Here is a 72,089-nt window from a genome sequence, read left to right as displayed (position 1 = left end):
TCTCATAGATTTCTCAGTACTCATAAAAAAATTGAAACTACTTTTCTTTTTTAGTTATGAAAATAACGAATGTTAACTGAATAATATGCATACCATGTCTCTAAACTACAAGTCCACGGTTCCATGATAATTTGCTTCATTCCCGAGTGCGTCCTAAGTATCTAGGTTAGATCTATGGGTTTTCTGATGTCTCGTGTGTCTATTACAAAAATACAAAATCATTAGAGAATCTCAATTATTTAAGAAAATTTAAAAGAAACTCATCAAAATTAATCTATCCACAAATAAGTACTAAAGAAATGGAAGTAAATAAATTGTTCATAATTTTTCAAGCTAAAGAAGTCGGTGTCATGACACATTAATATGATTATTATTCTTTTTTCTTCTTACGTACTTCTTTTATCGTCATTGTTTTTATTGTTAGCATTGAACATATGTTCACATATGAGAATGAGATTTTAATAAGTGTAAAGATACAAGGTAAGAACATAACAAACAAAAAAACAATCATGGGATTATATGAATAAATATGGGCATAAACATGTTACTGATGTTAGGTTGTAGGAAAAAGAATCGGTAAAGAATAAAATAAATGGTGGAAAATGAACGTCTTTAAATACAATGATAAAGTCCATGAGACAGTCCATGAAAATCTTTGGTCCAGAGGCTAGACAATTTTTAGATTGTGGTGTGTATAATTAACACTACAAAATCCATGAGATTTCATGAGTTTATAATTTCATAAGTATGAATGATATTTTAAATACCTATTGAATTCTATTCATTTTTAAAAGTCTGGATTTGATACCCCCAGACTTTCATGGATTCTATAATGACTTTTAAAAATCCTAATTGAATACACATATACTTGTATTGATAATTAAAAGTCTATATTAAATACACCTAGATTTTTGAATTCCATAGATTTTTTTTAAAATTCTCACTAATTCCATATAAAATACCCCCCCCCCCAAAATATAATCCACTATTGACATGCAAGTAAATTTTCTCCCCACTCATACATCCCCACCCACCTATATCAATGACACATGTCCATTCACCATCACTCTAACCATGATTAACTCTATAATAAATTAAAAAAAATCCGATTTTAGCTTTTAATTATTATTATCTTATATTATTTGAATATTATACTTTACTCTATTAATATTAACCCACACACATGGTTGTAAAATTTTATTTTATTTACAAAAATAGAGGGGACAATTCTATTTTCTTTCAAAAATAGAGGAACTGTTCCGGGAGAATTACTATTCTACCCTTATGTGTGTCTTAGCCTAATAGGTTTCCTGTTAGGAGATAGATTAGCATCTCCGTAATAGATTAGGACTCCGAATCCTACGGGATTGTGGTTTTGTAATGCCTATATATAGGCCCCCATATCATTCAATAATACACAATTATTTCATCCTGAAACACGTTATCAGCACGTTGCTCTAAAACCCTGAACTTTTAGAGCCCTATTTTTTTTCTCTCTCTCTCTCCTCCGCTGGCCGCCGTCGATTCCAAGCTCCGGCATCTCCTCGCCGGCGCACCTCCTGCAGCCGCCGCATCGCTGTCGCCGCACTGCAGCCCCCCCCCCCCCCCCCCCCCCCGCAGCCCCTGCCCGCAAGCCCTGCACGCAGCCCCGCAGCCCCTGCATGCTGCCCCCGCAGCCCCGCACGCTGCCCTGCCCTGCAGCCCCCGCAACGCAGCCCTGCACGCACGCACGCAGCCCCGCACGCAGCCCTGCACACACCCCTGCAGCCCCCCCTGCTGCCCCTGCACGCAGCCTCCGCAGCCCCGCAGGGTATCCTCCGCATTCGCTCCGCAAAAACATCTTTTTGCCCCGAAAAACCCCGCATCAGAGGATTCAAAATTGCTCCTCCCTCATATATACGCAATGAACGCGAACTGCACAAGCAAACTCTTCCTCAAGAGAAGCTGCTCCCGTCTTCTCTACCTTTTTGGGCCTTTAAACTATTTCTCTTTTTTCCTTTTTATTTTCCTATTGCTTATTAAATCGTTTATTTGCACGTTTTCGTTTTCTAACTATGTTTCACGTGCTTGCATAGGAAAAGTGATCACTCGTCGTACTATGGTGATGACATTTATGCCGAGATGGATGATACTTTTGTCATCTACATACGATTTTGATCGTACCCTCCCAAGATTTTATGTCATCGGACGAAGATCGAAAAGGAATTCAACAAGCAACTTCATGCATGACGATCGATTTGCAGAGCAATTTACTTAAATGCGGTCTATTTGGCAGACCAACAAGTATGTTTTTCTTAAAGTTGCTGCTTTTGAAGATATATATATATATATATATATATATATATAAATTATCGGGCGCTATTAGCCTTTTTCATGTCTTCTTTTCCGGCCTTTCTTATAACGCCGATGAGACCAAAGAGGGATATGATTCCCCTCTTGGTCGACGTTTTTCGTGTGACGGTCCTGGGGTAGTCACGTTATTATTTAAAAAGGAAGATATCGATTTCGTGTGGTCGCCTGAGTGCACCGCTGTTTTGGGTGCGATCATGAGAATCGCCGATATGCATCGATTATTTTGTGACCATATACATCACAACCCTTCTAATTCTGGTTACATACTTGAATATTTCGATTATTCGAAACCTATACAACCCTCGTTTCTTATGAATGCGTCGCCATCGCGACTGTTATTTGAATGTTTGAGTTTTCTTAAACTCATGTCTCTAAACGATAATCCCAAGGTCTACGTACTCATTTATTTGAGTTGATTCATTACTCTGATGCAGCACTATTTGCTGACAAAAGATCCCAAAAATAAAGAATTCTATGGGACACACTTAAAGTGATTTAATGAACGTCTATGACGTTGTATTATCAGAGTTGACCTTGATGCATACTCGACATCCAAGAAACGCATGCCCTTTTTGGCACCTGTATCTATTTCTTGAGGGAATTTTGGAGAAGGAAAATTAACATTCTTCCATTCTCAAGTAAGCAAACATTTTTGAGCCTCAGGCTAAGGCTCCGCCCGATCCGATATGCAAGATTTTGTTGCTACGGACTTTTGATTAGTCAATCTATTTTGAAAAGGTTTTCTGCTTACTATTTTTCAAGTATGACGTTGGCATTGCCATGTTTCTTGTTCGACTTTAGCTTAAGTCGTCTATTGGAATTGGAAGTTTGGTTGTGTTGTATTAAATATTGGCATATTCTATAAAATTTCTCGTCTTTCTTGGACTCGTGAGAATTTTATTTGCCTTGGCTTAGCATGCATGGTCAACGTTTGCAACTCACGTGGTTTTTAAATTGGCCGCTTTTGGGTTACATGGGACCCCAATAGCACTACATTGTGATTTTGGACTTTGAAATTTGAAAAACGGACCTCGGAACGTCAAAATTGACGTCATTTTTCCCGGTTTTTGTTCCGGCGTTTCCGAAACGTTTTTTGACGTTTTACCGGCGTATTAGCCGCCTTCCGGCCATATTCCGGCGTTTCCGGCACCGCCATCCTCTTCCGGACAGCGTTCCCTGTCGGACCTGAAGTTACGGCCTCCATACCGGCCGGCTCCGGCCAGTTTTCCGGCACTCGGTGCCGCCGGCTTCCAACGAGTTTTTCCGACGATTTTTTTTCCGTCGTTTCTCGTCATGTTTTCCGCATATTTCAGCAGTTCTTGCTGCCAAGTTTTCCCAGTCCAAATTTCACCCGGTTTTGAGTTATATTGACATGGTTTTCTGGTTAATTTTCCGGTTTTCTCCAAGTCGTTTCATAGCTCAAATGATTTTATTATTATTGGTGACCACCCGCACCAATTGGATGGTTTTTACAGCCCAGATCGTTTGGTATTCAACTGCTCCAATACCATGTTTTTCCAACTCTTGAATTGAAGAATGTAGTTCTATTGCCATGTGATACATTCGATGGGATTGTCATTTGTTTCAATCCCCTCTCTTACAATATCCTACGGCGTATTGTGTAGAGAAGTTCACCGCGTTGTTGACTCTCTTAATCTTCATTTTGAGAATGTCCCGCCGTGAAATCGAGTGTCTTTCTAATTGCGTAACCACCCACACTGTCCTACGGCGCAGGTAGTTGTTTTACGGATCTCGTGCGGAGATTGTGTTGTATATCTTCGTGCCTTGCTAAGTTTTAAAGGCCATACATGCCAATGATGGATTTTCATCTTGATATTTGTGTTAAGAATGGAGAGGAATAAATCTGTCAGATTTCATTGACAGTATCTTTTTCAAGCTTCGACAGTAGCTTTGTTAGCCTGCATACATCGTTTTGCTTGCCTGCAGCAGTAGCTTTATGTAACTCAAGATTCTTTGAATCATGGGTTCGGTTTTACTGTCTTCTCGGTTTTGACATGATCGTTTTTTGGTCATTTTGAACAAGATATGATGATTCGAGTTCTTTGAAATTCACATTATCATCTATTTTTCATGTTCACGAAGCGATTGGAGGACCACCTCACCCATGCTCCACACGATGAGGCCGAGCCTATCTGTGCCATGCACGGTGAGGCCGAGCCTGCCTATTTCGGCGGCTCCATGGCATTAAGGCCGTCGGTGGCGGCATTAAGGCCGTCGGTGGCGGCATCCCCTCCTTCATAGGAGCTTGTGATTCCTCCCGTGTTTTCTAATGCCTCCATGGTAATATCTGATGCCAATCGCTCATTTTGCAAAGCTTGTTCTTTTGCTAGATTTCAAGTAAGTCCTTATATGCTAAGGCTCCAACCGAGAACATTCTATTCTTACGAAGTATTTAAGGTGACATTAGTGGACCCTAACCAACCGAATGCGGACATTTTTCGGTATTTTTATGGTATAGGTTAAGAGCATCGACGCGTTGGTCACACGTCGCTTTGCTTTCCACAAGGAATGCTGCATTTGCTAAGTTTTTAGCTATGATCATCATACTAAGGGCTCACCACCCTTCGCATCCTCTCAAATCTATTTGAATGGATACCGTTGGAGAGTTCACCCCAACGACTTTGATGATTTCGTTTTACATGTCTACTAGGATCGTCGTTGAACATATTATTTCTCATGTTCATTCACTGCACGATCTAGCAGAGCTCGGACTTGGTTATGGGTACTAACCTGCCGATTTTTGCATGGGGATATGTAATGATGTTGCATGCAGCGACACTTATTTGTTTCAGACCCAGAACTTGCCAAGCATTTAGTGCGTACCAGATGGTCACTGGATACGGTCCCAACGTTCTTTTCACTAACGCCTATTTAGTTAAAGTTGTTTATGTGCCTCTATTGTAGTTATCTCAATGGGTCTACTTGAAACGATTAAGTATTCTGGTTGGTTATGATTTATGAATCACCAACACTTGTCCGCTATTTCCAATCTACAACCGTTGATCTCTATCCTGCGATATTAGCAGACGGTCACTTTGATGAGACATACTTCCCGTCGTTAGGGGGAGATATGGAATGCTCTCATTCTGGTTTTTAACGCCAGGAATTGACGTGGTGTGGCACTATGTCTCATTAAGATCCCGCACTACTCAAAGTGAGCAAATGTGCAACGCATTATCGACCTCCAGAAAGTCAAAGATTCGATGCTCAATGACTTTACCGATATTGTGAAAGTGACGAGATCGCACATAAATGCTGTGATGTGCCGGTAAGGTTGGGACTCTCAGAATATGAGAGAATTTCATATGACCTAGTCCTAGCACCGTTGGCATCATCCCTGACAGTGGGAAGGAAGCCGGCGATGGCACCATCGTACGCTGTGGTGTTGTCGGCGCCCGTGACATTGCACCACAAAACAAGGGCGGCAAACGCAAAGATGGACTAGTAAGGGTCATAGCTTCGGTCTTGGCTCCTGCCTAGATGAGGGGGAGACCATTATTCTCTAGAATCAAATCTAGAAAGAAGCGAAGTGCGTAGGCACAAGTATTTCGCCCATCATCAAGAGATATCCTCTAAACATGTGTATCAACTAAGTTTCTGTGGGACGCTACAGACTCATTTTGTTGATGTTAGAGAAGAATAGAACTCTCACGAATTGATCGTATACAACGCGCGCGTGTGTTTAATGTATTGATCTTCCATGATTGATGATGTATTCGCTTATGCTCTTATTCCGTTGTAAAGCATCAACGATGAGCAACTTGACCGAAGTGGAAAGAATCAATACAGGCTGAACTAGACTTGTTATGTTGGTCGTTGTTCGTAAGTGTAATGAGAAAGATGAAGTCATGCGATATACGCAGGACTTATGGCGCAAATATTGTCTCATTATCCTAGTATTGACTACGATGAGTTATATTCTCTCGTTATGGACATAATTTCTTTCCGCTACTTGATCAGTAGTAGTGTCCATGAAAACTGATTTGCAGCATATGATAGTGGTCATAGAATATCTGTAAAGGGATCTTGACGCAGATATGAGAGTGCCCGAGGGACTTTAAATGCCTCCAGACCACTGAGAGCTTATGTAATCAGATTGCGACGTTCGAGAGAACGTAGTACAATCGGTTGCAAGAACTCATACCCATATGTGTTCATATTAAGCTAATTCTTGATTCTCTATTCCGTCTAAGTATAGATGATGAAGAGATTCAATGAGCTATACATTTATACATGTTAGTGTTGTTGGGACACTATTGCTTTCATTATGACGTGATTAGCTATGCGCCCATGCATTGTCATTGGACTTGCATTGCTTCTTTGACATGGGTTTAGTTCTACACTTAGTGAACCAACACAAATCCTATCCACACCAATGCCGCCAGCAGCTCCAGCAACATCAACGTACGCCTTGGTGTAGCAGTCGACACTGGTAGCGTAGAGGATGCGTACGGTTCCGGCTTGGACCAAAATCAGTCCTTCATTGGTCCATTCCCCCATTCTTTTCGCGAAAGACACATTAAATGTGACAAATCAGAATCTGTCCAGTTTCGTAGGTCAACTTCAACGAGACCTAGAAAACAGCTCGCTCGATGAAATATGGTGAAATTGGTACCGTTGGAAAGGCCTATGTGTCTACTTTCCATAGACATCAACCATTCGTTCATAGCTATCATATTGAGTGAGTTATGGCCGTTTTAGCAAAGTAGGACAGTCCTGTCCGGAAATTTGCAAGTCAGTCCACTTCGACAGAGCATTTTGAACTGCTCCGATCGGATGAGGTTGTGAACCTTATGTCACTAGAAAGACACGGGTGTCTACTTTTCAGAACATTTTACGGTTCGCTGATACCTATTTTGACGAAGAAGTTATGGCCGTTTAAGTGAGTGAAGGTCATTCTACCCGAGAATCTGATTTTCATTGCAAACTCTTGTTTTGAGTTGTTATGCAATCTTGTTTCCTAAGATCTAAGTTTGGCTAAGTATAGCATGGATGATCTAAGGATGTGTGGCTAGATTAATGATTAATCATTAGCCCAAGACTACGTTTGAGAAGCATGTAATGAACGTTGTATACGTTGTTCTTTGTACTCCATGATTATGGCACTAATCAGGGGGAGTTGTTTCGTAGACTTCAGGGGGAGTCTAGCTCACATGATGCTATCAAATGTAGACGGTGCGTTGTGCTCTTTTTCCCTTCGATCAAGCTTTTGTTTTTACCCAAGAGGTTTTTATTTTGCTTGACAAGGTTTTTACCGAGGCAACGATGTGTGCACCATGCAACCTAGGCATGCGACACAAGGGGGAGTGTTCCGGGAGAATTACTATTCTACCTTTATGTGTGTCTTAGCCTAATAGGTTTCCTGTTAGGAGATAGATTAGCATCTCCGTAATAGATTAGGACTCCGAATCCTACGGGATTGTGGTTTTGTAATGTCTATATATAGGCCCCCATATCATTCAATAATACACAATTATTTCATCCTGAAACAGGAACAAGATTTTAATAAAATTAAAAATTAGAGGAACAACAACTTTACTCAATCTTGTATGATATGATTTTCAAGAATTTGAAACAATAGCTTATTTAAAATTACCAAAATAAGACATAAAATTTGATCAAATGTTGTGATTTTACAAATATTCAACCACGATATATGACCTTTAGCCCAGCACGCCAACACCTTATACTTTCACATAATAGTAATTGAACTCAAGGGCATTGAACGAAGTAATTCATATAAAAATAGAAAGTATATTGGTCTGGTTTACAACATACTATGAAGTAAAATCATGAAAACCTGCCAACTTTTATAACATCAGAATATGGCTAACATGATAGCAGATTTTCTCAAATGCGGAGGTCCGCACCAATGATTTTGGTGCGGATTTCCATTTGTTTACCACTTTTTAATCGAATTTTCTCATCTCCACCGTCAAGTATCTAGATAATATTGTGTAGATCATATCTGCAAAATTTCAGCCAATTTGGTAATCGTTAAGGCCTTCTAAATCGAATAACAAATGGACGGACCGAATTCTGTCGAACCGTTACCGTTCATATTTTTAACAGAAAAACGCAATTTTGAGGGCCTTAACGATTACCGAATTGGCTGAAATTTTGCAGAGATGATCTACACAATATTATCTAGATACTAGACGGTGGAGATGAGAAACTTTGATAAAAAAGTGGTAAAAAGATGGAAATCCACACCAAAATCTTGGTGCGGACCTCCGCAGCCAAGAAGGGCTGAACATGATAGCTTATTTGATATCTTGTTCAAAAATAAAAACGAAAAAGAAGGAAAAATGAATTTCAAAAAATCAGAAAATACTATAATTTATTGTTATAGAGTTAACTATAGTTAGGGTAATTAAGGTGAATGAACACATGTCATTAATATATGTGGATAGGGATGAAGGTGGAGATGTAAGGGTGGGGAGCAAATTTGCTTCCCTATTGAAATTGGTGTTTCATGTTTTAAATAACCAACTTTGGTACATAACATTTATAAATCTAATTAAAATTCATACATCCACCCACAGTCAATGTGATTTTTGTCTAAATACAAGGGATAAAACAGTTCATTCAAGGGATTGATAAAAATATACCTAAGTGGAAATTGGTAAAGGAAGAGATCATAAAAAGGAGGACGAGAAGGAATAGAGTCAAAATTAGTCAAGAACCCAAAGCAAATGAAAGTAGATCGACCAAATTCATTGCTCTTATGCTTCCATATTCGGGTCAGGCAATTGGGCTGTTGTGGATATCGTTGCAATTGTGGTGGTAGGAGTGAGATTAGAGAGCTGCTGACGATGCCGGTCTCGTCTTCAATTAAAGCAGCGAGAGCGGCGGAGGGTTTGGATTATTCATTTTCTTTGTCGTCTTCATCCATGTCATTTGGTTCAAGGTTCTTTATGGGAGAGTTAATTAACAGATTCTCTGTAAATTGGGATAGGGCGAGTGTCGATTCAAAGGTCACCCTCAAGTATAAGGGTCAAGTTATAGTGTAGTGAGATTGTGAATAAGGGATGTTGTACCCAAGGGATTAGAAAAATCCTCTTTAGCTAGGAGAACCTAAGGGATGCTAGAAGAACCTAAGGGATGCTAGAAGAATATGCAAATGTACAAGTCACAAATCAAGGCTCACAAGTGAACTCAAATTCGCGGTGGATATATGCAAGATGGTGTAGTGAATTAAATTTGTTTCGGATGTAGAGTTACTTCTAAAAACTAAATGACTACTTAAAATGTAAACTAAGCTATGCTAAACTAGATGTGATGAAATGGATGGGAGTTAAGATTTAAGGTTTCCACCTCTAGCTTCTCTTGTGAACAATGATGCTACTAAATTGAATGACTTCACTCTAACTAGCAAATCTCTCTCATTGTATCCCTCTTGGGTAACGATGTGTGTAATCCCCAAAAGGTTTTATTAAACCGGTTTTTGATCTGTGACGCCCTTTTTTATAATGGCCACGCGCGGCCTTTCTCGGGGCAAACGCTCTGGCGATGACAAGGGACAATCTCATTTGTTGGTATCAAGCAACTCCTCTCGGGTGTGGTACTTAACTACTCAAGTCATAAATATGAATTCGGTTAAGTATCAAATTCATTACCCTAAGTGCATAAAGTTTGGAGATGAAGAAATCATGCAAACCAACCATGCTTATCTCTAAGTGATTGTAGTTCACAACTCTAACATGTACATATGATATGCTATCATTCTTCAAACAACTAAGGTTAATTAAGCCTTAATCATTCAACATGTCATGACAAACAATCATATACAAATTGACTAAGTTTAAGCATGAATGTTCAACTTTTGAACTAGCATATTAGAGTGCTAATGAAAAGTGCATCAAACAAAATATTTATATCATTGTCATACAAGATCCATAGCCCCAACAAATTAACTACTCACTCATAACCAAATACACAAGCTTCAACATGTTTTGAACATCAAAGTAAAGAGAGAGTAGAGAGGTGACTAGTGAATCTCCAGTTGAGGATGATGTGGATGAACTCATGGAGATTTTGACATGGTGGTGATGGAGATCCTCAAATGATGCTAGACTCTTCTTCTTCCTCCTTGCTTGATGATGGTGTATGAAAAATATTGGATGATGAGGTGATGAAACTTGGTGTTTTTAGAATGAGATGAGTAGATGAAAAAGTTTTTTTTCCTCTCTTTCTCTTGGTTGGTGATGGAGATGGTTTTCTTGGAGATTGTGGTGATGAAGGTTTTTGTAAAGGAGAATGTTGGTGGAAAAAGTTGAGAAAAGTGAGAGATAATAGTATAGTGAGTGGGGTGATTGGTTGTGGAAGAAGTAGATGATAAAAGAGGAAGTGGGTGATCATGGAATGAAGTGTGTGATCATGGAAGAAGTGGGTGATAAAAGAGGAAGTGGGTGATCATGGAAGGAAGTGAGTGATTATGGAGGAAGTGGGTGATCATGGAAGGAAGTGAGTGATTATGGAGGAAGTGGGTGATCATGAAAGAAGTGAGTGATAAATAAATAAGTGAGTGATCATGGAAGGATGTGAGTGATCATGGAAGAAATGAGTGATAAAGGAGGAAGTAAGTGATCATGGAAGAAGTTGGTGGATGACTAGGTAATGATGGGCCTATAGGTGATGATTACAACCAAAATCAAATCAGATTTTTGCATAATATAAGTGTGGATTTTTGAACAATGGGAAACCATGATTTTGTGAGAAATAGAGAAAAGTAGTGTAGTTAAATCTCAACTAAAAAGATGAGATCTAGTTATAATAGAACAATGTGTTGCTCATCCATAAAATTAGCCAGAAAATGCATGGCACCACCAAAAGTGGTGGTGCTCCACCATAATAGTACCGCTAAAAGTGGTGATGCTCGGAAAATTGCCGGAATTTCACAATTTTCTTTTCTTGTCAAGATATTCTACAAAACATGGAAATAAATTAGTCTAAATTAAATTAAACACATAAAGTAATTAAAAATTAAACACATAAAGTAATTAAATTCCATGTTTTAGGACATTACAATATATGAGAATTATAATCCAACATCGAGGAAGAAGAAGATAGAGAGGTGTGGATTGCTTATTGTCAAACTAAATTTTCATTGTTCTTTTTGTATACGGTAAGTCTTTCCATACATAAATCAAACCATTTGGGAAGAACTAAAAAAATGCAGAAACAAATATGCATGCTCTTTTGAAGGTTGTGATTTGCCATGTATTATGTTGATATGCAGTTGGTTTTCAAGTTATCTTTTTTTTTCAACTGTATAGTAGTGGATTTTGTTTGTATGTGTAACAATTACCTTGAAATTGATGCACTGAAAGATGAGATTATGTGAATTCTCAATGGAGAGAGCTTATTTTGGGGGCTAAGTGATAGCTTTGTTCATTTCGATCGGTTGTAGCAAGTCTGGAAAAAATTGGTGACCTTGAAGATATAGTCGATGAACTTTTTCTAGATGACTAATTAAAGGAAATTGATGGTTATTTAAATAGAATAAGATGATTTTTGCAAACCTCTAACTTTATAAATTGCAAAATAAGTGAATCGGAGATTCGAACAATCTGCAAGAAGATCTCAAAGCAATGTTCAGGGTTCCAACTCCTCAATACCAAAATCAGCAAGCTGAGAAAATAAAATATCAATTTATCCCTACAACAATGGATAATAACATAGGTTTAACGGTATTATTAGCGGCATGTATAGATTTTAATTAGATTGTTGAAAGTCATGTACCAAAGTCAATAATTTGAAATACGAAACACCGATATTAATAGTAGGTGATACTTTGTGTACTAGTGTCAAAATTTTCTCTTTTTTAGTTGTAGTTGGCGTTTTGTTAAGCATGATTGCAACATAGTTGCACATCACATGAAAAGAAGTCTTCAGTTTTATTAATCATATTTTATATATAGAGTCGGGGTCTATCACTCTCCATGAGTGTGTAAGTATAAATTTTAATCTTGAAGTCAAATGTTGGTAAAGCTTTCATTTATAGCTCTTTGTCACCAAATTCATGTAAATTCTTTTTTTTTGGTACGTGGATAGTTTATAATACTTAATAACGACACACCCGGATTGCGTAAAATTCACCTACAACTGAAAGTAGGCCAACATGCAAGGTCTCTTCTATTAGCTGGAGCTAAGAACTTGGGAATATTGGAAGTACATCCCAAGAGTAGGAAACCATCTAACGACGCATCAAAATTAGCTAATAAATTTGTTGTTGCATCGCCTTCACGAAGAATATGTGAGACTCGGATTTAAAAATTCAATATAAGTAACATACTGTTCCCCAATTCAAGACAATGTCCATTTAAATAGTCCTGCGTAAAATTGAGATTGATGACACGTACATTGTCTAGTTTTATATATCTCATTAGGATTAAATTTCATTTTAAGTAATTATGTTCTTAAAATTATCTAGTCCTCTAAGAGATTATCATGGGTGCATTTAGGAAAGCGTTTTTGCTCCTCTGCTTAAAAGAAATGGGTTGGAAAGTGTTTGGTAGACACACATATATCAAACTTCTAGCATAAGCGATGGTTTTTCAAGTGAACAACTAAAGGGAGAATATACCTTCATTTAGAAGTAGAATCCTGACTTCAACGCTATTTACTGTATTTACTGTATTGACAATTAAATGAATTTTTCATAATTCTATTGGGTATCCAATTCAAGAAATCGACCTAAAACAAAAACTACCTATGTCTTCTCCCTCATCTCAATCTCTTACTCGTTGTTCCTCATTCGTGTTTGTACCTTTTCGTGATCAAATCGCTTTGCAAGGTGCAAGACTCAAGATAATAGCAATAAAAAGTTTATTCGATTTCACTTGATCATGATTTACTGATTTAGTGTATTTGTACTCTTGTAATGCTTATTGATGAAAAATCTCAATTTTGATTTAATCTCATTTTATAATGGATGGTCACAATGACACTAGTTGTGACTCGAAAGTGGTTCTACTATTGCCAAGAATTTGATTGAATTCTATTAATTGTGAATCCACAACATTCTAAAATATTACCATTGTTAAACAAGAACAATTTTTTACAAAGTTTATAAGTTGTCTCTCCATTTTATTAGTTGCATTAGTGGAATTGGGAAAATGCTCTCAAAATTATTTTGGGTTCAATCAATAAGGAGATAAGAAGGAAAAATCAGATGTTTCCCACTATTTTGCCACTCATAGCATTAATAAAAATCTAGTTGATTAAACACTCAATCACTTTATTTAGATAAAACAAACAATTTATTGCTAGATTGCGTAGATATAATCAAAATATAAGGATACTTAGTCATTTACTTTAACTAGTTGAGCTACTATAATAATAGGTTGCGACTGTCGGAGAGTGAGAAGTCTATTAACTTAAGAAGTTAACCCTCAAATGTCAACCTATGCTTTTGGGATGTGGTGTTGGAAGATGATGTTTCCTTCGCCATCATAACCAAGGTACAACGATGCAACTACAATGGTCGTACTCTACTACATGACTAATAGCTCATTATGTAATTGTAAATTATTTAATAACCATGTATCGCACCAACTCGACTAAATGTTTTAACCTCATGTTAGGATGTGAATCACTCTCTAAATACATACAATTTAATATGGGCCCATTTAATATCTATAAATAAAACTAGAGGTAACTTAGGTTTTATTCTTGTGGTTTTTAACAAAAAGTTGTCACATTTCAATCAATAAAAATATAGATGTTACATACAAAAGGTACTCTAGAAAGAAGTTGTTTATGTATTCAATAAGGTTATCACATGTTGTAAGTATCTGCTATCATATTCCCCATCACTCATGAAGTGACTATTAAATCGTAATCATTGAGTAAAAAATATCCATTGATAAAAAAAAACATGAGGACGCATCATATCGAAGACATGCGATTTGATATGCTCAGCTTGATCAAGCATGTATCCTTTAACGTATTCATGTTCTTCACGTACTATGTTTCGTTTCATGTATCTATACCTACAATAAGGTTATCATTTGTTGTAGGCATTTGGTGTTGTATTCCCCATCACTTATGTAGTGGTTGTTAAATAGTATTCATTAAGTAAACAATATTTATTGAAGAAAAAAACATGTGGACCATCATATCAAAGACGTGAGATTTGATATGCTTAGCTTGATGGGAGTCTATTTGGTGCACCTTCGAGCATGGACACCAGCGCATTTAAGTCATTGATTGACACGTGATTGCTTCTTTCTTGGAAAATTATATTACAACTCTTGATCAAAAATTCCACTCTTACCCTTATCTTTCTCTCTACCACCGAAAAATTCAGCCCGACGAAGCCGAATAATACATGAGTCGTAATATGAACCATGATGGGGAGGATATTTTTTCTGGACATCAGGTGACAAGTTTTAATGGGGAAGGTATGGATTTTTTTTTGAATAATGGATAATAGATAGATCGGAAGAGGGAGAGAGAACCTCAACCAGAACCCTTCAAATCGCTCGCCCCACTTTGATCTATATCTGTAACGACCCTAAAATTTCGAGCCTAAAAACTCAAAATTCTAAAGTCGTTAAACACAAAATCATCTCAATTAAATCGAAATCATTTAACGTGCACAGCGGATCATCACTGAGTTCTCAATACAACTCAGAAACCAATTATTACAAACCAAACATATAATTCAACATTATATCAATTGGAAATGTATAATCCTCACAAGATAGTCACACCAAATCCTCACGCAAGCTGGAGATAAATAACTTCAAGTCCTCTGAGCGGTCCGTTAATTCCCGCTAATCCACACCTGCGGAGTTATCCACTACACCATCGAATTGGTGCACCGGGATTGTAAACACAAACCCGGTAAGCTTTACAGCTCGTATGAGTAAAATGAAAATATATAACTCGCATATCAATATATACGAAAATCCACAAATCAAACAAATATAAATGCACTCATGAGTCAGTGGACGGCCCATCTGGTTGTCCCAAAGAAAAAGAAGCGCTCATGAGAAATTAAGTAACCCTTATGGTTACCCAAATGCATTTATAATACGGGTACCAAGAACGCTGGTACACATCTGTTACCCCTCTCGTAATACACCGCCGATATTGGATAGCCACCCGCTACCCAACATCCAAAATAAACTGAGTACCCATGAGCAGATAACCACCCGTTACCTCACATGCAGTACTAAGGCAGACAGACTAGAGCTCTAACTGTATCGTAACTTTCGCCCGGCCAAAGGCTAGGTTCCGACTTGCCAAACACGTACAATAATCTCACATCATATTGTACCAATCACGTCCGAAGACAAATCAACATTTTAACAATCTCAATGTTAAAATCACGTACAATAATCACACCTCATATTGTACAAAAATCACATCACATGCTCAACATTTAATTCTCGTCATTCGAAATGACCAATTCCAATGAATTCATAACAGTATATAATATAGCAAACTATATATATATATATATACTTATTACCATTTATACGATATATACGTAATCCACTATATTGTATACGTGTCGTAATTCAATATTAAAAACTCTTGCAAAAATCTTGGAATCACCGCAAGGGTAGATTCGTAAATAAGTGAGATTTTACTCACCTTATTGACTTGAGCGTGAATCCCACAATTTCCGAAGATAATTTCCTTTTCTCGCTTTATAGATCACCTTGAAAAGATAAGAAAGGAATTTAGGATCGTTTCGTAAGCCTTTAAATGCCGAAACAGTAATAATCGGTTACTGTTCAGTAATTTTCGGTTTTTACGAAGTTACTGTTCACTATTCACTGTTACTGTACAATGCTCAATTAATACGTATTTATGTACGTATAAGTACTATATACGTATTTCTGTACGTATAAGTAATATATACGTATTTCTGTACGTATAAGTAATATATACGTATTTCTGTACGTATAAATAATATATACATAATTCTGTACGTATAAGTATTACATACGTATTTCTATACGTATATATACTATATATACGTATTTATATACATATACGTACTGTTTAAAGGTAAATACAATCTCAGTAAATAAAATTTACTAATTTACCCTTTTACAAATTACTTTTTACATTTACTGAAAGTAATTTATAAATTACATTTACCGTAGGTAAAATTTAATTACATTTACCATACGTAAATAAAATTTACATTTACATTTACCGTACACAGTAAATTACCAAAATACCCCTCCGTCGAAATTGCTCACACCGCCTCACACGGCGGCGCGTGTGGCACACGCGCCACCTCCGGCCGGCCGCGCGTGGGGCCCACGCGCCGAGCCCAAATCCGGCGCGCGTGATGTCACCACCACTCCCAAAACCCTCCTCCTTTCTCCCCTCTTCCTCTCTCCGGTCCTAGGCCGCCTCCTACTCCTCCCACGCTCCTCCACGCGCCGCCTCTAGGCGGCGGTAACCCTCCTTCCACCTCTCCCTCCGATCTCCACCAACAACCTCCCATTTCATCCAAAAAAAAACATCACACAACATCACAACCATGAATTAAAAGCCTCATTACCTAGATCGGAGTCCAAAACCGTCGGGAACGCTTGAAAGGAGCTTCCTCTTCGTTGTGGCTCCTTGGCGGCAGGAGGAGGCTCGGCGTGCTCGAGGTGGTGGTAGGGGTCTCGCGATTCCCAGGGACGGTGGTGAGGTGCAGCTGCTCGGTGAGGAGAGGGAGAGGGAGAGGGAGAAAGCCGAGAGAGGGAGAGGGAGAAAGAGAGAACCGAGAGAGTGAAGAGAGAATGAGAGAAAAGAGAGAAAAAAGAGAGAGTGGGGCGGCGGAAAAGAGAGGGGAGAGAGAAGAGAAAAGAGAGAGAAAAGAGAGAAAAGAGAGAGAGAAGAGAGAAAAGAGAGAAAAGAGAGAGTGGGGCGGCGGAAAAGAGAGGGGAGAGAGAAGAGGTGTTTTTTTTTCTTTTTCAGAAACCCTACTTCACAAAATGTCCTTTATACCCCTCCCCTTAAAATCGGAAACTATCTTCCGTCAATAATAACTTTTACGTACGTCGTCCGATTAGAACGCGTCACATACTCTCGAACTCGTATCGACGAGCTCTACAACTTTCGTGAAGGAAGTTTTCGCAACCGATCGACGGAATAAAAGTCGATATATACGTTACGGAAACGTAACGTTTTTCAAATTAAACGTTCCGAGAACGTATCCGTCGCTCGTTTAATAACATCGCAACCAATCACATTCATTCATATTGAAATTCCAAATTTTATAGAATTCAAATCAAACTTAAAATTGTTTGAAATTTAGTGTTATTACAATATCCAATCCTATTTGGACTTAAAACATAGACCCCACACTCACTGTGCTTCAATGGCTGCCGCTGTGTCATCTGATCTCTCTCTCAACCAATCCGAGGCTGAGCTCCTCTCCTCCTCATCCAGAAGGCCATAACCCTTACATCGCCCTACTTTGATCTCTGTACCCGACTCAAAACTGCCATATGGTCTCAAACTGCAAAATGAGTTCGCTATCAAAGCTTCAATGCATGTCACTAAGACCAATTTAGAAGAGGGAGAAAGCTGAGGGTAAAAATGAAATTTTGTATTTATTGGGCTTTTGGAATTAAATAAATAATGATGAGGACTACGTGTCAAAAGGAGGAAAAAGTAAATTAAAGACCGCAATCGTGTGGAAGAATTAAATAATGAGCGCGTGTTTCTCACTTGCACTGGTGTCTGCACTCCGTTGAGTACTGAATCCGTTTCCTAGCTTGATTAACCATCTATCCTCTGACGTTTTCATGTTCTCCATGTGCTATATTTCTTTTCATGTTTCTATGCCTAGGTTTAATTTTATTTTCATTTTTCTTTACATTTATTACTTTTATGAAGTAGTTAAGGACCATTGAACATTACAACAAGAATTCCCCAACATCGAGCACAGTCTTCGACCATTTTGTAGTCAATTTGTCAATAAGTGTGAAAAAGATGCACCATTATTAATTGACTTAATATGTCAGTTGTCATAGTGGTACTTAATTAAGTTACTCATTTAAAACACATAACTCCCACATTTATACATGTGTTATTTACTGCTATGAACTCTAATTACAATTTTTTTAATAATTATTTGTTGCACAAGGCTCTCTCTAATGAATATGAGCTCAGGATATGTCTACAAATTATCAATGTCTTGTCAGATTTTGTGAAAATGAAAGGTAACAAAAACAAAAATGATAAACACATGGGAAGACAGCTAAGTTAAACCTCAGAGCACTTGAAGAACTTAGAAACGAAAAATGATCCAGTTTAATGTTATAATATCTAACAATTGAGGATATATATCTGCTTCGGTTGTGGGTGGGCCGATTAAAATGAATCCATTTAAAAGCCCTTGCAATCCCACAAAAAAGCTTCTAACCCCAATTCCTGTAATAGGATCATGTACTGACTTTGTGCAGCAAACCTGTAGCTGCAAGCATCTAATAATTTTTCTAGTAGCTAGGGAGGTGAGAGGAAGAGCAAGAGTAAAAAAAATCCTCATTTTGGAATTTTGAGGTGGCATATGTATTTGGTTGAGAATGAGCTCATCAAGATGGTACTAATTTTATTGGTTTCAACCATATCACTTATAGCTATTGCGCACCAACTTTTAATTTTGTCAGAATTTACCATTACGTACTCCCTTCACCAATGAAAGCATCACTGCATGCGTCTGTCCTTCACAAAATGATCAAACAAATATAATTTGTACTTGGCCACCCATCCTTCGTTAGTATCGTGAGCTCAAATATATATATATATATCTTTTTTTTTGATAGATGATTAGTACCATTTGTGGAAAAAGAAAAACAATTCAATATAACACAAACACATACAATATATGTAAGGCTAACTGTTTTAAATTTTTAACTTCTAGATCCGGCGGAAGTGGGTAGTGAGGGTTTTGGCCAAGAGAAAGGTGGTTGGTTAAAGCAGTAGATCATCAGAATGGTCAATTTAGCAGTAACTTCTTCTAGTGATGACATGCTGATGGGTGAAAACACGAGGGATGCAGGGAGGGAACGAGGGCGAGCAATCGGGATTCTTGCGAAACCCTAAATAGAGAGCGGCTTGAGTTTCGGTCTAGGAAGAGAAGTCCATAGAAGCACATAAACTGAATTTATTAAAAGAAAAACACAGGTACAAAATTAGTATATAAGAAAAAGAAGAAAAAAGAGAAGGTAATCCTACTAAATCCTTATTTCCATAAATCATTTTACACCATTTGACCCAGATAAACCCCAAGCTGTGTGGGGCAAGGACCCCACAAACAGAGAGCACCAAAATCCTCACTCTCACTGCCTCTCACATTATCATCTTCTCATTTCCACTTCACCACCAACTCAGCCATGGCCGCCCACTCTATGATGCTCTCCACCTCCTCCTCCCACACTCTCTTCGCCCATATCCAAACCCCACCAACTCTCCGCTCCTCCTTCCACGGCGTCTCCCTCAAGCTCCCAATCAAATCCGTGTCCCTCTCCGCCGCCGCAACCGCCCCTAGGCGCCTTGCCGTCGTCGCCGCCACTAAAAAAGCCGTCGCCGTCCTCAAGGGCACTTCCGCCGTCGAAGGCGTCGTCACCTTGACCCAAGAAGACGGCGGTACCTTTCGTCTTGCTCCTCCTCCTCCTCCTCGTCTTTTGCTTCCTGCATACTTTTAATTGCTTACCGGAATCGAAATGAGATTGCGTAGCTGTGATGCTGTATTGGATTTTGTTACTATCAGATTGGTTTTAGTTACTATAACTTATGCCATGTACTCTGAATTTGAGTTACTATAATATTGATTAGCCTTTTAGAGTGGGAAGATTGATGTGATATGGTAATGGAGGTTTTAGTGGTTTAGAGCTGGGGTTTGGTCCTGCATTGTTCAGCTTAGATTAATAGGAGGTATAGACTTCATTTCTTCAGAATCTGAACGCGGGATAGTCAACTTTTCCGAAGTTTAATAGATTTGATGTAGTGGAATGCATCTTTAATCCTACGAGTGCGTGCTTCATTGTGTGTCTGAGATTTGGGCTGTAATTCTTATCTTGTTGCTTCTTCTGGGTTTGATATCATTTTGAAGTCTAAGAAATGAAAATGTGATAGAAGTTATCGTCGTGAAAGGTTTCCTGGTTTAGAACCGGACATATTCCTACTTGTGAATGTATATTTCTAGTCTTAAGCTGTACTGACTGACAATTTGTATTAGAGACTGTTAACCTTTTCAGATTTAAGTAATTATTTGAATTAGTTAATTATTCGGGTGCCGTTTAAGCACTTCCTTCAATTGTGAATGAGCGGTCTGAATTCCATGCGCAAACACTTATTCTTTCTGGTGAATCAATTATTGGGATTCGTGTGGGGAAATGACTGCTCAATCTGTCTTTGTTGTGTTTTTTTTTAGGTCCGACAACTGTTAATGTTCGTATTACTGGACTCACTCCTGGGCCTCATGGGTTCCACTTGGTGAGTGTTTTGCTTTTAGCTTTCTTCTTTTTTCAGTCTCTAGATTGGTAAAACGTGTTGTGACAGAGCGTTTTCTTTCTTGTGTAGCATGAGTTTGGTGACACGACAAATGGATGCATTTCCACAGGTCGGTTTGATATCTCATTTAAGAGATATTGGTTATGTTTGTGTTTCAGTTGATGAAGCTTTCTTTATGATACATTTTTAAAGTCACTGCATTTAATACAGTTCCTTATCATCTTGAATTTCTTAATATTAGGACCACATTTCAATCCTAATAACTTGACTCATGGAGCTCCTGAGGATGAAGTCCGTCATGCGGGTGACCTGGGAAACATAATTGCTAATGCTGATGGTAAGTCATTTTTTTTTCTCTGAATTTCCTCGACTTTCTGAAAATGCTCAACGCATTGAGATATGTGTGGTGGGAATGCAGGAGTGGCAGAGGCAACAATCGTGGATAGCCAGGTAATATTAGAACCCAGAAAATGACTTCCTTTTATATTTGACTTATATGCTTGTATGTAGAAATAATCGCACCTAAATCATTCATAAATAGGCTTTGGCAAATTGCAACATTTTTAATGTTCAGGTTTGAACTTAAAATTATTAGTTTGGTTTGTGCTGTGTAAATGTGTAGATACCATTAACTGGTCCTAATGCTGTAATTGGAAGAGCCTTGGTGGTTCATGAACTGGAGGATGACCTTGGAAAGGGTGAGTATGTAATGTTATTTGTGGAAGAAAGCTTTATCATTCAAATCGTATTGTGTATAGTTGTAATTTTTCATTATTGATCAACTTTTTTTGGTGTTTGATATCAGTGCATTTTATAAATAAGTTACTTTTCCCGCCTGTCTCCATTCTAATTTTTTTATCACCACGGGTGTGCATCTGTAGGTGGACACGAACTCAGTCTAAGCACTGGCAATGCGGGTGGACGATTGGCTTGTGGTAAGCAAGCAGTTTTATTTTAGCATTTATCTATTTTTTAAGTACATTTGTGTTGTTTCCTATTTGAAAATAGCATTTGGCAACTTGGCTGTTTCTTTATCTAATTGTGAGATGTAACACCATTAATAATTTGGAGGAATAACTTTTCTAATTAGGGAAACTAGGGTTGTTGTCAAACGATTTGACCCTGTTAACACTGTTAATTGGTCATACATATTCCTGATTATTTTCAGTAGTTCTTTAGGCTTAATTTGATTATTAAACTGAAATAGTGCACTAGATATACAGTATACTGGCAGAAAAGATTGTACTTTTTTTTTAATTTTTAATTTATAACAAACAGCTTTCTATTAAAACAAAAGGCAACATACAACAAGCAAGCAGACAACGGATACCCCTTTGAAGGGACAGCATATAACAGAGGTTTAGCAGCCCATCTGTTAAGGGTAACTCAAGGATTAGGCTTTTAGAGCTTAGACTACAACTGCTTGCCAATTAAGAATAATAGAAGATTTTTGATTTCAATGATGGCTTTATAGGAACTGTTTGTAGTGAATCGGTCAACAAATTAGTCAGAGAAACAGAATAAACACAACAAACCAAGAGAAACAACCACAAAGAAAAAAACACAAGAACACATATTTAAGGTGGTTCAGCAAATAGCCTTACCTACATCCACCGGACAGAAGCACACTTCCACTATATTAATAATGGGTACACAAAAAAGACTAAGAAAATGAATACTCTTCTCTTCCTATCTTTCTCCTCTCTGCCCTCTCTCACCCTCTAACCGAGAATGAAACACATTTTGCTCTTTGTCTATGTGATGCCTAAACCTAGAGCATAACCCATCCTTATATAACCATAAGGACAAACATGTTTCCTCACCAAATAGGAATCCTATTCCTAATAGTGGTAGGCTGTAAAGCCCCCTCCTTCTACAAGTAAACCATCATCAATAAAGATTCCATATCCTTACCGGAACACCATACTCTAAGAAACCATCTTAGGAAAAACACATGGGCTGGAAAACCCAACAATCTCCCCCTCCAAACCATGAGGGAGGTACACCGGCGCGACTCCATCACCGGGAGTCCGCCCAAGCTGACTTGATGCAGAACTATGTGGTTGGAGCATGCATCTCCCCCTGATCAGGCTCCCCCTGATCGAACAACTCATCACCATGTCCCTGTTGGTGGAACAACTCTTGACCATCTTCACCCTGGTTAGAAAACCCATTGGAAAAGGACATTTGAGACCACTTTTCCAGAACGCCTTTCTTCCTTATATGGTCGTCACCTTGACGCCATATGTCCGAAGAAGTATCACCCATTGCACTCAAGTCATCTGTATACACCAAGTTATGTGTCTTGTACAAGGAACGGCAAAACTCTCCACTAGCAACGTCAAACGATCGATTCGTAAGGTTCCACTTCCCATCACCAATAAACTGGTGGAAACCTTGCATGTCAAGAGCACTTGCAGACAATATGTTGACACGTAGATTTGGAACGTGCCTCACATCCTTCAATGTCATATGGTAACCCAGATTAGTCTCGATGCAAATATCTCCTATTCCCGAAATCTTGGAGTAGCTTGTATTGCCCATCTTTAACATCTCAAAGCCGCATGCCTTGTATGTAGAAAAGAGCTCTAAGTTGGAACTAACACGACAACTTGCACCCGTATCCACGAACCAATCATGACATTTGTCACCCACATATAGACATTCTTGTAAAGTAAGAAGCTCATTCGAAACACAAGCAGAATAACCATTATCTTCATCTTGGTACTTGCTTTTCTTTTTGTTTTGTTTCCACTTTTGACACATCCGCTTCATGTGGCCCTTCTCGCCACAATAGTGACAATCACCACTAAACTTTTGACTCGAATTCTTGCCTTTACCCTTCACATAAAAGGCTCTTGCGTGCTCATTGTCTGTGTCAACACTTTTTCTTCTTTGTTATTCGTTAAGCATGGTATATTTAACGGTATCCATAGACAATACACCATTAGACGCATAATTACTCAAGGTCACCATGAAAGTTTCCCAACTATCCGGCAAAGTTCCTAGCAGCAGCAATGCGAGTAGCTCATCATCAATCTTCATACCCATTGTCGACAACTGGTTGGTCACATTCTAGAAATTGTTCAAGTGCACAGCTACACTAGTATCGTCATCAAACTTCATGTTGACCATCTCTTTAATAAGGAATGCTTTCTTCGCAGCGGTCTTCTTCTCAAAGAGACTTCAATATCTTCCAGAGTTCTTCCGCATCAGTTTTTTTTGACACATGGTGAAAGACGCTATCATCAACCAATTGTCTTATCGTACCAACTGCTTTCCGGTGCAACTTTCGCCACTTCTCATCAGTCATATTGGTTGGCTTTGCAGCCACACCCTCTATGGCCTTATGCATATCCCTACAATACAGGATATCCTCCATTCTTGGCTTCCACGTCACCCAATTCTTGTGGGTGAGTTTGATCATTGTGCCTTTCACATCATCATCCATTCTGACAACACTGATTCAGCCGAACCCAACCTTCAACCAGGCTCTGATACCACTTGTAGTGAATCGGTCAACAAGTTAGTCAGAGAAACAGAACAAGCACAGCAAACCAAGAGAAACAACCACAAAGAAAAGAACACAAGAACACAGATTTAAGGTGGTTCAGCAAATAACTTTGCATACATCCACCGGACAGAAACACACTTCCACTATATTAATAATGGGTACACAAGAAAGACTAAGAAAACGAATACTCTTCTCTTCCTATATTTCTCCTCTCTGCCCTCTCTCACCATCTAACCGAGAATGAAACACAGTTTGCTCTTTATCTATGTGATGCCTAAACCTAGAGCATAACCCATCCTTATATAGCCATAAGGACAAACATATTTCCTCACCAAATATGAATCATATTCCTAATAGTGGTAGGTTGTAAAGCCTCTTCCTTCTACAAGTAAATCATCATCAATAAAGATTCCATATCCTTACCGGAACACCATACTCTAAGAAACTATCTTAGGAAAAACACATGGGCTGGAAAACCCAACACTGTTAGTCTCCGGCCAAGGTTTACTCCTTGGGACCATGTTTGGCCTTCCTACTATTGCCATTTATTACTCTGGTTTTGGGACTTGTTCTGAAATCGTGCTTAAGTTCAGAGACTAAAGCTACAGAGTACTGTATATATGAGTTCTTTGCAAGTTAAGAAAAAACTAAATTATGGCAACTAAGATAGCCTTGATGTTTCTTTGTGAAGTTTAGATTATTCTTTTAATTTCTATGGAAAGTATAAGTTTGTCTGTGGTCTGTAGTTTTATTGTTCAATAGAGACGATGCACTGCACTCTATTCCCCTAGGAAAAACAGCACTAGCTTTTACAAAAGGAAAGAGTTAAAAAAAAAAAAGTCCTCTCACTTAAAATGTGTTATTGTATCCTTAAAACAAAAGTGTGATTGTATCCTCTTGTGCCTTTCGTAATCACATGATTTGATTATCATCCAACAACTTTAAAACATAACTCAATCAAGCGTATGAATTGTATAATAGTAGATATTAGTCAATATTCATTTGGGTCGGTGTTTTCTTGGATTGGTATGTATTACAAGTTCAGCGAATTTGGTCGTGTTTTAAATTATTTACAATCTTGGAATTTTGATACACACACACATAGGGATTTTCTCAGGTGAGGAGGTCCACACCAATGATTTTGGTGCGGATTTCCATTTTTGCACAACTTTTCGATCAAATTTCTCATCTCCACCGTTTAGCATCTAGATAATATTGTGTACATCATTTTTGCAAAATTTCAGCCAATTTGGTAATCGTTAAGGCCCTGAAGCTGGGAAAACAAATGGACCAACTGAATTTTGTCAAACTTTAACCGTTCATGTTTATAACAGAAAAACGCAATTTTAAGGGCCTTAGCGAATACCAAATTGGCTTAAATTTTGCAGAGATGATTTACACAATATTATCTAGATACTAGACGGTGGAGATGAGAAAATTCGATCGAAAAGTGGTGCAAAAATGGAAATCTGCACAAAACGATTGATGCGGACCTCTACAGCCAAGAAGGCATGTATATATATATATATTGTTATAAATTACATCCAATCAGCAGCCTCATGTGGGCATACATGAATTTGGCAAAAGTAATCCATAATGTAAATGTTTAAGATCGATAGTAGTGACGATGTCTAATACTTGTATCTTATCGTAAACATTACTACGAAAGCCTGCTTGACTTGTGCACAGTAATCAAACACCTTTCCCTTCCTTTTCTTGCTAGGCTGGCATAGCATATGTACTAGAGTACTAGAGCTATATTATCCACAACCTTTCAATGAGGAGAGAGTTATACTAGCAATTAAGTGACCTAGAATCAATGAACAATAGTTGACGGACAAAAAAAGTAATTGGATTTGCTTGAAGGTCATTCGAGTTTCACATTTGTCACTCGATATGAATATCTAAAACTAGATGACTTGTTTCTTGTTTCATGTTGACAATGAGATGATAGATAAATAAGATTTAGAAAAGTATATAATCAATTAGTATTTTTGGAGTCTTTCGGTTGCTGTATATATTCTGTGTATTACACTAATATGTAGATGTTTAAATTTAGGTGCATGTTCTTTGTATTGGGTTATGTTTTAATTTCTACATATTCTCTTTGGGCCCCTCTCCTATTGGCCTTTTTTTCTGTCAAGTCTGCCTTCAAAGCTCAAACTTCCTTCTTGCATGCGGGCTCCTCCGGAAAAATTATGATTCATTTCATTCCGATTAAGCTCCCTTCCTATTAATCTGGAAATATACAGATGTACAAAAAAATCAGTAAAAAAACCAGGATCAATTTAAAACCTCTAATTGTTTCTGCTAGACAATGTCAGTGATCGATGTTTAGACTAGCGATACATGAAGCCATGAATGGGTCATTTAATGTTTTGTGTTCTAGTATGATTTATTTCAACTTCTCAAGAAATTTCTGAAAAATTGTGGTGTGATTTCAAGAACCCTTGTGTAATCATGGAATTCCCTTTCCTCTTCCTTCCCCCTCCCCGTTCCCCAAAGATTATGACTTTAAAATTCACCCTATACACCTTAATGGGTTGCCTACATTATTATATTTGGCAATTGACACCATATCTTAGGTATTACCATGTTACCTGCATTGGAGTACCTATTTGGGTTTGATCACAAATTGAGAAAGAGATGAGTTGCTGTTGCAACCCAATGAAATCCAAGAGGTTCTCAATTGGCCAACATGAGCAATATCAGCATGCCATGCCTAGCATGATATTCAGATTAAGTTGCTATTCAGACCAGGCCTCAGTTGCACAACCTGAAGAGAGGATTGATGCAGCACACTCACTGCATAGACACCAGGTTCAAAAAACTTTAATTTTTTGAGGATGAACACACAATGTTTAGAAAAAAGGATTCACTCCCAGATTTCTCACCTTAATATAGGCTTCTCATTTTGTCTAGGGCTACCCAGAACACTTTGATTTAGGAATCTCTCCCAGGTTTCTCACCTTGATCCCATCACAGGAAAACTCAGATAATACTCCGATAATTCTTTTTCAACATAACATATTCAGCCAATCGACACCTACACTCAAATATACAAGTGCAGATAACTGATATTAACTACCATTAGGGGCTCATTAGGGCTCTTATATATCCAAACCTAAAGACCTAATAAAGGACGACTTTTAACTCCTACTGTAATGAAATCTGAAAACACAATCAGAAATTCGAAAGTAACGCAAAGCGTAAGAGACTTCTAGGATCAGACTCAGCTTTCCTTACAAGCTTCTAAATTCATTAATCAAGCCCTATGGAAAATGAATGATTAGGAGCTCTCCTTTTCCATTTCCTTTGTTGAAAAACTTTAACAGGTTTAGCCATGATGTTGTCATTAAGGATTAAAGAACACTTTTTTGCGAAAAGCTGTACTGAGCTGAACCAAATGAAAGAACCCCATGTTGCAGACGACATTGCTACTGATGAGAAAGGACTGGGGGAAAGGGACAAAATGACACATGCATATGCACCAATTTGTCATTTTAAAGGCACCTAAGGAGGGTGATGAACCTCATTCCAGGTTTAAGGTGGCCAATTGAATCTAGCAATGCTTGTGCTTTGGACATTTCTTCAATCCTAGAACCAGTTCAACCCTTACTTTAGTCCCAACACCATTTAACAATGCCAGGAGGAAAATAATATCTAAAAGTTATTGACCTTTGTGGCTCCTCACTCGACCAGAAATCCACTGATTCCTAGTCATTCCTTTTTCCACCTCCTATACATATAATGTGTCTCCATGCCCTGGCCCATCACCTTAATTCTACTTGGATAACTAACTGAAATTTGAGTTTGGCTCCATGCTTTTCTTTTGTGAGCTGTAACTGAGTACAATTTTCCAGAGGCACATACCAAGTATGAGGAAGTTAATTTATAACATAAGTGGGCTTAAGAGTTATTATCATGTTGACAATGGATCAGATGATAGTGAAATAAGAATTAGAGATAATCATTTAGATCAGCTGGCGTCTTTCTTTTGTTTTGTGTCCTCCAGATGGTTCACTTAAGATGCATTTTTTGCATCGGTTCATGGTTCAGTTTTTCTAGGGTGATTAACCTTTAAACTTTTAGGTATACTTTTGATTCATGTTGGATATATAACATGGTTAAATTTGTCAAATCAAAATCATGCTTTTGTGTGTATCATAGATAACATTTTGGTGCTACCGTTCTGTAATACATAATTTCAATGAATTAAAACAACATATAGTTAAACTTGATCATGCTTTTGTTGTGTATCATACATTACGTTTTGGTGCTACCATTATGTAATACATAATTTCAATAAATGAAATAAGTTATCCCATTTGGTTCAAGTTAATTTGATCATGTTCCCCTGCAAGAACTGCCGCATATGTATGGAATTTTCGGGTGGGACATGATATCCTTAATTTCTTCAACTTCTAATTCAATAATTTTGTGTGCAGGTGTGGTTGGTTTGACTCCAGTGTGAGAATAATGTTTCTTCATCGAAAGCAGTTTGGCATGTTGAATTGGCTGCTTCTGTTGCAAAAAAAATCTCATATAGAGCTTTGATCTATTGAGGGTGTAATGTAATATATACTATGGACATTGGTAGTTACGTTTATGGAATAATTTTACCTCAATAAATTTCAGTTTCATTGCATTGCCATTGAGGCAGGTGCAGTACACAATATACTGCTGGGAGTTAGATGAATTAGACGAAAGAGCCTAGTTTGGAAGTCTGGCATTGAGCCCTTATGCTTTCTGTAGGGATATGGAAGACTTCCTCCCCCAAGCTTTTATCCTTAACTACCACTGAAAACAAATAGCTTGGGTGCCAAAATATAGATGGTGATATCCAAAGCTAACACAATCAACTCGGGTAAAATACTTGCCCACGGATTGGGGTCACATGATTGGGGAAGTAAACCGAGGATGTTCTACACTAAAAATACATACAGCTAAATATCCAAGCAATCACTGGTACTCCAGAAATTTGAACTTTATCAAAGTGTTCACCTATTATGTTATTACTATCAAATATTTGGCCAATAGCTTTTCTTCATGCCATTGGATAAATTGCACTACTGATCATTGTGCGAACTTGGTGTGCAATTGGATAAATTGATAGTGTATGATCATTATTTCAGAATGCAATCTGAGAGTGACACAACTAGTCAGGGAACTCACGGAAGGGTTATCTTTTAGTCATTGTTTTTGGTCTCTACCAAAATAATTGGTATGTCTTCTCATGGTGGTATGGACCGTATAGTTACAACTTACAACAATGGGATCATCACAGGACTTTAGAAACATCAAAGTGGCACGGCATGCAAGCTCAATTTTCAAGCATCAAGTTGTGATGTTGATGAAACTTGCATCATCTGTTTAAAACTAACCAAGAGGCAACCTGATTATCGCCAGTATTTTGAAGTCAACACTTGCTGGTGGTGCAATTCCTGCCACTATTCTGGTATATGCGTGTCTAACAAAACACACCTAAATCACATGAAACTAAAATCCCATTCCTTTTCTTTTTTTGCCAAAAAAAAAAACATAACCGACGAACATAATACTATGATAGAAAATATAAAATCCTCAGGTCTTCATTATTAGCATGAGTTTTTTTCACCAACAGTCCCTCAATTCTGGTGTACCTACCAATGTGATACCTCAACTCTTAATCGTACCAATGTGATACCCAGACTCTAGTATTGCTATCATTGAAGTACTTCCGTTAGTTTTTTTAAACTTTTCCGTTATCTTGGTGACGTGGCAGGTACGTGAGGCCCACAAAGAGGGTTAAAAGACAAAATTAACCTCATCTGAGAGGAGCAATGTTTTTCCCGCCATTTACCTTGAGAAAGACACCCAACAATTCCAATTTTGGCGCCAATTTTCCCTCTCTACTCCTTAATTTGTGTCTAATATCTAAACTAAAGAACTACCGCCAACCAGTCGACCACAATCTGATAAAACCTAGATCAATCTCATTTTCTATTTTTACCCTAGCACTTGTTAAACTAACAGAATAAATATATAAATTTATATGGAACATCTCATTTCCACAATCTCATAAGAATATAAAAACACATAACTTAACGAAATTCAAATACATGTTTAAGTACCATTAGTTGCCACCTTTTATGTTGATCTGCCATGATTTTTGCTTGTAAGAACTAATTGTACATGTAGTTGAATTTCGTTAAGTTATGTGTTTCTATATTCTTATGAGATTGTGGAAATGAGATGTTCCATATAAATTTATATATTTATTCTGTTAGTTTAACAAGTGCTAGGGTAAAAATAGAAAATGAGATTGATCTAGGTTTTATCAGATTGTGGTCGACTGGTTGGCGGTAGTTCTTTAGTTTAGATATTAGACACAAATTAAGGAGTAAGGAGTGAAAATTAGCGCCAAAATTGGAATTGTTGGGTGTCTTTCTCAAGGTAAAGGGCGGGAAAAACATTGCTCCTCTCAGATGAGGTTAATTTTGTCTTTTAACCCTCTTTGTGGGTCTCACGTACCTGTCACGTCACCAAGATAATGGAAAAGTTTAAAAAAACTAACGGAAGTACTTCAATGATAGCAATACTAGAGTCTGGGTATCACATTGGTACGATTAAGAGTTGAGGTATCACATTGGTAGGTACACCAGAATTGAGGGACTGTTGGTGAAAAAAACTCTTATTAGCATAGAAGACAAGTCACGAGGCAGGTATAGTAAACTCACAATTTCAGTGAGTACTGAGTAGAGTTGAGTTGGGAAGCAACAGCCTAATTTAAGGTTGGAGTTTGGCATAATGTCCTTTATTGCATGTCGTTGTGGTTGGACGAAATCAAGCCACTTTTCTTCTTCCCTGCTCTTACTATTAGACAGAAACATCGGACATGAAAGCTTAAGATATCAAAACTCTACCAGTATATATAATAAGCCAACATTCTTTCTTACAATGTCACACAAGAAAATGAAGAAACAAAGTTGGGGTTTCTCACGCTTAGACATAGACTTTTCTAGGAAAAAATACAGATTGAGATAAACGATCACTCGAGTAAAACTCAAACTATCAAAAGTTGTACTCGCAGACTTATATTGATGTTATTTTGTATGTGCATGAGTAATTACAGTTTAATCAGTTACAACTTACAAATTCCCACACCCAAACATACGACTTTTCACTACTAATACAAAACCAAAGTCGTTCTCAGTGTATGTTGCTTGCAGTTTCTATACTCTAGTGCCATGCATTCATTACTTCACCAGTTAGTTATTTGGCACCGTCAAAGCTTGTCCACATCTGTTTCTTTCTGCAGAAGGCTTTTTAGCATGGTAACGAGTTCTGTTCCGTGAGGTTGTTCGATAAACGGTTTGATCAAACGAATTATATAGCAGTTGTATGCTGTACTCTTCTTTTCTGCTGAGACTTCATACTAGAACTTTCCAGTGAGTAAGGGTTCGAGGGTATCCAATCTTTACAGAAAATTTGAACAATAAAAGAATTACTAGGTTTCTTGACGACAACTGTGTCCCAGATTTAATAGGAGCCTGAAAATTAACCGGTACCTCGGGTCCTTCGTATTTACACTCGTGTTTTAATCTAAAAAGCTTTAAATCCTCTAGAACACCAGAATATATACGGGGCATGGCAACAGCAGATAATTCTTGCATCGATCCATCTAATTTGTTTTGATACGTGAAATCACCCCTGTAGGAATTATGATCCTCTTGTAGAAGTATACCAAATCAAATGGTTTGCTTAGTCCGACGAATTGACAATGTCCATGCCAGGATGCATGGTGCACACAACTATCTTGACAACTGAGACGGTGTTTAAAAATCAGGAAATCGATCGAGCTATACCTAGTTTGCAGCCAATATTATTCTGCTGATTATATTCATTTGCAAATGTATCTTTCGTTAATACGTACAGACGTAGGATATAAAGATACAAAGAAAGACCATCTTAATCACTAATTTTGGTACACTACCACTTCACACACTTAATCGATCTATCCCTGTATTAGTTAAAACAAGTCCAGGTTAGCATCATATATGTCACACAGTACTCCTCTACTACTTACCTGTCTCACGCCACTTATAAATAAATAAATATAGGGAGATGTGGGAAACCTTTTCCTGAAAAAAAAAAAAAACCGCGGCACAAGAGAGAAAAACCTTGTGGTGGTGTTGCGTCCTGTCCGGAGGCACGCCCTCGCCGTCATCGGACGGGTTTTTGTTGGTTTCTTGTTGGTCTACTGTGTGCCGATTCCAAAGCTTCAGTTGAGTTTGGGATCGTGCGTGGGGGGGGGGCTGTTAGATGGAGGAGGAGTGGTCGGCTAGTTTTTGGTCTTTTCTTCACAGGGTAACAACGGAGGGTGCTAGCATCGTCGGTATGTGGACGGACGGGTGGCGGCAAGCATGTGGAGGCGCGGCTTGGGTCGAGTTTGATCCGATCTGTATGGTGCCTCTTGGGTTCGATATGGGGAGAAGTGAGGTGGCTATGGACGGCGTTTGTCTTTGAAGCGGCATGAATGATGCGACTTGGATGGCGGCGGTCAAGTTGATGAGGTGGAGGGGCGGCGCATGGGGTGCTTCTCCGGTGGTCACTAATGTGAGGCGATATCATGCTTGGCCGACAGTTTGCTTCTCCAGGAACAAAGTTTGGGTTTAGGCTCTCTTCGCGAGCCTAACCCTAATTAATATTTATGTTATTTGTGTTTTAGTTTTGTTTAATATTTATTTTAAGTTAATAAGTTCCTACAATAGTTGCGTAGGAGAAGTCGGGATTTGTGCCCGTGTATTTTGGTATTTTAAAGGGATTGCTCATTCACTAACTTTTCAATTACATTTTCACATCTCCACCGTTTAACTTTTAGAGTCTAATGTGTAGATCACCTCTGAAAAATTTCAACCAAAATGGTGATCGATAATGTATCAGACTTGATGAAAACAATGGACGCAATCTGTCAAACCGGAACCGTTCATGTTTATAAGTTTAAATTCCATTTTTGAATGTCTTAAACACCTTTATTTTGGCTTAAATTTTACAGATGTGATCTATACATTATATTTTAGAAGTTGAACGGTGGAAATGTGAAAATATAATCGAGAAGTTGGTCAAGTGACATATCCATTTTTTTTAACAAAAAAAAAGATCCCTCACTAGCAGGGCCCTATATGGCTATATAGTATATATACATGGCTATTCCACTAAGAGATCTATTTATTTGGTATTTTAAATGGATAACTCATTCATCAACATTTCAATTACATTTTCACATTTCCATTAAGGTATCAAACTTGGTGAAAACAATGGACGCACCAAATCTGCCAAACCGGAACCGTTCATGTTTATAAATTTAAACCCAAAAAGGGATCCCTCACAAGAATGACTATATATATATATATATATATATATATATATATATATATCCATTCATTTCCTGCGCCAAGAATCCTGCTAGCTTCCTTTATTTCCCCAATTATGCATGCATGGCTTCACTTCTTTTTTCTTCCGCTTTTAGTTGAAAGAAGATATTCATGTTTATCTCACGGGATATTATAGTTTGCATAATCTTGAGAGCAAAATGCCGTAAGTGAAAGTACATAGGAGCTTTAAACAGTAAACACAGTTGCAGAACCAGAAGATTAATTCACAGTGTTAAAACCTCAATGAGGGAAAACACAGTGTGATCTGTAATTGAATTAACTTGAAGATACAAAGGACAACAAGTATCATGTTCTATTACACAATCGGATGAACACACCAAAAAACAATGAAACACTGCTGTAGTTCACAATATCTAAATTCTATTTCACAATTAAGATGAGTGAACTATATACTCTAACACAGTATAATTTGATGAGCAACTCTATAACACAGTTGCAACCTTTATCAAGGAACAAGAACTCTTTATCACAGTCTTGATTCTCTTCACATGTATTTTTGTTGGACTTCTCAGCACTCTAAGTTATATTGTTCTTCACAAAAACACTCAAGCAACACAGTATGCAGGATGAGTTTGTTTCAGAATTTTCTGTGATGTGTTCTCTAGCCGAGGAATCCTGCCACACCGATTATCAAACTCAGATATATATACATGAACAAAATCAAGCAGTCAACATATTACCAAGATTTAAGCCGGTAGAACAGGAGTCATGTTTCTAGAAAAAAGTATCAGTAAAACCAGAATACCTGGAAGCATGTTTTCTGAAAACATTCCACTATCAAAATACCTCGAGCTCCCCCATAATTATAGGCTCAATGAATTTGATCAATTAAGGACATAGTTTAGATAAAAGACAGAAGGATCTCACAATATTCAAGTTTTGCACGATTCCTGAGTTGACTAGGAAAGCCAATATCTTCATTCTCCCCCATTGGCATTCATATTCAACTTATTGAAGCATAACCTGCAAAACTGAACAGATATACTTATAACCATGAACTGATGAAGTTGGAAAATAAAGGGATCAGTTTCCATCCTTTCCCTTCTCTAAACAACAAGATGAAATTTTAAATGATCATACCAAGGTATTTTGTGCTTATGCACTTACAAAACAACAGAACATTACTTAATAAAAAAGTTCAAATTTAAACAAAAGAAATCATAAAACAGACACAATAAGCTTCAAATTCTCCCCCATTGAATATGACTGCCTATGAGTGTCAGCCGACTGATGAGGAGATTGAGTAGCAGCGTCTCATGGATCAGTAGCCGGAGCAGCGGTGGTTGTATGAACTGCAGGAGGAGTAGAGTCCACTGGCCGATTGGGAAGCACCAGGCGAAGAAGAGCTTGAATAGTGATCATTTGCTCCTGCAATTGCACCTGAACTTGAGTGAAGGTGTCAAGACGATCCAAGATAGATGTGACAGAGGTGCACATATTCTCCTCCAGAAGCATGAGATACGTGCCAAATTCTTCCATGGTGTTCTGCTCAGGAGGTACTTGAGGACGCCAGGGTTCTCCCTCAAATCGGCAAGGAGGAATCATACATGTGTACCCTTCCATGTTTGGTGGAGGAGGAATGCGAGGTTCTACGGGGGGCGGGGGGGGGGGGGGGGGGGAATATGAATGCCAGGAGGAAAGATAGGGAGAGAATATGTTCCATGCTGAGAAGAGGAAGGAGAGGAGGACCGACGACGCTTAGAGCGGTTAGTTGATTCACCGAAGGACATGTGAATATGTTCCATTTTTCTCTTGAGACCTGCACAAACAGAACCAAGACCTAGGATGAAGTTAGGGTTAATGAGTAAGAATGGAAGAGGTGGAGTCCTTTTTAAACGGAGAGTTGGAGCAACTGAAGCGGCAAGGTATCCTATGGTCCAAGAAGCGAAACCGTCAGGATTGAGCCACTAAATCGTCATCTTTTGACCAAGCACACAGACCTAATTGACAGGTGTAACAAGACTAGTTTGAAGAAAAATCCCTGTTTGAGTTAGGAGAACAAATGACTAATCAAAACTAAACCTAAGAATAACATTTTGACATTGAGAGTACTGTTGGAATAACCACTAAGCCTTGAACAACAGCCATTGTGCAACAATATGTATAACCATGAATTTTTATAGGTTACTGGCAGAGCATATCAACAGGAGAAAGGAAGAGCAATTATTCACTGTACCATAACACCATTCAACTAAGCTTGTGATAAGGAATCTATCAACTCAAACAATAGATTAACACAAAGATTTCAACTGCATCAGAAGAAAGAACATAAATTTTCCAATATGGAGAGTGAATCACAGCTGAGTAATTTTGGCAATTTGAGCAACAACACTCCCCCTTATATCATTCTGTAACACTCTTTTATGGTCTGATTTCACAACTTATGTAGCAAGCGGCACGGAACACTCCCAATTCAGATGACTTTAGGGTGCTAGATGTATCAAGGACATCATGAACCCCGAGACTCAAGTTGGAAATTCGTACCTGTCAACCTCCAATGGACCAAACCATTCCTGTTTCTATCCCACCACCCCGATTAGGTTTTAACCAAAGCAGTGGTTACTTTAGGAATAGCCTGGCCAGACTACACATAATATATATATATATTTTTAATTCATTATTCAGCTAGATTTCCACCACAAAAGTCATTTATTTGTACAACCGACTGATACACAAGATACATGAGTGTTAAGCAGTTGCACAATCCAGAAACAGAAAAAACAAGCAAACTCTTAGAGGAAAAATGGTAGAGTGAAAATAGCACAATCCAACAACATGTTAAGCTAAGCTCCAGTAAGTCTATGTCACATATGATTATTAGTTTAAGTCTTATTTGAATAAGTGATGCAATGACAGGTTCAAGGCTCGGTGCAAATGCCAAGAGCATTCCGCAAATATTCAAAACGAGCTGTATCAAGAGGTTTAGTTAAAATATCAGCAAGTTGTTTCTCTGTCTCAATAAAACACAACTCAAGGATGTCTTTTTCAACTAAGTCTCGAATATAATGATACCTGAGATCAATGTGCTTGGTCCGAGAGTGTTGGACAAGATTTTTGGCAATGCTTATAGCACTGGTGTTATCACAGAAAATTGTAAGCTTTCCCTGTAGCATGCCATAGTGTAATTGATAATAACCAATCTTCAACATTTCAAGGGAATTTAATGGTTGCCAGGTAACTATGTGTTGCTTAGATTTCGTTGATGACTTTTCGTTTTGTTTTCAACTACTTCAGTTTTGCTGTTGAATACAAACATATCTAATTTCGTCAGTTTTTCAGGTCTGAGATGAAGGTGATTCTTTCTTTTGCCTTTAAGTTGCCACACTTTTACTTGCAATTTTCTATTATTTCTATTCAAAGGGGTTATGTAATTTGGTAAGACTGTTTTTGATTTCTCACTTTCTTCATGTTAGAGTGTCAAATTTATATTATTCATCATGACTTCATGTATTGTTCCTCAATAACTGTGACTTGGGTTGGAGTTCTAGGGCCAGTCCCAATTGAGGGTCTATATTCAGAAACATGAGACATGTCGTAGAGCAAATGGACTTACAGTGTTTGTCATCTTTATACTCTCTGAGAAATAGTACCAAACTCTGGGCACATATTTGTTTTTAGTATATTAATATGGGAGGTGAAGATTTCTGCATCCACACACTTGAGTTGATCTCTTTAGTTGTATTGGTAGAAGGACTATTAGTGACTCATGAACATCCCCTTATGTGATATAGGAATACATGATAAGATAAATTTATCGTGAATCCATGATACACCATGAAGGATTTAACGATGAATTTTGGTTATGGCATCTGATGGATTTATCTCTAGTGATAAAGTTGTTCATTTTAGCTGGTGATTAATGTTCTGCAAATACAAATGAGCTTGGAAAATGATACAAAAGTTGGGACAAAACTGCAATTCATGGAAAAGCTTCAACCAACAAGAATAATAAAGTATGTCAGTTCATCTATTTTCTTTTAATCTCCATGTTTTGACCTATCAGAATAATTAAGTGGCTGTCATATAATTAATTGGGTTTGATATATGGGATGAAATATGTATACAAGATGCAGAGTCAAAAGCAAGAATTTATCTGCAGCTACTACCAATCAAGGTGGAAATTCTATTCAATATGACTACAACCACGATAACAGCAAGTCTCCTATCTCTTTTTAACTAAGTTTCTGAGAGTTAAGACTAAAGTACTGAAATTAGGGCTGGGCATATATCGGTTCGGTTCGGTTTTTAGTCTAAACCAAAACCGAACCACTTTAATCGGTTTTCTAGAAATTTAAACCATTTACCGAATTAAATTAATCTGAACCGAAACAATCGATTTAACCGAAATTCGGTTCGGTTTCGGTTTACACCTCATACGTAATTTTTTTAAAATTTTCAAGAGGTGAGACTCAAATTCCTACCCAAAAATGATGTCACAAATCAGTACATCACACGCACGTCTCATTAATAACTATGTAAATATTATATTTTTCTCATTTTGATAGATTTTCAATAAAACATCAAAATATCAATATCGAGATTCAAACTCCTGACCTATAATATAACAACCATGCGCTCTACCAACTGCACTAGACAACCTTCTATGTTATGTTTTGTTATTTTTTTGTACTAATACCCAGTATTTATTATTTTTTAAATCATTAAATTAAATTCGGTCGGTTCGGTTTTAAATCGGTTAGTTTGATCACGTAAACCATTTTCAAACCGTTTAAACCGGTTTCGGTTCGATTTTCTTTATTTTTAAACTACATCTCTTCAGTTCGGTTATCCGAACCATATTTTCGGTTCGGTTCGGTCGGTTTTGCTTGTTTAATTCAGTTTATGCCCACCCCTAACTGAAATCTTTTCAATTGTTGTTCAATTTATAGTTCACTTCTTATAGTTGGACAAAAAAAAACTGGGCTTATCTTTAATTTTCTCATTAGTTTCATGCTCATTTATTTTGCAGCAAAAACACATTCAAATTGTCTAAGCCAAGAAGATAGTTGGAGAAGCAGAATTATCATCATCTAAAGAAGAATCTGATTGTAGGGTATGTTTTCTTACTAGGAGTTTTGTTAAACATAGGAATGAGCATTTCGTTTGTCCAATCATGTATATTGATATCACTTGGTTCTAACTAATACCTTCAACAACAATAACAGCTACAGAGTTTATGAGCATGAAGAATGGTAGGTGCAAAATCACAATGACATTAGAGAGAAGACAAACAGAGAATTTGAATGCACATGCTCAGAACTACTGCTGAGGAGAGTGACTGTACAAGCACAAGCACAAGCACATATACTATTTTCAGTACTAGATAATATAGTGTGTATCTAATTGTGGAGCCAATTTAATTGTAAATCGAAACTGAAACAGATGTCTGTTTGTTTGAATTAACATAAAAATTTAGTGGTAGTTTAAACACCAATCCTGTTTCTATTGCTCACAATTGTTCTCATTTTTCTACTTCTTATGTTTAGAGTACTCAAAATCTTTTAATACTAATTGTGGGAGTTAATGGAAGAAACACTTTAAAAGCTGCCATCATACCTGGTTATATGCAGAGCGCGACATCTCAACTGTTCAAGCTAATTAATTAATCAAATGCAGTGAGTATTACGTTGATCCCCTACTTCAGTTCTTCTACTGCTTCATCTTCAAATCAATTATTTTGGGCCACTTGGCCCCCTTCCCTCCAACTCCATCAATCAAAAAACAAGTTGCTTTCACGAAAATAGTATTTAGGAAATACTGTATATGTGCATGCACTTTATGCAGTTATATATGCTACTGGATCTCTCTTTGAAGTTTGAGCACTCAAATTTGTACGTGAAAATTATGAAACCTCTTTATGTTTTTACCAAATGCTATATAGATCATGCTTAGTTTTCTAGCTGTGCGATTGTGCCAAAAAATTGACAAGAGGGTTCTCACAATATGTAGAAGCTAGCAAACCCTCGTATGTTTTCATTCTTAAAAAAAAAAAACCTCATATGTTTATGCAAATCGGATTCTAAGTTCTAATTTCAATCATAACCAAATATCAATCGATCATCACATTGGACCAAAATATAATATTGTTAAACTACCTGGGTTCTGAAGTCATCTGGATCTGCTTTTGCTTTAATTACTAACTTATAATTGATTAAGAGTGTGTTTTTCATTCAGCATGTAACATACCAATTTTGAGAAGTTACGCGTATAACTGACTGTATGAAAACTCATATGAACTTCGTTTTGTCCACTTACTGGAAGTAATGATGAACAGATCAAAGTTGTCTACTAGCTTGGCATGATTTAATGTTGAGCAGATAATTAGTACGTATTAGAACGTGATTACAATTAACATGCATGTAGCTTTAGTCTTTCCAATAATACTACACATTACTGGCCATAGGATAATATGTATGCCACGAAGAAAGAATAGCTAAATTTTGGTTAACCCACTTAGCCACCTTCACCCTCACATTGATTCATTATTTATGGCTTTATCACTTATCAGTCACTAATGGGTTGCATTTAACTAGCGTGCCTAATAGGAGTATCACACACTATATTTATGCTTGACATGCTTGAGTAATCACTCGGATCTGTTTGGATCTGTTACGCGGCACTTACGCCAAGAATATAATACCAAACTTCCTTTGCTTGATTGATGTTGAGTAGAAATGTATATTGATTGATTACTTCTTACATATAAATATTTTATAAATAATCTAACAAGAATACAGTTAACCTATTTGTATATTCCTATCACAAATCACTCTATAATTTTCTCTCCTTGAATCACGCCCTAATTTTCTCAATTACTCACGTTAACACTCCCCCTCAAGTTGACGCATACAAATCAACCATGCCCAACTTGTTAAGTGAATCATAAAATGCCTTCTTAGACACTCATTTTGTGAGCATATCGGCAAATTGCTCTTCTGTATGAACAAAAGGAAAACTAATAATCTTCGCGTCTAGCTTCTCCTTTATAAAGTGACGATCAACCTCCACATGTTTTGTACGATCATGTTGCACAAGATTCTGTGAAATATCAATAGTTGTCTTGTTGTCACAGTACAGCTGCATAGCACACTTAACCTTAGTACCCAAATCTTGTAGCAAATTTCTAAGCCATAACAATTCGCACACTCTCTGAACCATACCTCTGTACTCTGCTTTAGCACTAGATCGAGCTACCACTTTTTGTTTCTTACTTTTCCATATAACAAGATTACCCCCAACAAAGATAAAATACCCTGATGTAGATCTCCGATCTGTAATATTTCCAGCCTAGTCTGCATCTGTGAAACCACAAACCTCAAGGATATTATTGTGATTAGAAAACATTACTCATCTCCCTGGAGCTGACTTCAAGTACCTCAAAATCCTTACAACAGCATCCATGTGGTCCACACTGGGTTTATGCATGAACAGACTCACTACACTTACTGCATACGCAACATTTGGTCCGGTATGTGATCAATAAATCAGGCGTCCAACTAGCCTCTGATAACGAGGTTTTTCAGTAGGCACTTGATCTAGATACTCTGCTAACTGATGGTTCTGCTCAATAGGAGTATCACTAAGAGTGCAATCCAACATACATGTCTCTGTTAGTAGATCAATAATGTACTTCCTCTGACACAGATAGATACCATCACTGCCCCGGGCTACCTCAATGTCCAAGAAGTACTTGAGTGTACCTAGGTCCTTCATCTCAAACTTTGTGGCTAACTGTTTCTATAATCTATCCACCTTAACAGTATCATTCCCAGTAACTACCATATCATTAACATATATAATTAGGGTTGTTACCTTCCCTTGTTGATGTCTGAGAGATAATGTGTGATCTTAATTACTCTGTTTGTAGCCAATTTTCCTCATGAATTGTTAGAATCTTCCAATTTAAGCACAAGGTGATTGTTTAAGACCATACAAAGACTTTCTCAATCTGCATACAAAGTTACTTGGAGAAGCGGCCACATATCTAGGCCGAGTTCTCCATGAAGGAATACATTCTTAACATCAAACTGTCTAAGTGGCCAGTTTAAGCTAGCAGTAAAAGAGAGCAATACCCGAATAATGTTTATCTTTGCAACAGGTGGAAATGTCTCATCATAGTCTATGCCATATGTATGGGTGAACCCCTTTGCTACTAGGCGTGTTTTATACCGGCGCACTGACCTATCTGGATTATGCTTCACTGTAAACACCCAACGACATCCCACAACCTTCTTGTCATGTGGTGGAGATACAAGCTCCCAAGTATTGTTCTTTTGTAATACTTCAATCTCTTCCTCCATTGTTTTCCTCCATTTTGGATCTCCCAATGCATCCTGCACTTTGTTATGTACTGATACAGTAGATATTTGATTCACAAATGATTCATATGACTTAGACAATCTTTTGGTAGACATAAAATTTGCCACATGATACTTAGCTTTAGCCTGAATGGTAGGTTCATATTTTTTTGTTGGTTGACCCCGAGTAGACCTATTTGGCAAGACATATTGTCTATTATTAGCCTCACTAGTATTAGCCCCAATAGAATAATTAACCTCATATGAGAGATCTTTTGTATCAGGAGAGCATTGGTCAGGTGTATAAATAACAGTACGGGAGACATGAGGGTTATGTTGTCATCTTCTGATACCTTAATCTCCGGAGTGACTACACCAGAATCATCTGATGATGCCTGTGTAGCTAACACATTGGTAATCTCAACAGGACCTGTCACTATATCTACTGGCTCACTTGTCTCCCCCTCTCCATGATACAACTCTTCAAAATATGAATTCTCCTCCTGAAGAGCAGTATCAGAAGAGGTAAAATAGCTCATGTCTTCAAAGAAAGTAACATCCATAGTGACATACTACTTCCTGGTAGGTGGATGATAGCACCGGTACCCTTTCTGATGTCCTCCATACCCAACAAACACACATTTAACTGCCCGGACATCCAATTTAGACCTCTGATGTTTTGGAAGATGGACAAAAGCAACACAACCGAAAACACGGGTATGAAGATTATGAAAAGAAAGTAATGAGACATGAGATGCAAGCAATATCATCATCACTAGGAGCCTTAGTTACTCCGTTTACATGCCCCATCTTATGCATGCCTCGAAGATGAGCTGCCATAATTCTCTTTCATTTACGGAAATTGGTCCCATTTAGTTTGACGTCCCTAAATGAACCACTTTCAGAACTCCTAACATATACTTCAAATTTCGGAACATCAGTGACCTGAGAACTCTCTGCTTCGTCTCCAGAACCCATTGAAAATCAAATTTAAAAAATCAGGAATTATGCAGCGGAAACACAAAAAAAAAAACTAATAAGAATCTATTTTGGGTGCACTTGCACTGTCGGTGAACATGCACTGCCAACCAAGACTACAAAATTTGGGCCGGGTCGTGTCGAATTGGAGCCGGGTCATGTCGAATTTGGGCAAGGTCGGGTCGGGGCGAAGAATAGCCGAAAGAGTTGAAAAACGGGTCGGAGAGGAGTGGTGGCGTCGGAGGGCAACATGTCGAGTCTCGGCGATGTCAGAGGAGTGATGATGACGTTAGAGGGCAGCGGCAACGCCTGAGGAGTGACGGCGACGTTGGAGGGCAGCGGCAACGCCTGAGGAGTGACGGCGACGTTGGAGGGCAGCGGCAACGCCTGAGGAGTGACGGCGACGTTGGAGGGCAGCGGCGACGTCGACGCGCAGAACCGGAACCGAACGGGAGAAGGCGGAGGGCAACGACAACGACTGAGCAGTGACGGCGACGTCGGAGGGCGGCGACGACGTCAACTGTGGCTATGATGAAAAAAACGCAAACCCAAAAAAAAAAAACAGAGGATGAAAAAATTAGCTCTATTGCCAAGTAGAAATGTATATTGATTGATTACTTCTTACACATAAATGTTCTATAAATAATCTAACAAGAGTACAGTTAACCTATTTGTATATTCCTACCACAAATCACTCATTAATTTGCTCCTTTTGAATCACGCCCTAATTTGCTCCATTACTCACACTAGCATGTTGTTGGCATTACGTACGTACCGTCTGCTTCATATATACCTAATTGTCTTCCGGCGATCACGATTACATGGCCATACAATTGCTGGAGTACTTTCGGCCAGAACTTAATAGCTAGAAAATGAAAATCAAAACTAGAAACTTCAAATGCCCTCGATCATAATTGTTCTAACTAGTATAATTAAGATAACTTGTATAGTATGATAACCCGACTATTTAATCACTTAAACCAACCATGTACGATTACCCGACTAGTCACAGAACACACTTGACTTGTGCACGTACACATTGATATCCATTGACACTTTCTTTTATTTTCTTAGGCTGGAAACTTGGGTCTATGGTCACATCGGTGTTTGGTGGCCTGGGTAATGGGCATCCCTGCCTAACATATAGATAATTAGACTTCAATGAATAGGGTTAATTAGTACAGCGCATGTAGCCATATATTGCTCAATGCCTCGATAGACCTACATATCTATAGCATACCACAACATGTTACATGTACGTACATATTTACGTTGTGGTATACGATCTCTTCAGGAGGATTTGTACGTTGTGAATGAGTTCTATCCACGCATGATTAAACTTGCTTCCTTAATTGGCTTTAATCATGACGACTTCATCAGTTGGCTTACTTTCTAATTCACCATGTGATGATCATTGATCTGAGAACGAAGCATGACACTAGCTCGTTTTTGCGATATATTGTTATCTGCAACAAACCCGAGGGAGGCTTCAAGTGCAAACTAACAAGCGTAAAGTTCAAGTGAAATTAACCATCTTCGATCTAATTGAATTAGAAATTTCACTGTCATTTTTTTTTCTTGGGAAACAATTTATTCCCGCGAAGTAATTATTTCCCAAGAGAAACTAATCAATTGCCTACGAAAAGACTATGGAAGAAACTTAGTATACCACCCATGGTCAACTCTATATGACCACACCATTTATTTGATGACACGTGTTCTTTTTTATTTCAGATTATTTATGCTATTTAAATGATCGAGATAACGGAGAGACTTCTCTTTAACCCCAAAAACTTCAAGCTCGAAACTTGAAAGCCTTCGGCAGTTCGGCGTGATTGGAAACAGATGGAAGTATCTGCTTCTTTCATTAGTTCAATAAAAGCTGCGTGTGAAAGCACTGATAAGTAATAACTACCCTCCGGTATAATCTCCTTTATCTAATTAAAGGGTTGTTTGATTAAAAAAAAGGGTGAAAATATCAATTTACACTTTAAAGTTGGTCATAATTGTCAGTTTGCACCTCAAATTTACATTTGAGTCAATTTTCCTTCTACACTTGGTAAAAATTACCGATTTGCACCTTATTCGTTAAGTTTAATGTTTTTCATCCAATTTTTAGTTATATGCCATGAATTTGAGGGGTAATATTGTCATTATATATTTATTCATATTTAATAATGAAATAAATTAATAAAATTACTTAAGAGGAATACTGCTACTATGTTTTTTATTTTATTTTTAAAACATGTTATTGATTTATATATTTATTATTTTACATGATATGGTATGTTAAAAGATATTAGAAAAATATAAATAAATATATAGAAAATTAAAAATAAATGTCAATATAAAAGTATATATATACACAACACTATATTTGAATGGGTGGGTATGTTGAAGTAAATAATTTAAAGTATGGTTAAGTATGTAGAAAAAAGATGTAAATAAATAATTTGATTAAAAAAATAATCCTCCTTTAATTTTTTTATATTTGTTTTAAAGAAAAATATAAATAAAAATAACAACATTACTCCTCATGTGCATGATATGTGACGCAAAATTGGAACAAATAAATTTAACGGATGAGGTGCAAATATGAAATTTTTACCAAGTTTAAACTTCAATCATACAACAAAGCAATTTCAACTCGCACCCAATAGAACTGTGATATCTACATAATTGAATTATGTTTTTGAATTTGAATTGAGAGAAAAGTTGGAATCTAAACGAACTAAAAAGCCCCATTGTCGGAGGCGACGTACATGGATGGAGGCCTGAGAAGTTGGAGAGGCGGCTGTATGCAAATGAATTCTTCTATTTGCCAGAGAAGAACGCAGAAGGTTCAATTCTAGAATTGGGTGAAGTGGGTTAACATAGGGGTGGGCACGGGACAGGATGGGACGGGACGGGGCTCATCCCATATCTCGTCCCACTCTTTTGAATCGGGACGGGACGAGGGTTTTTAATAATGCATCCCACTCGGGATTAATCCCGGTTCAGACGGGACGAGATCGGGATGGGATGGGACAAATCTCACCTTCATATGAAGTTAAATAAAAACCTATGTTTTTATTTTTTTCATTAACAAAGTAACATTCAATAATAAAATTTTAACAAAAAAAATGCATATTATGTTCAAAATATTATAATTTACCATTATTATTTGAGTTGATATAATTTTGGAGTTATTAAGAACATAAATTAGTTTCATTTTGATACAAATATATAATAATTTTTAAGTTTTTATTAAAGGTGGGACGTGACGGGACGAAGCGGGATATAAATTATTTGTCTCACGTCCCATCCCACTATTATGAAAAGGGACGGAATCGAGACGGAACGAACGTTTTTAGACCTCCGTCCCGTCCCTATGAATTTCGGGACAAAATCGGGACGAAATCGAGATTTCCGTTTTTTATGCCCACCACTAAGTTAACCCCAAGCCAGTATCTCCGTTATCTTCTTCAACAGCAATAAAACATCTCAAACGTAAAAATAGATGCGTGTCATCACATAAATATTGGCTGTGGACCTTTGGTCAGCTAAAGCTAACCAAGCCTGGGATGCTAAGTTTCTTCCAAAGATTATTAGGTCGTGGATATCCCCTATTACATACCTAAAGGTCGAAATCATATATGACAGGGAGAATATTAGCCAATAAAATGAGTTTCATGACTACTGCGACAATTAAAAAGGCAGTGCCTTCGACATTAATTACCTCAGATTGATGATTTACAAATGATAATGTTATGATGGGTCGTAATTAATTAATTCGTACTTATGCTAATTAATTCGTCATATTGTAATTTTTTTTCTTTCAATAGTTTTCCGTAGAGGACACTGATTTAGTCCTATCTACATTTACTAAAAAAAGTATTTTCAAACGTTTGAACAGTTCAATTATTTTCAATCACAGTTGTTTTACAATTTGGATCCCAAAGTAAGAAGCTTAATAAGTAGAGTGCGTACTTGCCTATTCGGATCCATGAGTCCAAATGTGGGTCAATGGTGGGAATGATATGCCGCCGATCTGGTAGAAAAAGAGACTTAACAAACTAATTAACAAACCCACACCAGCTTTGCCAACAACATCGTAAACACAATATCGATCGATAAGCACCAAATATATATAGTCAATTTTCACTAATCTCCTTAATTATAAGTCTGATTTTGACACCACACTTGATATAATTTAAAAAATAATAATTTAATCTAAAAAACCAATAAACAGAAGGAAAATGACCCATTTGCCCATATATATGTAGTCTTAATACTTTCTCCAGGCAACAGATGCATGTACTACACATTATTTCTATAAGAGGTGCAGTTGGTTGTGGACTTGTGGTTGATTATAACTGTTAGACTAAAAGCAGACAAGTCATGAGGCAGGTCTATAAATTTAATTGTGATTGCATGAGTGGTAGACTGGTAGTAGTAGTAGTAGTAGTATGACTAACATTAAGAAAAGATGGAGTAGAGTTGGTAAGTACGAGACTAATGTAGGGTTGAAGTTTAGCCTAATGTCCTTATTGTTCATTTGTTCTTGTGGAATTGAAGGAGAACCCCTAATGATAAAGATTAACAGGTATATGATTAGTTAATTGTAAATCCCATCGATCAATCTCATCTATTCAATTCTGATCAAATAAGTTAGATATAATAGTCGTGGATCGCCATAGAATTTCATTTAAGGTACGTACGTACCGATACAATTAATTAAAGAAGTGCAAATTTTGTTCCAATAGGCATTCATTTTCGCCAGATATATGGGGTTCTATGGGGACCTATAAATTTGATCTGTATTCGTGGTTAATTAACGGTTCAGATTGAAAATTTTGTCTGTTAACTAAACTATTAATGATTCGGATCCGTTAATCGATTTTGTTAACTGATTGAATATATGCGGATTTAAGTAAATTCAATCTGTTAATGGTATGGTCCAGTTACATATAAAAATATGTCTTCATGCCTGCTTTTTCACATATGCTACTTTCTTTTTTTCCCATATTCCCCTTATTATACCCCGCATTCACAAGATCTTCCAATATTTTCCTTTCTAATTAAGCTTCAATTTTAATTATCAAGCCCTACATTTTCCAATTTTTCTTGATATATGTATGTACAACTCTTCTGTTTTCGTGTTGTGTTTGGAGTGGTTTGGTATGGTTTGTCTCTCTCAGTGTTTTCTCTTCCTGATTCTTGTTGTGATTTTTGCTTTGTTATTAGATTTTACTATCTGTGTGCCAAAGAGAGAAATCCCGAACTTTCTTTCTCTCATTTATTCCAGTTTTCCTTTCGTTTGGTTCACTCTAGATTACTTCCCCAGACAACGTAGCACAGACGTCACGGCAGAGTTTGGTTTATCTGTTGGTCAGTTTCCTTTTATGGTTTCCTCCTTGGATTTTGTTGGACTCAAATGCATGTATAGGTGCCGTCCTATAGTAAAATTTAGGCTTCTCGTACGGACTGGAGAACTCAAAATATAATTCATGTGGCTCCTCCCCAAATGATCGATCATCTGCAAATTACAACATTCTGGCAGCTCGTAAAACTGAGCCTTCAAATATGTAAGAGACAACATGATCAAAGAATAACCCGATTCAGTATAGTTACAAGAATCGTTTGAATGCTCCCACTATATAATGTTAATACTTAACTAAATTGATATGTCATGACCATAGTGGGGTTCAATTTGCACGAGTGTCCAAACATATTAGTTGAGTTTGGTCGTATCTTAGAACACTCAGGTTGTCTTGTCACATAACTTCTCTAACATGTTATATCTATGCTTTTGAGCTACAAACATGGAGCTTTTATAATAAGGTGAAGTGAATGTGTACATCGATGTTAGGTTAAAGTGTTGCAACATAGCATCTCATCCTCTGCACTTCCCATATGAACAAAACATTATTCATTTCACAACCATGTCATTAATCATTTGCCTTAGTTGCTTAAAAAACAACAATTGCTCCGTAAAGCCAGGTGTCTTCTCTAGGGTTCCAGAAGAGTTTTCTCGTCTCCGTCTGACGGCGCATTCGGTGACGTTGCTGTCGGACGAGATTTTGAGGGTGTTGAGGCGTTGGGCATGCCCTGTAGTATGGCGGAGGTGGATCGACGATGGGTTTTTCAATTGATTTGTGGTCTAGAGGATTGTGATGGCGGTTTTGGGTTTCAATTTGGAGTGCCTCTGGTAGTGATGTCTGGTTGTCGGACAAGAGTTGACGGTTCGATTATTGGCAGCGGCAAGGTGAATAGGGTAGTCGGTGCGGCGTTATCTCTACTACTATAAAGTGAGCACCCAAAAGATTCACCAAATTGTGAACTGTCAAATTTACCATCTCTAATTTTATCCTCATGTATAGATAGAAGGATAATATTATAAATTACACATATTTCACCAATGTGTTTTACCAAAATTATCATTTGTTGGAAATAGAATTACATAAATGAATTATCTTTAAAAAATACACTTTAAAGTGGTGACGGCAGCCTATCATGTTTGGCTGATTCCCAATTGTGGTCGAGTCTCCCTGCCATAAATCTGTTTCGGATCTTGAAAACGGTGGCGTGTTTGCCTCGCGTGGAGGCCACAGTCCCTGGTACTCTACATATGGCAACCGTCTTTACTGGCAAATGGGTGGATGATGCTCAGAGGTGATGACAGTCTTCTGGTGACCCGTTTTGAGGTCCAAGGGGTTAGGTTGGGCTTGGGCCTTGTTGTGGGACTAGGACCTAGGTTAGGGTGTTTTGGTTTTATTTTGGGTTTGTCTGTCCTTTTCTTTTAGGTTGTTTCAAATTCTAGGTTCTTATGTTGGTCCCTCCTTTATACGAGGGTTTGGGATTTTATTTGTCAGTCAATAAGGTGTACCATGTGTGTGGTGTGTGTCATCTCCAGAGACTATCTACATGTCGGTTCATTTTGGGTGTCAATGTATTGGGGAGGTTGTCTATGCAAATATGCAGAAGGTTTTGGTATGTGATGTTATTGGAGCGGTTCTCTTCTTGAGATTGATGGCGAGTACATATCGACTACTTCTGGAATCGGGATTGGGCTTTCTTGACTCATGTATATTGTTTTTTTTTTTCAATAGTCTTGTGACTAGCAGTCTTAGTATGAATAAGCGTGTGTAATCTAGTTCCATCATCGAGTATTCCTCTTGATTATAATTAAAAATAATAATAATCCTTTGCCTTTATTTCATGCTTATATATATGTCTATGTACACAAACGAAGTCCATTTCGTGTGCTTGTTTTTTTTTAAATTTCTTGTACTTGTTGATCAATGAGTTTCTATGACTTGAATTATATATAGGTCCGGTGGGTATATATAATTCTGATGTGAACACTTTGTGCGACGTTCTTAACATGTTTTTACCTCTTGTTGTATTTTTCTTAGCTCTTATTGTTGTAGTATTGAGTCATTTAGTCGAGTTAGGAGTCTATGGTGACGTTGGTTGCATTTTGGTGCTAAAACATGTTGAAAAATACAGAAATTGTTGAGAGTCCTATTTAGAGTATGATTCCTTGTTTAACTAGAAAACCTAGTTAAATTAGGAGTCTTTATTAATTGGCATTTCTATAACATTTGTGATAATTTGATAATCCTATTTGTATTAGGAGTCCTTTTTAGACTAGGAAACATACTATTTAGGATAGTCCTACTTGAACTGAAACGCTTATTCCGTAACTTTCTTAATCTTACTCTCCTATTCTAATAACTTGGTCTTTTTATATGAATTATCTTGTTTTTATTCTTGTCTTTTATTATTTTCATATTTTAAAAGATGTAATTGTGTAGCTACAAAGAAGGAAAAAATAAAGAAAAAGTCAAGCAAATGAGGAAAATAAAGAAAGAAATAGACACCTAAAAGGGGAAGAAGAATGAATTGATCAAAGGTAAATGCACCCACTAATGACAAAATTAAGTGAAAGAACAAGAGAGAAAGAAAAAAGGAAGAGAATAAAAAGAGATAATGCAAGAGAGAAAGAAAGAGACACCTAAAAATGAGAAAAAGAAGGAATTTATCAAAGGAGATTGCACCCACTAATGACAAAAATAAGTGAAAGAAATTGAGGAGAAAAAGTTCAAGCTATAATATTCAAGGAGCCAAAATTCTTCTATAAATAACACATCATTCACAAAGAAAAATCATCACTTCTCCTTAGCATTCAAGAGCCAAAACTCTACCAAAACACCACCATAAACTTCCCTCACAAATCAGTCAAGCCGTCCACCCCAAAACCATCATCATCTCCACCGAGTTTCACCTATGCAGCCGTACCTCTAAGGTTCATACAACGTGTGATTCTCGCAACTCATCTCCATGGTTTCATTTATTTGTGTTAATCTACAATTCTTTGTTTATGAAGATTGTAAGTTGTTGTTTATGTGGAAGTATTGTTTTGTATTTGTTTTAGAATTTTCAGATTGTATTTGATATGTTTTTGAGACTATGCCGAATTTATGTTCTTATAATTATTTAAGTTTGTATTTCTATTGTTGTGTTTTACTCTTCTTTTAATTGCTCTTAGATAATTTTCAGATATGTGCATACGAATTTAGTGCTTGAATGCAATCTCTAAAATTGTATTTGAGTGCTATCTTCATCATCCATATTGACACAAATCGAATCATGCGCTAAGTAGGTTCGGTTTGTATTAATTAAAGTGGAAAATTCTGGAAATTTATATGTACTCCATGGTGAGTGACGACACCGTGAAGCATGTGTCCAACAAAGATTTGGTGCTTAAATGTAATCTTGTTTGATTTCTACCCTAAGTGTTGTTAAACTTGATTGCATGCAATTTAGGTGAGGCCCTAAGTCAACTTAAACGTCAATATAAATCTTGCATGATTAGATGTTCCCCTAAGGCTCTAATTGTATTGTTGTCTAATAGTATGTGATCAGATGAATTAGAATGCATGATAGAACTAAACTTGTAATTATGTGGTGCATTGGTGAATTTGGTAAAGAGATGTCAATCATAAAAATAGTAATTTATGTTTTATTTTAGTAGTTAATAATCAATCTCAAACCTCACCCCCCCCATTATTTGTTAACACTAAAAGTTTTAGAGTTCCGTTCAATTCCCCGGACTGAACGAGCCCTACTTATTCTATACTAACAATGACATTTTACAGGATTAATTGTAGACATCATTCATTTTACAGAATCAATGTGTACGCACAATGATGTTAGATCTTTCATTTTCCAGTACCTCAACATTAAGTCTGAAGAGTAATTATTTTATGTAAACAAATACAATAAAAATAAAGTAATAACATTAAAAGGGTACGTCACGTGGACTATGTACTGAGTATATTAGGGGTGGACAAACTGACCTGAAAACCAAAAAAAAAAACCGGACCGGAACCCAAACTGAACCCGAAAAAACCGAAAAAACCGAAACCCGAATAAAACTGAACCGAAAATAAAAAAATCGAACCGATTCTGTTTGGGTTGGGTTTTGGGTTCAGTCCCTTAGAAACCGAACCGACCCGAAAAACCCGAAGTCAATGGTCAACGTTACAAAACGACATCATTTTGTCATATTTATAATTTTACATTATTATTATTTTTAAAATAAAATAAAAATAGTGTAGTCGGCCTCACAGCCGCACCTAATTTCTAATTTAATTGACCTAATGTATAAGAGGCGTATTATTTAGCCGTCTTGCTTCCTTTATATAATCCTTCATAATGCGATAGTTTTATTTTAAACCTAATATAAAGGTTATGATATATTAGTTGACACTTAGGCAATCGCCAACTCTAATTCAAAATATGGTCGATCGACACCAGCATATGTGATCAGTATATATATCTAGGGACCACGTAAAAATTTCATCCATTTTGGACATGGTTTGACCGTTCGTACCTACGGTTAACTAAAAAAGAGGCGTTTTGACATATTGAAACCCCATTGACCGGGGTTTTGCCAAATAGATTTCTTCAGTGCGACCGCGCACGATAAGTAACAAAAATTAGCTGATTTCAGATATGCAAACGGCTTTCGGCGTTCGCATATTTGTAATAGGTCCTCCCTTAGGGCATAATAGTGGTATTTTCGATTTACCGAAAATTCCGACGGTTAAATGAGGTCTGAATTGGATGAAATTTTTATAGGGTCACTAAATATATATACTGATCACATCAGCTGGTGGCGATCGATCCCTAGAAGTTTTCTTCATATAATCGCTTCATAATAGGATAGTTTTATTTTAAACCTAATATAAAGGTTATGATACATTAGTTGACACGTAGGTGATAGTCAACTCTAATTCGAAATATGGTGGATTGACACCAGCATATGTGATCGGTATATATATTTAGGGACCCCGTAAAAATTTCTTCCGTTTTGGACATGGTTTGACCGTTCGTACCTACGGTCAACAAAAAAAAGGCGTTTTTCACATAATAAAACCTCATTGACCGGGATTTTGCCAAATAGATTTCTTCAGTGCAACCGCACACGATAGGTAACAAAAATTAGGTGACTTCAGATATGCAAATGGCTTTCGGCGTTCGCATCTTTGTAATGAATCATCCCTTAGGGCATAATAGTGGTGTTTTCAATTTACCGAAAATTCCGACGGTCAAATGAGGTCTGAATTGGATGAAACTTTTATAGGGTCACTAAATATATATACCGATCACATTGGCTGGTGTCGATCGATCCATATAAGTTTTCTTCATATAGTCGCTTCATAATGCGATAGTTTTATTTTTAAACCTAATATAAATGTTACGATACATTGTTGACACTTAGGTGATTGTCAACTCTAATTCGAAATATGGTCGATCGACATCAGCAGATGTGATCGGTATATATATTTAGGGACCCCATAAAAATTTCGTCCGTTTTGGACATGGTTTGACCGTTCAGACCTACGGTCAACCAAAAAAAAGGCGTTTTCACATAATAAAACCTCATTGACCAAGGTTTTGCCAAATAGATTTCTTCAGTGCGACCACGCATGATAGATAAAAAAAATTAGGTGACTTCAAATATGCAAACGGCTTTCGGCGTTCGCATCTTTGTAATAGGTCATCCCTTAGGACATAATAGTGGTGTTTTCGATTTATCGAAAATTCCAACGGTTAAATGAGGTCTGAATTGGATGCAATTTTTATTGGGTCACTAAATATATATACCGATAATATCGGATAGTATCGATTGATCCGGAGAATTTTCAATCATATAGTCGCTTCATAATGCGATAGTTTTATTATAAATCTAATATAAATGTATGATACATTAGTGGACACTTCGGCGGTCGATAACTATAGTTCAAAATATGGTCGATCGACACCAGCAGATGTGATCAGTATATATATTTAGGGAACCCGTAAAAATTTCGTCTGTTTTGGATATTGATTGACAGTCCGTACCTTTGGTCAACAAAAAAAAGGCGTTTTGACATATTAAAATCCTCATTGACCGGGGTTTCCCAAATGGGTTTTTTTTGTGCAACTGCACACAATCGGTGACAAAAATTAGGTGATTTCATATATGCAAACGGCTTTTAGTGTTCACATTTTGGTAATGGGTCTTCCCTTATGACATATTAGTGTTGTTTTCGGATAAAAGCCCATCGGACTTGCGGGACTCGGCGAGCTTTTCGGATCCACGGGCTAAATGATGAGGCATAAGTCAATTAGGTATGGAATAATCATTAGACTATTAGTTTTTCATCTTTATGTTAAATTTTGTACTTTTAAAATTAATATATAATATTATGTATTTTACATACGGGTAAAACCGAAAAAAAACCGAACCGAACCGTACGGGTTGGGTTGGGTTGTGGGTCACAGTCTCTAAAATAAAACAACCGAACCGAACCGAACCAAATTTAAAATTTGAATTGGGTTATGGATTTTGTCCAAAACCGAACCGAATGGACCCGTGTCCACCCCTAGAGTATATATAATAATTTCTCAAATCCGAAATTAAACCTCCTTGATCAAGAGTTAGGACTCCTGAGATCATAATAAAATAATTTTACTTTAAAAAGTTACCTACTACTTTATGCTTCCGATGGTGAAAATGAGAAGCTTTTCTCCTATGCTCTTGGTAATATAAATACAGTTTCATGTTTTTTTTCATAGGATCGACGACGAAATCTTTAAATACTTTGTAACTATAGGTCAAAAGACTAATCCACACCAAATAATCGATATTGTTAGACCGCTTGCTCTTTTTGGCCACTAAGAATGAATTAGGACTTAATTCTAATTAGTGTTGACGAACCAACTTGATTTTGGAGAATTTTTTCAATGTTACCGTGGTGCTACGTGGTAATGCATAGTGATATATCTTTTTCAATCACAATTTGACATGTAAAATTTAATTAGAAGTATAATATTTAAGCTATTTTGAGTTTTTTTAACCGTATATCGTACACTCTAATACTCTAAATCCTACACCTTACACCCTACACCCTAAACCTTAAACCCTAGTTCAAAATCATCAATACCCATGAAAATCATTTCACAAATAATAAAAATATGTTAAATTATAATTTTGGTGTAATAACCCACGTATCGAAATATAACAGATTAAATGAACCACTAGGTATTGTCACGTAATATAACGATAGCATATAAAATTTTCTATTGATTAAATATGAGAAATTCTCACACTAAAGATCTTTACCAATGGTTATAGTCTTATAGATATTGCTTAGATTACTAGTATCTGAGAGTTAAATATGTGGTAGTGCGCGTAAATGGTATGCTACCAAATTACGATCATGACTATTTGATACTATTATTTGGATCATCTTTATACAATTAATTTCAAATCGCAAATACAGTTAGTTCACTAACAACCAAGAAAACCTAAAAATAAGAAGAGGTGGCAAACATGGTTGACCTCTTTCCTAGCTGTAATGTTTACTATTTTAATTATGAGGACGTGCTTCAATTGATTTTATGCTAAATATAATATAATTGGTTGCAGGAGAAGATCGAAGAGGATTAACATGCTCGAGTGGCTCTCAAGTCATCACAAAAAAGCTGAAAGCAAAGCTTAATTCAATTGTCAACAATTTTCTGCAGTGAAATTTCAACTGTTATAACTAAGTGGAGTGTGTATCAAGTCCCCCCTACTTCACTACTACTACTTCGTCGACTTCGATTCAGTTCAATTCACTTGGACCATCTTTTGTCTAAGTGGAGTGATATAGTTGCTAGCACAACATGTTGCTATCATCAAATTCATGGGATAAATCTTTATATATATATATATATATATTCCATATATTGGTGCTTTCTAGTTTTCTTCGACCGCTCATATTTGAGCTATCTTTAGCTTTGCTCTTTTCCAAATTGCGTGCGTATAAATTATGGCACCTTTTCATGCTATTCTACTTGAGGATATTATATATGGGTCAACACCACTAGTTGATGCCCAAAAAGGACAAAGAGTTTATGAGCTTTCCCAATGGAAAGCAAGTAAGATCCATATATATACAATTCTTATTACATTTTGATCAAGATGATGGAGTAATTTTACAATTTACATTCGCAATTTTATATATATAATAAGATAAAATACTTATTACTAAAAACAAAAAAGAAATATTAGAGTGTGGATTGTAAAGGAAAGAGTGCAAATTTCATATTTCTTAAGTATATGAGTTGCATACTGTAGTTTCTAAAACTTAGGTAAGATGGAAAATGATTATTTTCGTAGTAGATAAGAAAATTTTAAAAAAATCTTAGAGTATGCAGTAAAAGAATTATCAAAAACATAATATTAGTTCACAAAGTGATATTACCAATCTTTTAAATGATGACTTGGTTATCACATAGTTCTTTATTGGTAGAATGTATTTTTGAGTCGTCAAAGCGATACGAATAATAATTAAGGTATGCATGTTTGAGAAAAATTAACGTCCGCACCGAAGTGTAACCTAATTAGTGTATATATATAATTATATATATATATATATGTGTGTGTGTGTGTGTATATATATATATATATATGCTAATTAATGACTGTGTTTTGCATGCTAGGGTTATAAATCTCGTGTGGATTATATTGTAATTGAAAGGGGTAACGTTGAAGGGATGAACCAATGTTGCGTAATGGGCATGCATGTGGAGTATTATACACATAGAAGATAAGATTAATTACAAGTAACCTCTATACTATTATTCTCTTCACATATTCATTATTTTGTCATGATCTCTGATTATTCAGTGAACTGATCAGTGCAGTAGGATAGGTCACACTGAAGAAAAAAGAATATATTAGTTTTGGTATATCATGCCACCTTCGATCACTTTCTTTATCTATGGCTTTATATGTAGATCCCTTTTTTTGTGTAGGAAACAACAGCAACGTACAAGTGTGGCCAATTAGCAGAATCACAGCCTATTTTACGTGCCTCACACGACTAATTGATCACTTACATTTGTTACGCAAAGAATAGATTAATATCTGCCTTCATTTTCTTCATGACTTCCCTCCTCTTCATACCTAATTACAAATTCCGATTGAACCTAATACGTGTCTAAAGTAATCAAACCTGTTTAGCCAAAATTGCTGGAATACTTTTGGCCATAATTTGATTGCCAAAAGATGAGCGATCAGAATGTAATGTCACCAATGGACCAAACCCTAATCGAGGAAGAGCTTCTGGTATTAACTTCATTTACGAGCATAACCTCGATCTGGTTGGATAGCTAGGTAAACAACCCCCAACCGGAAGCACAATTAAATAGAGCTTTTGATTAGGTAGTACGCATCCAAAGCAATAAGAAAAACATACTTGTTTGTTTCTATATGAATTCCAAGTTAATGCTCGATCATAGACATCCAAATATCAGCGGCTCGATCATGTTCACTCCTATTCTATCTTAATTTTCACCATTTCATTCTTTCTACGCAAACCTAATATAACCCTAATTGTTATACAAAGGTCGAGCCGGTCTTAGTAGTTTGCAGGTATTCACCTAATTTAATCACCATAACGGTGACGGCGGATTTGCTCGTATCCGACCACGTCGTCTTCTACCAATTAATCTAATATTATGAAATATGCATTTGCTTTCACAAGCATGCTTCCATTCATTAAGAGACTTGGAAGAGATGGTGAGCTAGGGTTGCAAGATGTTCCTCCTATACGAATCCTTTAGGGTGCTGAAGAAGTGAATTACATGTTATTATTCTGAGTTTGGGGGGGGGGGGGGGGGGGGCTGATCGATCGATCATACATGCTTTTGTTTCAGAAGAAGAAAGGCATATGCCTAAATGCTCTAGTGGTGTTTGTCGGTTAGATAGATTCTAACACCACCGTTTCAACTCACAGTATATAGCAGTACAGTCTCAAATCATATGCTTCATTCATCACATGCCCCATTCTATATTACATATACCATGTCGATAACATTCGCTCTTTTTCGATCATGCTTTGCGGTTCGATGATTAAAATCGTTTTCTTTGAATGGGCATATATCGATGAAAATGATTCTTTACTTGACAGAATTCCCTGATTTTTTTTTGCTTTTGTTCATAAAAGCGTGGTCATGGTACATCTTTGAGCTCTCAGTCCCATATGAAAAAGTCCGTAACTAAGTGAAAAATCACAATGCAATCGATCACTTCTACAAGAGGAATCGAGGATCCTCAGATGGAGCTTGAACAAGTACGTATATCTACGCGGACTTGACTTAATCTACTGGAGTGGTGTCGCAGTTTTGTGCCGACGGATATGGTTAGCTATAGCTGACCAACACCAATCATAGCTTGCCAAATTTCTTTTACTTTGCAATTTTCTTTAATGAATAACATTTTCTTTAATCGTGGAATGAAGCTGAACATTGCAAACTTACAATAATCAAATTCTCACAATAATTAAAATCCAAAGAAACCAATTCGTTCAATTTCAACGATTAACCAAAGCTTTCATTTGAACCAAAAATAAATTAGTAGATCCAAACCAGCCCTTTGAGGATTACAAAATTATCTTATAACTGGAAGGCCGTGACAGTTTGCAACATATTAAAAGTATCATATTTTTATAGTGACACTTGTCAAGTTACGATAGGTGCTGGTCAGCTATGGCTAACCATCTGTGGTCTGCTAAGTATTCTCCTATGACAAATTAATGAATATCACAAAGAAAGAAAGAAACGAGTAGTTAATTAATCAACTCTATATGAACCACTTGATGAAGTCGTGAAGAATGCTATATATATATATATATATCTATATCTTTCTCTAATTATGACTTTAAAAAATTTATCAAGCTGTTTTAGGCTTTTAGCAGATTATTTTTTCAAATATAGATAGATTATACAAGAGTTGGATACAGTACTCAAAATTGAAAAATCTTCGATGCAGTTGGCTTTAAAATTGAATCATTAGAATGTCAACTTAAACTATAGGACCCGATAACATAGTAACCAACTTTGCAATATAGAACTCGATCAAGTTCTTTGTAAGTTACAAAGCGCTGAATATGTATTTGTGCCAGCTTTATATATATGCTTATCAGATTGTGCATCGGTTCCATCACGTCTAATATGGTCATGTATTGTAATGCATGGTAATTTTCTGTTGAAAGGCACAATGCTCATAGATCTGGATCGGAACTCAGAGAGCTAGCCAGCTATACTATGGTGAATATTCATTGCAAGTCGTCTCACGACTTCAAGCAAAATGACATTATATATGGTACACTTTGTTCTTAATTTTCGCCGATAAAACCAATATATGGATGGATATATAACTTACGTCCAAAAAAGAGGTTGACGAAAAACTAAGTCTGATCATTTTCTAATGTCACCATGCATTGTCTAACTCTAAAGTCATCATATTTCGGCTTCACTAACAAACAACACGGTTGTTTCTTTAATGATGTAAATTAAGAAATAATGGCTGATTTAATCCATACAGAAGTATTCAACAAGCTAGTGCAAATGTAGAATGTTATTTTTCTTTGACCAGGTCGGAAGATCGAGATTATTATTATATAGTCCAGTTTTAAAGAGTGATTAAGTTTGTAATGAGGAGGGAGCAGACTCTTCTAAAACAAAATTCACATGTGAGATACTTGCATCATATGGCAATACTTGACTAGCTTTTGCACAGTTGCACACTACTATGTATGTGTGCTTCTTTTCTTGCTAGGTTGGGCACATAGATCTACTGAACTAGATCGATCGCGAGCCTATTGGCACAATCTTTAGATGGTCGATGAACTATATATATACCAAGTTATGCACATAGAATTCAAGAAACTAAAACCAGTTGAAACTGTTACGATGCACTTCGATTCTCCTCATTTTACTCAATATATATATATATATATATATATATATATATATGTTTTGGTGCTACTTTTCTTTAACAATACATGAAGTGAATGATCGATCGAGGTGTATCCATGCTTATAACGTGCAATTCCTCCCCTTTGCTTAAATGGGTATATCTATTATTCGTGATGACTTAGTTGGCTTACTTACTATGTGCTCAATCTTATATAAATTTGAGAAAGAAAGAGAGTGATCGAGTGTATGAAACTGACTCTAAAAACGTCTATACCAACCATTCTTGATCTTAATTAACAATTCCAGTCTTAATGTGCTCCTAATTTTCTCACTTTTGAATAGAATACGAAAGCTAACTGATCGAGTTAGCAAACTAACACACTCCTAGCACCACTATTCTGTGCACAAATAATGGAAGAGAGAACTTTTTTTCATGCACTCCAAGGAGTCATCTGTGTTAGTTAAGCTACTAAACAACAAACACTGCACCTAATCATTATAAATCTTTATGTGCTTTCCATTCTTTACATTCATATACCACACTCTATCACATTTGTACTGCTCTTATTATCACGATTTTTCGTCGCATTTCTTAAATATCAACAGAATCAAACTCACACAAGTTGCAATGGTTAATAAGTGTGTGTTACAATTGTAACCGGTCTCACAGTGTTTCATTTTTATTTTGTCAGAATTTAATTACTATGAAAGTTGCATATCTTAGAACTAAAATAACGTCACTGATGTCACATGCTATATATTTACTTGATCGAAGACTAAATTGGAGTATATATTTCCAGGTACAAGGTGTAAGAAATATATACTCCAAGTAATCCTAACTCGAGAGTATGTATGTAACATTAATTATATGTTATCTAGTAGTATGTAAAATTTTGCTATGATTAATAAAAATAATAGTTATATATATATATATATATAATTCAAGAAGAATATGTGATGTGATTAATCTAAATATATATACATTAGTAGAAGTTTGGCAATGTGGAAAAGGAAGTGGCATAGATCACTTTCCTCGGTATCACTCTATGCCAAGGGTAAGTAGGGGGGAGAACACATGAGTACTAGTCCTTTTTTATAGTTGAAATAAATGTTAACGTACAATTGATTCGCGTGAAAGTGGAACAAACTTTTCTTGGTACTAACACTTCGAAGGTTGGAAACGCAAGGAAGATTTTGTTGGCAGAGAGCCTCAGACACCTAATTATAACTTATGCTTAACTGTACCACTCCCTCTCCTCCTTCACATCAAATTCCCAACTTGGGGCGGCTCCTTTTTGACCCCCACTTCTCAGCTTTCTTACCCTTCACTATATATAACCACCCCCTCACTCACACACTTTCCCTCATTCCTACTCTCTCTTCTCTTCACTCTCCTTCTTCTTCCTCCTTCTCTTCCTCTTATCAAGATTAACTCTTTCAGATTTCCTCTCTGTTTCTTCTTTCTTTCAGTCGAGATTTTAAAGTTAGAAAACCCTAGATTGCTTCTGGGTTTTTGAGTGTTTTAGGTTTACATGGAAGGGCGAGAGGTGAGTGATCATCAGCAATCCCAGATGATGATCATGAAGGGCAAGAGGACCAAGCGCCAGAGGCCCCAGTCTCCTTTTGGTCTGGCAGTGACTTCGAGCTCCTCGAGCGCTTGCGGCGGCGGAGAAGAGTATGGGAACTCGTTTACTTCTGCCAGTTATGAGAGTACTGAGGAGGATGAGGACATGGCTAACTGCCTGATTCTGTTGGCTCAGGGTTGCGATGTGGTTCCCAAGCAGCAGAGTAGTCCGGTTCATGAAGCCAACACTGTTTCTGGTCATGTTAGCAAAGCTGGGTTTTTTGTCTATGAGTGCAAGACCTGCAACCGGACCTTTCCTTCTTTTCAGGCACTTGGTGGCCACCGAGCCAGTCACAAAAAGCCAAAGTCTGCTGCGGCGGCGATGGCCGATCAGGAGAAGAAACTGGCATCGACCCAGTTCAGCTCTGCATCCATGGATCAAGAAGTCGAAGAGTCTAAGCAGTTTGTCAAGAAGAACAGTCCTCCTCCTCTAGCTCATCCTACAGTTTCTATTCAGATAAAGGGGATGTATCCGAGCCACAACAACAACAAGGCCAAGATTCATGAGTGTTCGATATGCGGGTCGGAGTTCACATCGGGTCAAGCTCTCGGTGGCCATATGAGACGGCACAGAGCGGTAGTGGCGAACAACAACAGTACGAGTGGTACTACTCAGGTGGTGGGGATTGGTGCTGCCATTGATAACAGTACGAGGAACAAGCAGGAGAGAAGTATTTTAACACTGGATCTAAACCTTCCAGCACCAGAAGACCATGATCACTACCACCACCACCACCACCATCTACAACAGCATCAGATTCATCACCAGCGTGACTCGAAGTTCCAATTCGTGTCGACCCAACAGACTAGTCTTGTCTTCAACGCCCCTGCTTTGGTGGATTGTCATTATTAAAGAGAGAAGACAGAGAAGAGAGTAGGGAAAAAGAAAACAAAAGAAGAAGAAAATATCATTATTTTAGTGATATTTTCTGATACTGATCGATTCATGTGAATTATAATTTATAAGCATTGTTATACCTTGCAAATTTTACTGCTGTGATAAATTGGATTATTGGGGGATTTCTAATATATCATGGATTAATTCTTTGAAATATTCTTGCTTTTGTTCATCTTGATCGAGTTTGGTTGATGGAAGTTGAGAATACTTTGAGTAAGTGGTTAGTGTTATTGTTGTTCATAGATGGTTGCCTTTGATTCACGAAAAGTGAGTGATGTGAGGCATCTTTTCCTTCTTTCCTTCACTATTTTTCTACCTCTACCTTTTTGTATGTTATCTTTCAAGTGGGAAAGCAATGCATATAACACACTACACACTGAGAGAGAGAGAGAGAGAGAGAGAGAGAGAGAGAGAGAGAGAGAGAGAGGCATATACATGTCAAGGTGGGCATGGCATTGATGATGGGTATGGTTTAGGGTTGGGAATGAAGCTAGCTCCACCACCACAAGCACAAGCACAAGTCATGGATTAGGTTCCTCCTTCTTGCTGGTGTAGTAGTAGTGTTTTTTTTTCTTTTTATTATTGTAATGGAGCAAAAACAAAGAAAAAGCTTTAAAAGCTCACAATCCTCTCATCACTACTAGCAAGATATTGCTAGCTCACACAGTCTGTTCCAATAAATGACAAGAACAATTGGATAGCAAAGCAGAGTTGGCAACTGCCTTTGCCACATGTATCCACCTGTATCTTTCTCTCTAGCTCACTCACTCACTCAACTCACTCACTCTCCATTTCTTTAGCTTTGTATATATCCAAATTTATATATAAATTGTTCTTGTCATGGTCCATCAACAAAGAAAATAAATTGATTTGCTAGCCAATGAAACAGTAGAATAACGTAATAAGTGTAGTTTTAAATTTGTGTAGATGCATTTTATAAAAATTTATTATTTCGTCGCATTAAATTATAATTTATTGATGAAATTTCTGAAATAATCAAGCGGCCTAACCTGAATTTTTTTAGTACTCACTAAAACTCATATTCTTAGCTTAATATACAATGTATATGATGGTCCATCCACCTCCTCAAATTTTAGTTCTTGTTTTAGTTGTGAGCCTAACACACTAGTCTCTTAACAGTTGCACCTAATTTTACCCAACTGCATATGAAGTCCATTCCTTACTTTGCAAGCTAGTCACTGACTTTAACTGTATGTGAGCTCATCAATATCATCTCCCTCTCATGGGTCCAGCCTTATGCTTAACATTCATTGATATTCCCAATAAAGATACTCTTCCACTCATACCACAAACACTTGGGTCTGGCTAACTACAACTTATATCCAAAGTTCCCGAACTCTAGCTAGAGTGTACTACTCCTTCATTTGGACCCACATTTCATGTTTGTTGTGATTGCTCACTGCTTATATATCAAATCAAGTTGTCCATCATCTTCTTCATCTAATTCATCTGATCATTACCACAATCTGTTTCCACTTTCTAGCTAGTATTCTTTTCTAGTTTTCTAGTTGAGGGAACTTAATTTTCTAGCTAGCTGTGTCAAATATTAAACATAGATATTGAGAAATTGAATAGTGGATCATACTTGAGCAAGAATAAATTGGTCCGTGATTAAATTTACAAGTTTTGTGCATTCCAAAGGGTGATGGGGTTAACTGGAATTTTTCTTTCACTTGTTTTGGGTAATTGAATCTTACCTTAGTTGATATAATTCGTGGAATACTAATGTTGTTCTCATCATATAACATCAGAAGGACCAAAATCGTACACCTAGATCAAGCTAACTGATGAATATAATCATACTATATAACTAAAATATCTAATGCATTTTACATGGCGATTGACCCCGTAATCGGTAATCGATCATATATATACCAATCCTACGTACGAAGTATGTGAGAGTGTGTTACTTTCACACAACTAAGTTGTATAGAGTTCGCTATGTGCACGATTTTGGTGAATGTGGGAAGATAAAGCATGTGTACAGATTGCGTGAGGATGGAGATATCTAAATACACATTAGAGAGATCAAGATATGAGATCAATAATCATTGACATTGGCACATGTAGTGGGGAGGTTACCTTGTCATATATCCTCTCCAATTATTCTTTCATCTCTAACCTTATATATTATATGTATCAATACTGTATAATATGCTCTATACCACAACTAACTAACTAACTAAATTAATACTGTGTGACTTTGCTTCTTCCATTGAAAGATTCCACTTTTTGGCTACTCTACTCAATCATCTAGACCTGGGTATAATTTATGAAGTAAATAACAAGGTCAATAAGGCTATGCTTAGTTATTGTCAAGTTCACCATATAAAATAAGTTTGATGTCAAATATCATTTTAATATACCGCCGTATACTGAATTTATAAAGGCATATTTGTTGCTTGATATTATGTTAACAAGAATCTCTTTATACTGTGACATCAATCATGCACTCAGAAATAAGCTGATAAATATATATAGTATACAGCTTAAAATGACAATACTTGCCTATGTATTTACAAAATATACATTTCGTATATCTACTCTAACCATATTTACAACCTTTTCCACTTTTATACATTGTGGTGAACAAAACACCAACTCTCGAGAGAAATCATGGTTATAGGGGAATTATGTATTGTCAAATGTATCTGATATGTATATCTTTAACCATTGTTAACCCAATACACAATCCTTGCCCTTTAACCTTAAGTAATGCCTTGTATAAGAAAGTGACAAGAATTGACCACTCCGAATTTGTAGTAGTACCAACAAAATACCATTATCAATCTTTCTACCGATATAAAAACCATCATGAATCTCCAATCGCAGTGAGACAGCAGGATAGTATTAGTCATTAATTCATTCATGTTATAATGTGATTGAAAACGAAGGCTCTTGATTTTGATTTCTGGCTAAGAAATGTGACTGGTTATATGTACTAAGTGAACTGGCGTGCTCTCCAACTTAGTTCACAGCTGGATGGCTAAGAAAGAAAACCTCAGCATTGCATAAAAGGTAGTATACTTTGGTGTCATGTGTGGCCTTTGTTTGCTTAGAGACAAATTCAATCAATTAATTCACTTGATTAGTTAACTAATAGAGGTGTTAATTTGCAAACTGTGACTTGTCTTATTTTGGCTAAGCTGGCCATTAGCCAGAAATTGGGTATTGGCCGGCTATTCTTGTTGCAATGGAAATTGCAATCCCTAAAATCTGTTGCTGCTTTTTTTGCTAGTGATGATCACTTTGGAGGTAACTAAATCTTCAAGAAAAATGGGTTAATTAATGTTCGTTTTGCATTAGCATGACAACCAGCACGATCATTTTAGTAATTGTTTTTGTGGTTGTCATTATTTGGTTCGGTGAGATATTGGGTACCTAATCGAGTTTGCAGATTTTGATTTGGTGGGTTGTTAGGTTTCTTAATTCTGTGGTCACAACTCACAAGTTAGGAGAGCAGCACACAGGTTGTGCAACCAAGCGAGTAAAAATGGGGGAGTTATCATGAATCCAAAGCATTATCAAGCTATGAAAATCTTGCTGGAAATCATAAAACCTCGAGAAATATATCAATAATGTACATCAACTTAACAATTCTTAGCATCCATGATGTTAGTGATTTGCTTGAAATTGTGATGCATTTTAGTGATACAGGATGTTAATAATTTGTGCCAATGAAGAAACTAAATCGCTCCTGTCCATTAACTCTATCGTTTGAACATGTATATGGTGTGGATGGATTGAATATGGTGTTAATTTAGTGGAGCTTGTTAAGTAAGAAAGTCTCAACAACTTAGGTGGGTTCTATAGGTAAACCATGAGGTGTGGGCAGATTACATGTCGGCTTATTTGACATGGAAGAATATGATATGTCAAAGCGTGATATCAGAAGCTATGTCGGCCACAAAAATGGAAGGCTTTCAGTTCTAGCTGATCCTAGGTAACTATGCATGCTTAATCTAAATTTACTAATCTATCTTTTTGATTGTTGATGATTATCCAGAGTTGCTTACCTAAGGGGAAAGTTTTAAAAAACCTGTAAGAGTCAAGTGAATATGTGACGGATAAGATCTCAAGAAAATAACTTTGTAAGAAATGCTCTCTAAAGATGGGTTCTCAAAAGGCCAATACCAATGTACAGGTATTGAAGAATAAACAAACATTGGCACAGACCAGGTAGATCAGATTTTTACATCTCTACTTGGATTACATTCCAGCCATCGTAGATTGACACATTCAAATATGAGATGCTGATATTACCTTGAACATGTACATCTCGCAAAATTATATCAGAACTTACCTAGGACATCCAAGTAGCTCCCAAAAATACGAGTGGGAAGTTGCTCATTCTTAATTAGCGGAAACAATAACCCGTACTTTAGCACTCACTTCTGGATGTAGCTTCAGCTCAGCAATATATTCTCCAACCTCCCGAATCTCTGGAAGAGATACAATTCGCTTGTCGACATCCCTACAGATGAATGAAGGAGAACAGAATGTGGCGATTAGATAAAAATTCACCTCTGCTTTTGAGAACCGAAAAGCACAAATCCATATGAAAAAATACATTGACCTCTGCTTCGAAAGTAAAAAAAATAAAAAAAATAAAATTCTTACAAGCTAGGGAACCGAGCCATATGATATCAAAGCTGTGAACTTTGAAGCAGTTGTTTATAGGAATGTGTTATTTGAAAGTTGAAACAGTTCTTATTTTTGAATTACTGAAACTAGTGTTGAGAACCTGGACTCTAGTGAGAAATTAAATTCATAGATCCTATGAAAGTTTTCACTGAAATTAACCAAATTACCTTTATATTTTGTGAAAAACTGAAAATTAAGAAACTATCTTCGTTTGAAATGGAAAGGACCAATGTAAAAAGTGATTACCTTTGAAGTTGTGCCTTGATTATGTCAACAAGATCTTGAGCTGTGACACTGCATAAGATTATCTGGATCAATAACTGATATACACAGTGCATTTAAGTGTAACAGTGGCACATTTTCCACAATTTATACCTTCCAAAAATCAGCTTTCCTTTTCCACCTTTACGCTTCACCTTGAATCCTCCAACAGTTTCAAATATAAGGGCAAGTTGCTGTGCCTCTTCTTTTACCTGCACCAGAATAAAATGATGCAATAAGGACAAGAGCACAGATTTTACCATCATGAGGAACAAGCAAGAAAATGAAACTGAAAACTTGGCGAGCAAGCCAAGCATACAGCACCACATGAAAATGAAATCAATACATAGCACAAATATTACCACTTAACAGCAATACATAAGGAAAGAACTAAGCAAATAGCTGCGCTCATAACTCTACTATCAATGACATAACAATGACTGACAGTAAAGGTGTAAAAGATAGAAGTAAAATCATTTTTAGTCTGTTAAACAAAGCATCCGTGATAAACTGTCAAAAAGCATCTGAGATAATTTGTTCAACGACACAAATGTTTGCTTTATAACCCAATTTCAGATGACCTAATAACTTCAAGTTGAAAAACCTTAGCCTTAGATGGATGATAGGGGATTACTTGATGCACACAACACAGACAAATAGTATAATATTGCATTTTACAATTTAAAGTACATGAATGAGGGATATGAAAGGCAGAAACAGGAAGACAAGTACCCGCTTTTTCTCAGCCTCGATCCTTTCCTCTTCCACTTTCATTTCTCTGGAAGAACAATACGAAATGCAGAGTTATATTGTGTTCTTACCATAGAGCACAGATATTACTGTATTAAAGAACATACATCATTAAGAGTCAATCATTTATTTCATATCTTTCCGAAGCAAATACGATTATTCCCATTCACTTTTGTACTTATTCTCAATCTCTATTTAGATACAACGGTGAGTGACCCACGAATTTCTAGGCCAGAAGGTGACCAAGAAAACAGCACTGACAAAATGGTAGACGCTCATTTTCAAGTCTAGAATTATATGTTACACTTAAAAGAGAGCTAATTTTGCACATACATTGAGATAAGAGGTGGAAACATAAAATGCTACCCTCTATATACATTTCAGCTATTAAACAAGGGGACCTAAGGATTGTACAACACAGAACTGAAAGTTATTGGATATTTGTTTACAATAAGAAAAGCTAAATAAGGATTCTCATAATCAGATGGATGCTTTAAAAAAGAATTTTACAGTAGACTAACGAGTGCTAATATTTCATAATCATATTGATACAATGATTGCAATCATAATGTGTCTATGTGACAGAGATAATCTAGGCTGCCTAGTGATAGTATTTTGGGGCTTCATGAAGGAAGGAGACAACTTTCGTAAGATTCTATTTAGATCTAAGAAATTCAATTACAAAACTGAGAAAGTCCAATCTCAGGCATTCAGGATAGAGCGGTGGTAAAACCTTTTTCTCAAAGTATATTCCAAAGTCGAATGTTGTGAAAGAGCTTTGGGGGTACAGTAAACACTGAAAAGGCTATTTACATACGAGAACATTCAAGTAAGACTGGACTATATATGACAGCTTCGAAATTCATCTCATCAGATTAGTTCGACCCTGTAAAAACCATTCCTAAAGTTTATGCTAAACTGCTAAACTTCATTGATGTTAAAAGGTAATCAAAAGTAAAAACTTAAGAAAACAAAGAAGTGGACCAGTTGAAATAAGACTCAACAGGTACTAGTTTTACATATAGTCCTATTGCTACAATCAATCATAATGGGTCTACTGTCAAAGTATCTATGCTTCCTAGTGATAGTTTGTACGGCCACTGTTCTCAAAGATTTTCGCATGCAAAACTGAGATGGTCAATCTCAGCATACACGGTGCTTAAAGCTTTTCTCAAACTATCTATGAAAGTTAAATATTGTGGAAGAGTTTTGGATGTACCAGTACTCACTGAAAAGCCTATTTACATTTGACAGAAGTAAGTATCAAGCAAAAGTCCAAACACCATGCTCTGTATCAAGTACGCCATTCATACATTACATTCACAGTTCGAATACGATTCCTCCTTCTCCAGTGCTATTAATTGGTAACGTAACTGCATATGATACTGCTCAGGAGGTTTATAGTAATCCCATCTGGACTTCAACTTCCTCCCGTAAAATTAGTTCAGTTCCAAGTTTTATGCTAACATGCTAAACTTCATACTGAAAAGCTTAAAATCTTTTCTTGAAACTATCTTGCAATGTTGAATGTTTTGAAAGAGTTTTGGAGGTACAGTTACACACTGTCTATCTGCATAAGTTAACATTTAAGTAACAACAATCAAGACAAACCCCAAACACTGCCCCTCTATATCAACTTATCAAGTACGCCAAGCAGAAATTACTCCCACAGTCTGAATATGCTTCCTCCCTTCTCCATTGTTGTTAATTAATAACTTAACTATGTACAATAGTGTTTCCTCATCATTTTGCAGCAATTAAATCTTTTCTAATTTCTTCTCATCAAATTAGTTTGACTCCATAAGAACCATCACCATTCACCAAGTTTTATGCTATAATGCTAAATTCATAAATGTCAATTAGGAAAAGTAAAAACTTAACAAGACAAAGTGGACTAAACTCAAATATGATAGTTGAGTTATGCATTACTTACTTGAGAAGCAGAGGAGTAACAATCTGGGCCTTTCCAGTTGGCAGCAGAAAGTTCCTGAAATAACCAGCTTTCACACTAACAAGTTGCCCCTGCTTTCCCAAGTAAGCTACATCCTCCTTCAGAATTATCTGCCCCAAAATTACAACAACACATAAATACAACTCCAATTATGAAATACCACTGCCTCAAACTGAGATGGGGTGTTCCCATTTATGACTTCTTGGGTCACCAAACAAATAGCGGGAATGAAACGTCAATGTAATATAAAGAGAGAAACCCATTACCGTTCGAGCTTTCTTGGCTTTCTTTTGAGCGATAACAACCAAGGATGTTGGTCTGTCTGCTATTTTAGTTGCTTGGTTTATGTTTCCAGTGAAGCTTTGAAGCAATGAGGATGAACTCCATGATAGAGTCGAAGCAGTTGACGCCATTTTGCTTCACTTTCTGACTCGGTACCAGTCTCTCTCTGTGTCGCTCACTCTTTTGAATATATCTTATCTCTTGGGCAAAGGTGTGCTTATGTTACAGAGACAAAACTGAACCTCCACAGTTTTGGATTTCGCCACTTTGGCCTCGTTGCTTTGTGTAAATTACAGTATTTACCCAAAACTTCTCTCAATTTCCAATGGCAAGTCTCTTTTTATTTATTATTATTATTATGAGAGAAAGAAGGTACCTACATTGTTTTGAACCAATTCCGATCAAAAGATCAACGGGACAGGTTATGATACGATTTTGATCGTTAATCAGGTCAATAGTCAATTAAAGGATTTGTTATAAAAAAGTCACTAACAGTTCTGAAATTATAATAAAATTAAATAGTTAAAAATTTTAAACCATTGCCCATATTGTTAGAAATATTTACAACTCATACCATTATCTTAAACAAAAAAACAAAAAATCAGATCCATTGATCGGGGCTTTGCCAAATGGGTTTTCTTGATGCGATCGCGCACGATCGATGATAAAAATTAGGTAATTTCATATATGCAAACGGTGTTCACATCTTGGTAATAGGTCTTTCCTTATGACATATTAGTCGTGTTTTTAGTTTACTAGAAATTCTGACGGTCAAACGAGGTCCGAATTGGATGAAATTTTTACAGGGTCACTAAATATATATACCGGTCACATCGAATGGTGTCGATTGATCCCGAGAAGTTTCATTCATATAGTCGCTTCATAATGCGATAGTTTTATTCTAAATCTAATATAAAAGTTATGACACATTAGTGGACAATTAGGCGATCAACAACTCTTCACACTTTTTTTTTATTTTTCATTCTTTTTCTTATTCCGGTCATAACTTTGTTGTTCGACGATAGATTTGAGCGTGGGTGGTACCGTTAAAAAGTTTTTTTCCCCTCTTTCATTTGATATCAAACCCGCTCTAAATCGACCACTATATAAGGTACAGAAACCCTCGAAATGGGCTGCCACCATCCATGGCGGTGTTCCAAGCTATTTCGGCGAAACTGGAGCCCAAGACTCCATAATTCTAGCTATTCGCTTCATTATGAGCACAATCATATCGATCTCCTTTGAATTTTAACATAATTTCGCGGATTTACAAATTTCTCTCGACATGTCACACTT

The 72,089-nt window shown here is 36.9% G+C and overlaps 3 protein-coding genes across 3 annotated transcripts; 2 read left to right on the top strand and 1 right to left on the bottom strand.

The window, feature by feature from the left end:
- Positions 1 to 19,692: 19,692 nt before the first annotated feature.
- LOC126786212 (superoxide dismutase [Cu-Zn], chloroplastic) lies at positions 19,693 to 29,045 on the top strand. Its single transcript, XM_050511972.1, has 8 exons — positions 19,693 to 19,986; positions 20,774 to 20,835; positions 20,923 to 20,962; positions 21,095 to 21,190; positions 21,272 to 21,303; positions 21,476 to 21,551; positions 21,735 to 21,788; positions 28,816 to 29,045. The coding sequence occupies exons 1-8, from the start codon at positions 19,734 to 19,736 to the stop codon at positions 28,839 to 28,841; spliced, it is 639 nt and encodes a 212-aa protein (XP_050367929.1). The 5' UTR covers positions 19,693 to 19,733; the 3' UTR covers positions 28,842 to 29,045.
- A 32,702-nt stretch (positions 29,046 to 61,747) lies between these two features.
- LOC126786210 (zinc finger protein ZAT5) lies at positions 61,748 to 63,015 on the top strand. The gene has a single exon (XM_050511969.1). The coding sequence runs from the start codon at positions 61,895 to 61,897 to the stop codon at positions 62,837 to 62,839; it is 945 nt and encodes a 314-aa protein (XP_050367926.1). The 5' UTR covers positions 61,748 to 61,894; the 3' UTR covers positions 62,840 to 63,015.
- A 3,965-nt stretch (positions 63,016 to 66,980) lies between these two features.
- On the bottom strand, positions 66,981 to 71,002 carry LOC126786221 (50S ribosomal protein L9, chloroplastic). The gene is made up of 6 exons (XM_050511980.1): positions 70,778 to 71,002; positions 70,494 to 70,621; positions 68,543 to 68,588; positions 67,925 to 68,022; positions 67,796 to 67,843; positions 66,981 to 67,379 (listed from the first exon to the last, which is right to left on the bottom strand). The coding sequence occupies exons 1-6, from the start codon at positions 70,922 to 70,924 to the stop codon at positions 67,259 to 67,261; spliced, it is 588 nt and encodes a 195-aa protein (XP_050367937.1). The 5' UTR covers positions 70,925 to 71,002; the 3' UTR covers positions 66,981 to 67,258.
- Positions 71,003 to 72,089: the final 1,087 nt, after the last annotated feature.

This window comes from Argentina anserina, chromosome 3, assembly GCF_933775445.1.
Source record: "Argentina anserina chromosome 3, drPotAnse1.1, whole genome shotgun sequence".
Classification (NCBI taxonomy): domain Eukaryota; kingdom Viridiplantae; phylum Streptophyta; class Magnoliopsida; order Rosales; family Rosaceae; genus Argentina; species Argentina anserina.
Note: the sequence above shows the minus strand (reverse complement) of the source record. Positions and strands in the feature narration are given on the sequence as shown.

What these genes read in the sequence shown, in the direction of transcription:
- LOC126786212 (XM_050511972.1), top strand. Translation starts at nt 19,734, where the DNA reads ATGGCCGCCCACTCTATGATGCTCTCCACCTCCTCCTCCCACACTCTC. An exon ending in AAATGGATGCATTTCCACAG is followed by an intron (nt 20,963 to 21,094) that starts GTCGGTTTGATA and finishes TCTTAATATTAG; the next exon opens with GACCACATTTCAATCCTAAT. An exon ending in GGGTGGACGATTGGCTTGTG is followed by an intron (nt 21,789 to 28,815) that starts GTAAGCAAGCAG and finishes TTTTGTGTGCAG; the next exon opens with GTGTGGTTGGTTTGACTCCA.
- LOC126786210 (XM_050511969.1), top strand. Translation starts at nt 61,895, where the DNA reads ATGGAAGGGCGAGAGGTGAGTGATCATCAGCAATCCCAGATGATGATC.
- LOC126786221 (XM_050511980.1), bottom strand. Translation starts at nt 70,924, where the DNA reads ATGGCGTCAACTGCTTCGACTCTATCATGGAGTTCATCCTCATTGCTT. An exon ending in AAGCCAAGAAAGCTCGAACG is followed by an intron (nt 70,622 to 70,777) that starts GTAATGGGTTTC and finishes ATTTTGGGGCAG; the next exon opens with ATAATTCTGAAGGAGGATGT. An exon ending in ATCAAGGCACAACTTCAAAG is followed by an intron (nt 67,380 to 67,795) that starts GTAATCACTTTT and finishes ATTCATCTGTAG; the next exon opens with GGATGTCGACAAGCGAATTG.